We start from the raw sequence: 57678 nt of genomic DNA, 5'->3' as shown, positions 1-57678 counted from the left end.
GGCAGACCATAATAATATCTGTGAAAGAAGGGTGGCTGACCCTAATAATATCTATGAAAGGAGGGTGACAGACCCTAATAATATCTGTGAGGTTATAGGGCGAAAGGCTTTTTAAAACTTGTAAGTATGTATGTAAAGTAAGATAAAATATGAAAGTATGAAAGAACGAAAGTATAACAGCAAGAAATAAAGGTATATGCTTATGTATGTACAAAAGAATGCAAAGCAAGTTAAGTATGTAATATGTGAACGTAGTATTGTTTCCTGGTTAACCGGAACTCACTCAATGTAGCTGACTTTTAGATGCATACAGGTAAATAGTTAAAGGAGCTAGCTGGAGGATGACACATGGTATGGTCTGAATAGTTGGCATCTAAAGAAGGAAGACATGAATTTTTATTTTATGATTTATGTTGAGACAATTTGTGATGTTTTAAGACAAGTATCCTATGGTTGTAATAAATAGTTGATTTTTATTATTTCAACAAAAAGTTTTAATTCACTCTGATATTTAGAACTATGTTTATGAGTAGATCCAAAGCTAAAGAAGGGCACCGGGACAAGGGCCTTACACAACATCAGATTATTCAACTTACGTATGAACAACGGGACGTCGATGATAGAAAAAAAAAAGCGATTTCTATATCTCAGACTCAGATGCACCAGATGAAGATGGTGGTGGTTATGGGGTTTTGAATTGCCCCAAAAATAAAGACCGTGAGGTTAATAAGCTAGGGTTCGGAATCTTAATCCTACTTGATTAGCTCAGGTTCATGAACCAAAAGGAACATATAGTTGATATGCGGTAGACTATCTCTTCGAAACTACCATCACTTGCAATCGGAGGTAGCCCTTGGTAGAAAAATCTCAATCCCCACCTACAAAGGTAACATTTAACTTAAAACCCTACCCGATTTTGGTTGAATTTCACTTCAACTATAGATTATTTAACTTGTGTATAAACAAAGAGGTGTCAGGATAGTGAATAAGCATATTTCCATAGCTCGGACTTATATGCACCAGATGAAGACGATGGTGGTTACAAGGGTTTCGAATTGCCCAAAAAACAACGACCGTGGTGTTTAATAAGGGGGGTGTTTGGGATTGCTTCTTAAAAATGCTTTTTGCTTTTTGGAGAGGCAAAATGTCCAAAATGCCCCTCCAAAAGCACCTAAAAGCACCAAATTGGAGCTTTTAGGTGCTTTTGGAGGGGTATTTTGGACATTTTCTCTCTCATAAAAGAAAAAGGCATTTTTAAGAAACAACCCCAAACATGCACTAAGTTGTGGGTTTTAAAAGCTAGGGAAAATTACCAGCCAGCAAAATTGTGTTTACACAAGTGTTAAAACTGCAATTAACTCATTATGTTAAACGAAAGAACTAAACCATAGTGTCACGATGAATGTATTTTTTTATTATTCAATTTATTTAGTATAAACGAAATAGGTGTTGAGCTAACGGTTTGAAACAAGAATGGGTATGTCGCAATGGTGATGCTCTAAAAGCATATGTAACGAGGACACGCCCTTGATACTTAACCAAACGCTACCATTGATCCAATACACCTGTAGTCAGAGGCGGATCCATAAATCTTCGTTACGCGGGGCACAAAACGGATAGGGTAAAAAATGGGTCGGGTCACAGGTCGGAAAAGCTTTCCGGAGGCCTAGAGCGGAATGAAGTTTCAGGGCACATGAGAGCGTAAATGAGTGATTATATGCACCACCCTTTAAAGTTTGAATATATATATATATATATATATATATATATATAAGTTTGAATTTGGACACGCTTATTTAATCATTACATACATTATCACCAAACACTGCCATCATTATTACGAACGACAAGTCCGAAAATTAGTAGAACCAAGGCCTTTTTAATTGGAAAGTCGCAGGATAACTTTTGCTTAGATGATATCTTCACATGATAACTTAACATGGTCTAGTTATACACATATATAGAAAAGAAAAGAAAATTGTTATACAAATAATATAGAAATATAAGTAAAGTGATAAATAAATAAAATAAATAAAATAGTAATCAAATAACATTAAATTGAACATACACTGAAAATTATGAACTTGTAAATTTATAGATAAGAAAATAGTAAAAGCTTTTATATAATACCTTCTTTTTGACAAACAATTCAATTAAAAATAACTAGATTTATAATTTCTAGGTAAGTTATTTGTCAAAGTTTGGTTGGGTGAATTCTTGGAGTGATAGGCCACCATAAGTCAATGTATTTTATGAAAAGTTGTTGCACATTAACCCAAAACCATTAAGTCATCTTCCTTCTTCCTTCCTCTCACCCTCTCATCTGAAACTAAAATAACCAAAGGTATGTACATCACGATGGCCGGAATATCATTGTAATCTCTTTATTTTAAAAACGGGCGGTGGGCACTGACCGATTATTGACGGTGAGCATTGACCCAATTGTTTGCTAATTATATATTAAGGTGTACCTGCAAACATGGTTCTTCGGCAGCCGGACGGTGGGCACCGGCCCACCGTCACAAACCCTTGGATCCGCCCCTGCCTGTAGTGTTTTATAAAGGACGTTAAGTGGGAGTGTTAAAGTGGAAACAATGTGGGGCAAAGAAAAGTAGTGAAAGGTGACCGTTAAGATAGTCATCGGCTCATTGACAAAAAAAATAAGAGTTAAGTGTTATTTTAGTACATTTGGTTTTTCCAATTAAGCAACTTTAGTATCGATTTTAAATTTATTGCAAAATGTTTACCTCACTTTTCTAAAATTTGCCATTTTAGTACTTTTTTTAACTCCGTCTATTTTGTCCGTTAAGTCAGGGGTAAATTGATAATTTCTTTTATTTTATTTATTTTCTCTTTTGAGCTAAATGGAAAAGGCACCCCCCCCCCCCCCCGCGCACATGCGCTCATCAAACTTTCAATCCCTAAACATTGCTCATCTTCAAGTTCAGTTAATTACAATATGGTGTTTTGCCCATGTGGTTTGTCAATCGTTCAATAGCATGTTCAATTTATGTTATACTGAGATGTGTGAAGCTATGGGATTGTTATTTGGCTTGATCCTCCGAATTTTCGAAAAACAAAATCAGTGCTCTATAAGAAAATGCAAGAAAGTGGCCACGATGAACTCAGATCTTAAGCTACTAAAGAACAAAAGGCTGAAAAATATGTAATACATTTCATGGTTGTTTTTCATCTTCTGTCATGTATTTTAGCTACCTTTTAATTGTAATATGTAATGACTCTTTTGGTTTGTCTATGTATCCAAAAGTAATTAAAGTATCAAGTTGCAATAAATTCAAAAAAAATATACTAAAGTTGCGTAATTGAACAAACCACATGTGTGAAAATGGCGCTAGGCTCATAATAGAAAAATAAACAAAATAAACAAAATTGTTAATTTACCCCTAACTTAACGGAAAAAATAGAAGGGGTTAGAAAAAAATACTAAAAAGGCAAAGTTTTAGAAAAGTGAGGTAGTCATTTGCAAGGAATTGAAAAACGGTACTATAGTTGCGTAATTGGACAAACCACGGATACTAAAATGACACTTAAGTCAATAAAATAATAAACACAATCTATGCAAAAAAAATTCCTTGTGTTTGTTTATTGTTTTCGTGTATGTGCATGATCCTAACACGAGTTTGACAAGTCATTCCGAATGTTCGAGTAATTTTTAAAAAGAAAAAAACTTGGATGCATATGATGGATATTATGGATTGTGCTAGACTTGTGGTGATTAAATTACAAAAAATAATCTAGAGAGAATTGACGCCAATAAATCTTGTTTAGTAATTGTATCAAAAAACGACTTAATTTACTGAGTGTCACAAGTTTGAAACTAACTTCGATACTAGAGACTGCTAGTGGTGGTGACGGCTGAGCATTCTATACGACGATAATTTGTCATAAATGTTACAAATCCGGTCACAAATCATCTGCGTGCTGTTTCCGATATGAATTTGCTTCATAATGTCACTATAATGGTGGCCGATAATGAGGAATCGAAGTTGCAATGGTGGTCATTATGGTGGCAATTGTAGTCACGTGGTGGTGGCTTAAAGTGGTCGTATGGTCTAGTGGCTATGTTCCATATTTAGGATCTAGGGTTATGAATGGATCTCCATAGGGGCGATAATTGTTAACATGACACACAACCCGTGTACAGGTCGACTAATACAAGTCGCCTATTTTATTTTGTTTTGTTCTCAAACTATCAAACTTGTTTCAATTTTCACCCTCTACTTTTAATTATTAACATTTTAAGTAATTCATGTTTTGGTTAATCTTGTGTTACTTCTCATGTTTCACAACTTGCCTTCCATCTTATAGGTCTCTATTGTTGAAATTCAATCAATGGAAGTTTATTATTTAATTGAATTTTCCATTATTTAAATTCATTTTCCGCTATTAATTTAAATTTTTCATTACTTAATTTAATTTTCATTATTAAGTTGATTTTTTCCTTTTTATAAAACTTCTATGGTGATCCGTGATAACTTAATCACTCATTTTATTTATTGACAATTTCACGATTCTTGTTGATAACCTACGGTGCTTCGTGGATATCTCAACGATCCATATTCATTTTTATTAAATTTCGTTACTTAGTTGAAATTACACGGTGGTTCGTAGATATTTCAACTCCCTACTTCAATTTTCTTATACATACATCTTAAGATTTATGAATGTTTCGGTGATGATTTCGTTAGTTGTTGGAATAGTCATGTGATTCATGCATTTCTAACCTTAAAATTTTAATTTATTATATTATTTCACAACCCATTTTTTATCTTGATTATTGATTTTAATATTCGTTATTTATATAAACTTCCATGACAAACCACGGATAACTTTACTTACTTATTTTATAATGTTTATAACGATTTTGTGGAAATAGAAAGATTCCTCGTAATACGTGGACACTCCGATGACCCACCGTATGTTATATATAATTTTGAAAGATTTATTTGTATTAGGGCTATCTCGGTGATTCGGGATTATCCGCTTCCCAATTTAATCAATTAACAATTTGTTCGAATATGTAAATCTTCGCATTTTCATTAATGTTTCAATTACTATTTACCATTTTTTAATATTTAAACATTGTAATTTGAATTTATCTCATCTCAAATTCAAAATTTCAATGCTACAATTTTATATCAACATCTAAATCCCATAAGTTCCTCATTTAATGCAACTCGATTAATCAAAATCCTCATTTAACCTTGTTCAAATCTATACTCTTGATCTTAAGAATTTTATTCAAATATTAACAATATTTAAAGATTTCACATGTTTTTTCTCATTTCAAAATTTGTTGTTTAAATTATTTTTAAATCATTTACTTACTTTTTGTTGTTGATATTTTTGGGTATCTTATATTCCTATGCTCGTTCATCATGATCAATCTTGTCGTAATCTCATTCAAAATATTTTATCTCAACATCAAGGATTCGTATCCTTTCAGTCTTAGGAAGTTTTAAAATTTTCACTATTTTCATTAACCAAACTAAAATGTTCATATCATTTGCTTTATTAGAAATTTTTTATGCAGTGATGATCTTCTGGTCTTACATTTAAAATTAACTAAAACTTTTATTTTCTCACAAAGTTACGTCGTTAAAATGTATTATAACTTACATGATGGAACGAATCATGTGGACTATCCGACGATAAACGTAATTATGGTTAGGAACATAATTATCTAAGTTCTCGCATGGAAATCATAGTACGTACTATTGTGTGTCATAATCTAGAACCAAAAACAGTTTGGGTAACGATACATATGTAAAGATGATAAGGACATGGTGGATACACCTTTTGTACATTCTATATATAAGTGTCTTTATTGGATTTTCATTTGGACGTTGCTCCGACAATTCGAAGTTCCATGTTATGATAAAATGTTGAATTCCAGTTTTTTCTTAAAATTTAATTATTTTAACACCATATTTGTTTTAGTTTTCTCTAATTCGGGACGAAATTCCCAGAAGTAGGAGAGACTGTAACATCTCGGATTTTTTCATATTTGAATTCGTATTCGTTTATCCGACTCGAGAATATATTTTGATTTTTTTTGTATTAATAAAAATTTTTATTTATTAGTATTTAACTTGGTTTAACTTATTTTATATTTTTCATAACTTTCGCACATGTCTAACATCCCTTAGAAACTCTTAAAATCGCTTAAAAAGGCTAAAAATGATATTTTATAAAATTCAAGGGCCAAACTTGTCAATTTTGAAACTATGCTAGAAATCATCCACGCCACGTCATGCGGGGGGGGGGGGGGGGCTTCTCTTTTTGTGGCCGCGTAGCGCGGGGAAGTACTTTCAACAAATTCGTTTCGTTTTACTCGTTTATTTTTTTGTTAATGCGAAATCCTCCCTAAACCGACCTAATTAACAAAACTTAAGCCCTAAGATAAGTCATATGATATTATAACATGTCTATATTCAGACCTCTATTATTAAAAACGAATTTTGGTTGTTAAAAGGCTTGATTTAGTAATTTATTGCTCGATTTACTTCCTAAACGAGTCTGTTTATTTATTATACTATTAATAAACAAATTTAAACTATTTTTCATAAAATTGTAGTCACCAAAACCCTAAATACATCTGCAAACTTAGCCTCATGACTTGGTCTTCCATTGATGATTTCTTTCAAGATCTTTAATCTCCGGTTGACTTTGGTGCTTCAAGACCCTCTGACTCATGTTTTCTCATTGTTCCATTCATCTTCCATGTAAATTGTATTTTGTGATTTCATTTGTTTTCATTCAAATAAAAAAAGCCCTCAATTAATTTATGGGATTGAGGGAGTCTCGGTGGTCAATTTGATCCCAGTCCGTTTTAGGGCATAACAGTCAAAATATTTGACTATTCGGTTTTTCTATCTTCTGGTTAAAATTTGCTTTCAGGCTGGAAGACTTTTATGTTTATTTTAAGACTTTTAGTGTACTGACCAAAATCCGACTCCCGACTCGCTGTTCAGATTCTGGTCGGTACGAGCTTGCTTATCTACCGAAAATCTCATAACCGGAGTTTATACATCTGTTTGTATTGGTTCCAGCTGCTATGTTCTCGGTTTTGACTCTATTTTATTTTTTATAAGTCTCGGATCTTATTGGATCAGAACACTAGTCGCGTTAACTTTGCTCGTTTGTTCTATCTCTCGGTTTATTCGCTTAATCGCAAAGGTGAGAAGTCATTCCCCATATTTTACTGATTTTTAATGTTTTGGGGACTTATGCATACATACAAACTATTTGCATAATATATCGTATACTCACTAGCAAATTGTGAACATTGTATGTGTATCAATTAAATGACTAACTGCTACTTGTATACTTGTTTATTTGTACCACATTCGAAGAGGTCCATCATAATCACATTAAAGTATGATCATACGCCGTCTTAGTATCCAAAGCCCAATTCGCTAGGCAATGGTCAACTGACACCCTTGTTTGCATTTATTTTGTCATAATAGACATAGCACGTGTTCGTGAGGCATGATCAACTGACACCCTTTATTTGTCATGGCTAGTTTGATTGATTATACCACAATATCATTTTTGCTCTTATATATATATATATACTATATTATAATACATACAAGAAGGATGATACGGTAATTTTACCAAAAACTCTAAATTTTAAGAGGTACACGTGATTAATGCCAATGTACAAATATGACGAAGCTTATGGCTTTACATGCTCTGCTAGGAAAATTTAAAATCCCGCCCATATGTGCTTCCTGCTTATTTCACCTACACAATTTCAGATCCAGGAACCAGTTTCTCTCTTTCTCTCAATTGGCGATATGTGAAGATGGTGGTGTTAATTGTCCTCCCTCCTGGCGCATATCAAGTGGAAACCTCATAACAGTAGACAGATTTATTGCTTCTGGTAAATAATTACTCCAATTAAACGATGAATCTTGCAATAAAATGTTTTTAGTTACGAAATCATTTCCATCTTTCGTGATTTATGAAGCCTTGAGGTGGGTTTGAAGACTAAATGCCCTGGTTTATTACAAGAAGGTGTTCATATTTTGACTGTTAATTATGGTTCTTCTAGGTGTTCCTGTATCGCCAACTAAAACTTGTTAGTTTACTAAGTTATTTATATTTTATGTTTGTGTTGCTCCATTAATCATTGATATTTAATCTCTTGTCATTTGTTCCAGCCTGCAAAATGGTTCTTCAGTTCTCACCCGGTTTAAAGTACAACTTGCTTGCTCCAAGGTGAAATTACTTATGATTGTTCGTTTATTTTCTGGTTACCTACAGAAAATTGATTATCCTTATTTCAACCTTAGCTGGCAGATTTTTGTTTCCATTTCATGTTTCATCAAAATGTCCATTCTGGCTATAATTTGTGGTTTAAAAATAATTAGTTTTAATGAATAAGAAATTAGAAATAAATATGTATGCTAACCAGTAACCCAACAGAGAAAAAGACTTGGAGTAGTTTAGAAATGTATTATGTATGTATTTAATTATGCATAGCTGTGAATTTGGATTTTTTTTAAATAGTAGTAGGTGAATACAACTACTAATTGCATAGGCAAGAAATTAATTTACAAAAGACATTGCTGACTTTTCTGCTACTAAATTCTGCATAGGTAAGAATTTTCTATAAAAGCAGAAAATAATCAGTCAATCATCCTTGAAGTTTATGTGTTAATAGTCCTCTACCATTATTATCCTTGCACCCTTGGTTAATTTTTGAAGAATGTGAAGATCTTTATCACAAAACAGGCGAGGTCTCGATTATTACGAGTATGATTATTTGTATGTTTAAATTTTGATTTATGGCATTATATTTTATACAGTGTACATGGCTGGATCGAAGGGGATCACCCCATATGCAATTCGCCCAACAAATCCACAAGGTAGTTAAGATAAAGAGTGCATGCCATCTATTCGATGAAATGTAAAATTGAAAAAAAAATTACAAACCCAAAAATTTGAAACTTTGATGGTTACAGGAGAGGGATTAAGTCTAATATGGGAACTTAGGAGCCATGTAAAATGTTTCAATATGTGGTTGCAACATGCTTATTTTTATGTTGTTCAGAACGGAGAAACCGATACGTGCATCCCGCTGCAGTCCTTGTGAAAGGTTTCTTGCATCCAGTAGTGCAAGTAGTGCAGACACTTCAATTAAACTGTTTGATGTACTAAGTTTTGCTATATTTTAAACAACTCATTGATTATAGAGGTGACATAACATTGTTAGAAAGTTGGCATTATGGTAAAATAATCATATGCCTAATATAAGTATAATATGCCAATGAGAATTATAATCATTGATTTATAATTTAGTTCTCTTTCGCAAAATCATCTCGTTTCTGGAGCTGAAAGATGACATCTGCATATGAAATATTGCTAAAAAAAGAGACCTACACATTTTTCTCCTATGAAGGTAACATGATTAAGTTATTATGTGAAAACATGATTATTGTAACTTCTATTTATATGTATTTGCTTTTTCCACTAAATTAATTTGTACGTGGATAACAACTTCAGTTGGTTAATGACAAATCAGACGCCATGTTAACTGGATTCACCCGAAAGACTATGCTCGCCTTATGCAAAGTATCGTCAAAAGGTGAGAATTATAATTCGTCGACTTTAAGATGGGTCAAGCGGCTTAAACAAGTTGATTTATCGAAACAAATCACAATATCAAATATTATATAAACATTATTGCTTTTATAGTCATATTTGATATATCAATTATCTATGAACTGAAAATTGGGTAAAGGTGTTGACAACCGATTCAGCTCGTGACCTGCCTTTAATAATTATTCGCTTTGTCTCGAACCTGTTCTCACATTTTTTTACTATGCCTATGGATGGTATTAACTTTTATCCTTATTTACATTCATTTTACTAATTACTTTCTGAACTTTATGCATCGATTAATCAGACATTGCACATCTCACTCTTGATCTTACGGGTTATTTATGAAAAACAGATATATATTGAGAAACAGCTTCACAACATACATGTTTGTTTTATTATTATTTTTTTTAATAAAAGATGTTTTTGATTCGGGTTCGGGATTGGTTTCAGTTCGTGTATTTATATCCGAATTAACCGAACCTATTTATTTTTAAAATTCAACTGAAAGCGAACTGAAATGAAGCAAATAAGTTGAAACCGAACCGAAATGAAACTAAAAATTTGAATCCAAAAACTGAAAAAAAAAAAACTGAACTAAAACGCAGCCAACAACAAAAAAAATTCTAACCAAAACAAAACCAAAAAACCCAAAATCAAAAACTAAAAAAACTGAACCGAATTATTCCTTACACCGATTAAATCTAAAACAAAAAAACAGAATTGGTTCGGTTTGGGTTTGTAACAATAACCAACTTCTTATTTGGTTATGGTTTAGACAATTCTCTTTTTGGGTGTCTGTTTCGGTTACAACAGAAAATAAATATCAAAACTGAATAAACTGATAACCAATAACCAAACCTATAAACATCATCGCAGTTATGATAGTGAGAATTAAACAATTAGTTTCATGCTATGGCTGAAATAATAGAGTGCATCGACCAAATTAAGAATTTCATTGCACATGCACCTAAATAATATTTGTTTCCGGTACGTAATATTTTGTGAATATGTTGTTACACGTTAAAGAATTTTGTAAACTATATACTCGTGTAAATTGACAATCTGATATGTTGACCATTTTGTGATCAAACTGCATGAATCTTATGCACAAAACTAAACAGTTGATGCATTAATTTTTGACTATCCATTTATGTCATAAAGTATTATAAATATCTTATTATCCATTTGGTTCAATGTTATGAAAGCTTGATGAAGTAATCTTTTTTGTACTTTTTTTCATTTTAAATATTCAAGTGAACATTTATGCTCGAATTTCCACCTTAGAAAACTTCGTATGACCAATTTGCAACCAAATCGTGCGGCAATTTTTAGACCGAACATCCTGTGACTGTGGCCACCAGTATCTAGAGGTGCACAAATCGGGTTCACCTTGAAAACCCGAACCGGTTCGGAACCGGTTTTTTTCACACCGGGTAGAAAATGAAACCGGTTCCAGTCAGGAACCGGTTCGGTTCCCGACCCGAACCGATGCCCAGAAATGCAAACTTTTAGGAACCGGGTAGGTTGGAACCGGAACCGGTTTTTACGTAAAAACCGGTTCCACCGGTTTTTTTTGAAATTTAAACATTATAGCCGTTAGGAACCGGTTCCAACGGCTATATAGCCGTTTTAGACCGTTGGAACCGGTTTTTTAACTATAAATAGGTTATCTTCTTTCTATAAATAGCAAGGTTTGTTTGTGTACTTGTTAAACCACTCCCAAAACTATAAAATACACTCCAAACCACAATTAACCTTAAACCGACAATAAATGGCAACCAATGATGACGTTGTTATGGTGATCGAAACAACAAGATGCCCCGATGTTTGGGTTCATTACGATTTGTGTCTCATGACCGACTCACATGAGTTGGCACGTTGCAAATATTGCTCGAAGTTTCTTAAAGCAGCGTCCAACTCGACATTACGAAAACATACGAATAAGTATTGTCGAGAGAAAAGAAGAATGGAAGCTAAAAAAACGGAAGTGGGAGAGTCGTCCGGCTCTACAACCCAAAAATAAGTATTCCCGGGTTAAAACGACGGACTTTGTTTTTTATGTTTTAGTTGTTATGTTTAGTATCGTTTATGTTTTAATAATGTTTGTAATAGTTATTTTTTAGATGAATAAAATGTTCGTCGTTATTAAAAAAGTAACAAACAATTAATCATGAGTAACAAAAGTAATTATAATAAAACAAATCAAAACTAAATATTAGTTGAACAAGTTACAAATAAGTTTACCAAAACAAATAATTACAACTCTTCTTCGTCTTCATTCTCGTCTTCACCCTCGTCTTCGTTATCGGAAGAAACCCCGTCCTCCGCCTCCTCATCATGAATATGACGCTCTATTGGTATTTCGTCTTCAAAGTTCGCCTTGTGTTGTACACGATCCACCGCATCCAAATGGTCCTTTAGGCAAATGCAAACCGCTAGAGACTCGGGAGTTAGTTTTGTTCTTCGCATAGATAACACCCTCCCACTAAGAGAAAAAACCGATTCGGAAGCAACCGTTGAGGCTTGTACGGCAAGCAAATCACGAGCCATGGCGGATAGAATGGGAAATTCGTTTTGTTTACCTTTCCACCAAGACAACAAATCAATATTGCGAATTTCGTCGACCGTTGTTCCCTCAACATAGTTTGCTCCACTATATCGACCAAGTTCGCTACTTGGTGTGTTTCCTCTTTGCCTCTTAGATGCCGATTCACGAATCCCATTCATCAAGTTTATAAGTGGGTCATTGCACGGCCTACCAGTTGTTGTTTTTTTCACAAAAGACGATCTCGTGCTTGGACCATACATTTGAAAATAATGGTCATAAAGGTCTTGAAGGTTTTTGTTGAACTTGTCCTTCGCTTCCGTCGACAACTTCGGGTCAATCTCGTGCATACCTAAGTTGTCGAATATTTCCTCAATCGTTGTTTCAACCCCATTAACATTCCAATATGGGTTTAATGCGGCGGCACAAGTGAAGACCGGCGGTATGATTTCAAAATATTTTATGAACTTTTCTTTCATCACCGCAACAATATTTTCGAAGAGTTTGTTCTTCTCCGCAAAGCTTTTAAAAACACAAGACATATAGTACAATTCTTGCAAAACCCAACAACTAGTAGGGTAATAGACTCCCGATAATTTTGTTGTTGACTTTTTGAACACATCAAGATACTCCAACAAATAACCGACTCGGACCCAAACACTTTCCGGAAACATATCGGTCTCGCGTTCTTCAACAAGATTGTTATGAAAAGCTTGTAAAGTTTGGCGTTGGGCAAAAGCACACTTTAACATATGACAAGTTGAGTTCCAACGGGTTGGAACGTCCCAATTCGGCCCCAAATACTTTCTTTCAACCGACTTGCAATAGTTCTTATATTCAAGATGTCTTCTTTTACCACTTTTGAAGACATCTTGTAACATAAGTCTAAAGTATTTTAAATCATCAGAAATGTGTTCATTGTCAAGACCTATTTGGACAACCAAGTTGATGATATGTGCAACACATCGGACATGAAAAAAATCCCCGAAACAAGGTGGTGAATATTTAATGATAAATTTTTCAGTCGCCTTAGTATTGTTTGAAGCGTTGTCAAACGAAATCGAAAATATTTTATTTCTCAAGTTGTAAGTCGTTATAACTTCATCAAGTAATTCAAACAATTTTTCGGCGGTATGTGGGAACGGGAAGTTTTCAAAAGCGATGGTGCGTTTCATTAATTGCCATGTCACCGGATCAACCCAATGAGCGGTGACACATATGTATGATTCGGGCAACCCGTGTGGTGCCGACCAAACATCGGTAGTTAAACTAACCATGGCTTCTAAAGAATGAAAAGACTCGATTAACTCTTTTTTAGCACACTCCCACAACCTGATACAATGACGTCTTAAGGTAGTACGACTTACATGTGTGTATCTCGGTTGTAGAGTTTCGCGAATCAACGACGTCAACTCCGGGTCATCAAAGTGGTTAAACGGCAAACCTCGTTGAATAACGAACTTTGTCATTCTATCTTGAACTTGAGTCGTGTTGTAACGAAATAGTGTACCATCTTTACCCAAGTCAATTTGATCGGTCGCGCCAATCCCTTTCAACGCCTTGCAATATGGCTTCTCGATGTGCTTTCTCAAAGTAGAGTTGGAATCGTGCTTTAATATTGAACCACATAGTTTGCAACGAGCCTTTTGATAACCTTCGTCATCCACAATCAAATCCCAATTCTTCCATACGTCTTGGTTGCGGTTATGGTTGACTACCGTAACAACCCTTGGGTCCTCCGTAACAGGAACGGGGGCAACAAAAACACTCTTCTTAGCCTTGTTGTTAGTTTTTTTGATGGGTGCCATAATAATATTTAGTTGGATGGTCGGGTATAGGAACGGGTTTGCTAAAGGAGTAGTATTATAGTTTGTTTTTGAGTTTGGTGGTGAAACAAGTAATGGAAACAACTTATATATAGGTTTGGCCCAAAAACCGGTTCCAACGGCTATATTACCGTTGGAACCGGTTCCAACGGATCTATTGTCTTAAAAACCGGTTCCAACGGCTATATTACCGTTGGAACCGGTTCCAACGGCTAATTGGTGTCTAAAAAAACCGGTTCCAACGGCTATATTACCGTTGGAACCGGTTCCAACGGCTAGTTTGACTTTTGTTTGACCCTTCAAAAAAACCCGTCGGAACCGGTTATTCCGGGTACGAACCAAACCGGTTCCAATTAAGAACCGGGTAGGAACCGGTTTGGAACCGGTACTGACATATAAATATTAGAACCGGGTACGATTTTCGGGTACAAAAATACCCAAACCGGGTATTGTTCCAACCGGGTTGGAACTGGAACCGGTTCCGGTTCGGTTCCACCGGTTAGGTTCCGGAACCGGTTTTTTTGTGCACGTCTACCAGTATCTGTACCAAATTACCAATACCGAATTTCTTGAAAAGTGGATACAGATTCCGTATTGAAACTGTTAGTGTGATATTATTCGGTATTCTTGAAGAGTCTGTAAAATAATATATGCATGTACGGTACTTGGTAACAAATTCTAACAAATGTCCATCCCAAGTTAAACCAACAAAAATAAACCTAAACTATGATGCATATTATAAAAAAATTAAAAGCTGTAGCCTGTAGGAAAATAGTCGAGAAAATGTTTTCGTAGGATATTTCTGGTTTACTCTAGCGTTTTCAATATATTTATGTTAAAATGATATTTTAAGATACATATGTACACATGGGTCATATTTAAGCTAATAAGTTGCTCACATTTTTGGAAAGTTTTAGCCTCAATTTGAAGTATACACCCATATCGTTATGTTTTTATTCGTATATTTTCCTACTAATTTTAGAACCCGTGTAATATACGGGATGATCCAAATAATATAAGTAAACATAAATTTAAGCAACAATATATAATTTATTTTTTTTTGTTACGTTGAGTTTCTTTCGAGTTCTTAAAACTCAAAGTGGTTCTCAAAAGAAATCAATCATATACTTCTATCTATACTTTGTGTACAAATAAGTTTTGCATTTACAAATTTAATAATAATACTTTGTATATGTTCAACAATTTATATAAAGATGTATTATACTGTATTACAAAATTATACATGACACAATATGAGAAAAAATAAAAAAAGTTCGAAACATTTTTGGAGTTTCATCTAAACATTCATGTGATAAGAAAAAAAATGCAAGATGTTGATAACCATTGTCATATTTAAAGCAATAGAGTTCATTTGTATACTGTTCTTGTGCATACAATCGATTCAATGCTAACTTTAATGGTGGCTCAAATTCTAATCAACTTACTTTGTTTTAACATTGGCTTAGGTTCCCATATTAATACCTTTTTAATTGTTTTCTCACTTGCTTGTCCACGTCAGCTTACTTGCTAATGTCCTGAACCAACTCATAAAGAAACAGATGATAAATAATTATTTCTACGCTTCCCTAACACGACCTATTCGATCCTTGACTAATATTCATCCTAACTTTATTCCATGCATCCCAGGAAAGATTATTAAGATCATATTTGTTGAAGATTGATGGAAATTTTGTGAAGAAATTGAAGAGCCAGAAGGTTGAATTGTGTGATTCAAATGGCGAGACGTCTGAGGCTTAGAACGTTGATTAACGAAACGTGAAAGATAGATTTAGGGTTAGCAAAATAAATATCGGGACATATTGTCATACAAAACCCATGGGTCATTCAAAGGAACGTAATGGGCCACACACGGATTATCCAAATTTTAAAAAATTACATAAGGAGTACGAAAAATTGTATTACATCTATACTTGTATCTATACTACGTGTATATAAATTGATTTTGTTCATATCATAAAATGATTTTTTTAAATGAACTTAATAAAAAAATGTACGTGCAAAAACGTACCCGAGAACGCTTCTTTTATTGAAACTTTCATTATCTATCATATGTGTATGATTGAAAGAACTCAGGAAGAACACTTCTTGTACAATAGTCATACAATAGTAGTTCTGACCATTCAGTCTAAATATTGAAGGAGCATTACATTTATTGATAGGTCTGGGGTGGCATGTCGCAAGTGTTCACTATCTATTCTCAAATTTTACCAGTCAAGGAAAAAATTATCAATTTACCAAATCCTGAACCTTTTGAGTTTTTCCAAAAATGTCATCGAAAATAATTTCGAAACCCAAATCATATTTAAAATTCTAACTTTCATCTATTTGACATTTTAATGTCAACACTTTGAACCCGTAACAAATTTAACGATAAATCTATTTTCATTCTAAAACATTTGAAAATACTCAGATTTCTCATTTTTGACCCATAACAAATTTTGAAAGTTTGTACAAAACAATCTATTTACCAATTTTTTACTGTAAAACCAAATATAAGTTCCACGAAACCAGAAACAATCCTTGATAACAAAAAATCAAGAAATTAAATATGATCAACTTTGTTATATATGAAAGTGATCGGTATATATTTACTAAATTAACCAAAAAATATATAGTTTACTAAATTAACTGAAAGAATAAATTGATAGATTTAAAGTATATATTTATAATTTATAAACTTATATGACAATTTACAATAATAACAATAATAATAATAATAGGTAAATGGACTGATTTTAAAAAGATCGACTTTTAAGCATAGATTTATGATTTAATAATTACAAAAATTATTTTGTAAAATGAAAGTATGTTCGAGTTTTGTTTTTCTCTATAATCTTGAACAATATACATAGTAAATATGTTAATGATAACATTTTAAATTACATATTCTTTCCAATACCATATTGTTAATTTTTGGATTTAACCAAATATTTTGAAATATATAGTAAAATAATATGTTATTATTTATTTTTATAAACATGTATAAAAATGTATAAATATAATATATATAAAATAAAATATAAAAGAAAATTGAATATGGACATATATTATGGTCAATTAAGATTTGAAAGGAAAAAAGTTGTGAAGTTTAATCATAAACTGACATGTGTCACAATTATTAGAATATGTATATTTGAAAATTGAGAACTATAAGAACCATTTTTGACAACAAAAAACCCAAAAATAAAAAAAATCATAAAACAAAAGAAAAAGCAAAAATGAAAAAAGTAAAAAAAAAAAACCTAAATTCTTATTTATCATCCGGTTTCATAAAAAAACGTCTCGGTATAGCTAAATTATACATATATGTATAATATATGTTTTTTATATACATATGTACAATTTAAGGTAAATGATAATGTACATATGTGTACATTACGTAACTAGAGATTAAATAAAATTATACACATGTGTATAATACGAAGGCTTTTTTTATGAAACGGGTATGAAATATAAGAATTTTGTTTTTTACTTTTTAAAAATTTTTGTACTTTTTTGTTTTATAATTATTTTAAATAATTTTTTAAAGGGCTTTTTAGTGGTCTAAAATGGTATCAAAATTCTCAATTTTCAAATAGTTCTCTTAGTATCCTTACCATATATATGTGTGTGTGTGTGTGTGTGTGTGTGTGTGTGTGTGTGTGTGTGTGTGTGCAGGTTCAAAAGGAAACTAAAAAAAGTGAGGAATAGGAGAACTCCTCATTTTACATGTAAAAAAATAATATAAACCTCGATTTCACATATAAAATATTATTTTTATCATAATTTTTTTTATATAATTTTTGCTTATAAATACATATAGATGGCATTCCAATTTAAAATGTAAAAAAAATTTAGGTTTTTGAAACTGAAAATTTATTATTTTTTTAAACGGTTCTACATGTATTTATATGTAAAAATCTCTAAAATGATTATGTAAAAATGTGTTTTTTACATTAAAAATGATTTTTTTTTTATTTTTTCCATGTAAAATGAAGAGTTCCTTAGTTCCCCACTTTTTATGAGTTTTCTCTTGAAAATGTCCTTGTGTGTGTGTGTGTGTAGGTATTATTATTAATTTATGTGTTTTTTATTATTTAGTATATACCAAATAGGTGTTGAGACGACAGTGTAACATCCCAAATTTCGAATAATAATAATGATGAATATTGACTCGTTCTGACGGAAAAGTTTACTTGAGTTAATAAATAAATAGTAAAATGGTAAAAGGGTAAGATAAGTAGGCTAATTAAATGGAATTAAGCATGGACTAAAAAGGAAAGATGGGCCTTAGGTCCATGGGCTTAAGGGAGTATAAATACCCCTTAAACCCTAAATCTTTCCATTTCCATCCATCTTATCCATAATATCCCCTACACCTCCATAACACACACAAACCCTTTCCATTTGCGGCCGAGAGAGAGAAAGAAGGTCAAGTAAAATCAAGCAAGCCTATTTCGATTAAATCGTTGATATACAAGCAAGCTAACAAGGCCAAGACTTCGTACTAGCCTTAACTGTAGTTTGTGGAGCATATTAAAGGTATGTTCTTAATCTTAAAGGTTACGTTTTATGAACGAATGGCCATGAAACTTGACCCTAGAGTAGATTGGATCTAGATGTCTCATAAAAATGCAAACTTGGAGATTAAAATGAACCTAATGGTCTTATGATAGTATACGGCTCAAAGATGAACCCTAGATCTAACCTAGAATGTTTTAAACATATAAAGGTCTAAGCTTTATGCCTAAAACGGGATAGATCTTGAAGCCGTGATAGTAATGGGTGTAAAACGGGTATGAATGATGATTATAAAGGATGAAAATTTCATAATTTGAACCATAGAACATGATACTAGGCAAGATGGAAACGTAAGATAGGAAGATTAGCTGAACTGGGGGTTTTCGGCCAAATGCGAGAATCCTTGGTCAAACCTTATGGTTCTCGGTCAAACAGGCAGTCAACAAGGGTTCTCGGTTTATGTGTTCTCGGTCAGGGTTCTCGGCCGAAAACACGGGTTATCGGCCAGAACAGGTTCTCGGACAGCGATCTTGGCCAGAACAGGTTCTTGGTCAGCGATCTCGGCCAGAACAGGTTCTCGGTCAAATCAAGGTTCTCTGCCTTGGGTTTTCGGCCATCCAGTTCAGTTGGGCCTGATCTAACTAAGCCCACAAATGTCAAGCCCAACTTAGAAAATAATTCAAAATGTTAATGGAAAATGTGTTAAGACAGTTAATGAAAATAAATTTTTTTCCAAGCTGACCTGGCAACTTAACCCCAGCCAGGGGCTCTGCCCCTTGGACCCCGCTAGGGGCTGCCGCCCCTAGAACCCCGCTGCCAGGGGCGCTGCCCCCGGACCCCCGTTAGGGGCTACCGGGGCATATACCTCATCGTAATCGATTCCCTTACGTTGAGGGTACCCTTTAACCACCAATCTAGCTTTGTGTTTGTCAACTTTTCCTTTCTCATTCAACTTCGTTTTGTAAACCCATTTGACTCCAATTGCCTTTGTTCCCTTTGGTGCTTCAACTAATTGCCAAGTTTGATTTTTCTCAATGGATTCTATTTTAGATTCCATTGCTTTCCGCCATTTTTCTTCTTTGATTGCTTCTTCAAATGTAGTGGGATCTCCAAGGGAAATAAACATTAGAAAGTTTGTTTCATCATCTGATAACTCTTCTCCAGTTTGATAGTCTTGCATCCAAACTGGTGTGGATCTTTTTCTTCTTGAGGTTTCACCAACCTCCTTTTGTGGTGGGGTATCTTTGCTAAGCATTTGCGGACTTGTGTTGTTGCTCGAGCCGGGTTCATTTGTGTTCTCTGGGAAATTTTGAGTGATAGCTTCTCCTTAATTTTCATCTAAATCTTGACTGCTAGTTTCATCTTGCATCTCTTCTTCATCGGGAATCACCAATTCATTTGAACCAAATTCTGTCCTTTTCCACTCCCATTCATCACTTTCAAAGAACTCCACATCCTTACTGATCACTATCTTCCTTTGAATTGGATCATACATTCTATATGCTTTAGACTCGGTGCTAACACCTAAGTAGATACACTTATGACTTCTGTTATCTAACTTAGACCTTAGTTGTGCTGGAATGAGAACATACCCAATGCATCCAAAGATTTTGAAATAATACACATTTGGTTTGCATTCTGACCAGACTTCTTCTGGAACTTTGTCTTTTAGTGTTGTTGTAGCACATCGATTTAGAATATGACATGCCTAATTGGTTGCTTCCGACCAAAACCACTTAGGCATGTTTTTTTCAATCAAAAGGCATCTAGCCATATTCATTAATGTTTTGTTACGCCTTTCTGCCACTCCATTTTGTTGTGGAGTGTAGGCAGCGATTAACTGCCTTTTTATCCCATTCACTTCACAAAACTCGTTAAAAGCTTTTGAAGTAAATTCCCCACCTCGATTACTTCTTAATTCTTTTATGGTAACACCAGTTTCATTTTCTACCATACATTTAAAGCGCTTAAAAATCTCCAAGGCTTCATTTTTCTTTGTTAAAAAATACACCCAACCCTTTCTTGAATAATCATCTATGATAACCATTACGTACCTCTTCCCGCTTGGGGATGGTGGATAAATGGGTCCGCAAAGATCCGTGTGCAACAACATTAGCCTGCTTGTTGCTCTCCAGTTGCTTTGTTTTGGAATAGGTTCGCGTTGTTGTTTTCCAAGTTGACAAACTTCACATTCTTTACTTTGCTCATCCACCAACGGAATTCCTTTCACCATTTGTTTGTATTGCATAGACCTGACGGACTTGTTGCTAAGATGCCCAAGCCTTTTGTGCCAAACTTGACCATTATTATCCTCTCCAACCTTCAAGCAACTGTTAGACACGGGCTTCATAATTGCATGCAACATAAACATTCTGTTGCGGGTCATTCTTGAGGAAACTATCAATCCTCGTTGTGGATGGAATATCTTACACAGACCTTGCTTAATTACTATGGTCAAGTCCTTTTCTTGAAGTTGACCTAAGCTTAATAAACTTGAAGTAAGCTCAGGAACATAGTATACCTTAGTTATGATCTGAGTTATTCCTTCTACTTCCAAACGTATATCTCCAACTCCGACAACATCAAGTCTTAGGTCATTCCCTAACTTCACGTTGTGTTTGAAACTTTCATCCAGGTTAATGAACCACTCCTTTGATCCCGTCATGTGATTCAAGCACGCAGAATCTAGGAACCAGATCCCATGCTTTGGTTCCTTTAAAGTCTCAACTTGGGTCATAAGAAGCAAATCTTCTCCTTATTCAAATTCGGTGTAATTTGCTGACCTTTCTCCTCTTCCACATTCGTATGCAAAATGTTTCAAAGTTTGGTTTCAAGAAAGAAGCAGATTGTATGTTTCATTCATTCCACTCCAATCAATAATAATTGATGATAAAAAAAGCTAAACCTAATACACTCCTCTTTCTTTTTTCTCCTCTAATTATGGAGATGATATTATAATACAAACAATAAAAATAAGGATCCTATAATTACGAGAGATCCTATAATTACGAGAATATCCTTTACTCCCCCTCAAGTTGGAGCGTGTAGGTCACGAACGCCCAACTTGCAAAGTAGAGTTTGAAGACGTTGGGCTCCCAAAGGCTTTGTAAATAAATCAGCGATTTGTTGCTTTGTATTGATATGCAGCGGTAAAACATCGTGGGATTCGACTCGTTCTCGAACGAAGTAGCAATCCATCTCAACGTGTTTCGTTCTTTCGTGGGAAACGGGGTTATTGGCAATGTGCTTAACTGCCAAATTATCACAAAAGAGAGGCGTGGCTTGTAGGTCGGTGAGGAGCCATCGCATCCAAAGAACCTCGCTAACGGTAGTGGCCATAGAGCGATACTCAGCTTCAGCTGAAGAACAAGAAACCACCGATTGCTTTTTTGTTTTCCAAGAAATATGTGCTCCACCGAGAAGTAGTACATAACCAGTTCGTGAACGTCTTGTAAGTTCGCAACCAAGCCAATCAGCATCACAAAAGGCAGAAAGATTTAAACCACCAAGTTTTGGTAAAAGAATACCCTGACCGGGACTAGACTTGAGGTAGCGTAAGATCCTATTGGCAGCTGTCAAATGATCTTCTCTTGGATCAGAAACAAACTGGCTTAACAAGTTGACGGCGTACGCGATATCCGGTCGTGTAGCTTGTAAATATAAAAGCCTACTAATGAGGCTTCGATATTGTTGCGCATCAACTTTAGGGCTTTCTTCACATTGACCAAGCTTCAACCCTTGTTCCATGGGAAAAGAACTCGGTCGACAGCCGAGCATGCCACTATCTTCAAGAAAATCTAATGTGTATTTGCGCTGGCTCAAAACTAATCCATCTGTGGTGCGGGCTACTTCGGTTCCCAAGAAATACTTGAGCGAACCAAGGTTCTTGATGCTGAATTTTTCATCGAGATATTGCTTTGTTTCTTGAATTTTAGTAGCATTATTTCCCGTTATAATTACGTCATCTACATAAATAAGAATGGCCACGAAGGTAGCTCCATCCCCGAAAGTGAACAGAGAATGATCCGCATGAGATTGCTTGTAACCAGTGGCAGAAGCGGTAAACTTGTGGTACCAATTCCGGGAAGCTTGTTTCAAACCGTAAAGGGACTTACGAAGTCGACAAACGCGAGTTTCCCCCTTTTTTGAAAAACCTTGTGGGAGCTTCATATAAACTTCTTCATCTAGGTCACCGTGTAAAAACGCGTTGTTAACGTCGAGTTGATGGATCAACCATTCTTTCTTAACGGCGACCGCAAGCAAGGTGCGAACAGTAACTAACTTAGCGACGGGAGAAAACGTATCATGAAAGTCAACACCTTCCATTTGGGTGTAACCCTTTGCCACAAGACGAGCTTTATATCTTTCGATTTCACCATTCGGTTTGTATTTAAGTTTGTATACCCATTTGGAGTCGATTGTTCATTTTCCATCCGACAATGTTTCCAAGGTCCATGTCTTGTTTTTTTCAAGAGCCCGGATTTCTTCTTTCATGGCTAGCTTCCAATTTTCATCTTGCATAGCCTCGTGAAATGACTTCGGCTCATTATGTGTATTAATAGCCGTTAAAATTTCTTTGTGTGAGTTTGAAATTTTTTTATAGGAAATGTAATGGGCTAATGGATGTGTTGTGGTGTTCAAAGGTTCTTGATTAGAAGCAGGTGCGCTGTGATTGATGGATTGTGGCAGATTCACGTGAAAATCATCGAGTCGTTTAGGTCGTGTCTTAATTCTTTGTTATCTACTTGGTTCTGGTTCCTCAACATTCACCACAGTTTCAATTTGTTCTTCATCATGTGTGCCATTTTCTTGCTCCATGTGGGAATCAAATTCATTTGTTTCATTTGATATATTGACATTTTCAACGTGTGGATTTTCATATGGGCTTTGTAGGTTCGGCCCATATGTTGATTCTTCTCTTGCGACTTCTTCATAGTACCAAGGAGGAAAGCTAAAAAGCTTTTCATTCTCAAGTTTATCAATTCGATCTAAATTCAAAAAGGGAACACCTCTTCAACAAACTTCACATCCCTTGAAACAACTATTTTGTTGTTGATCATGTCGAATATTTTGTATCACTTTGTTCCCGGTGGGTACCCTAGGAATACCCCCGGACTCCCTCTCCATTCGAATTTATCACCCTTTGTATCAGTGATTCGATAATAAGCAAGACACCCAAATAACCTCATGTGCTCGTATTCGGGATTTTGTTCAAACAATATTTCAAATGGAGTTTTGTTGTCTATGGGTTTAGAAGGAAGACGATTGATTATGTAAGCTGCTGTCAAGACACATTCTCCCCAAAACCTTTTTGGAAGATTTTCCTCTATACGAAGGGCTCGCGCGGTTTCAAGTAAATGCATGTGCTTCCGTTCCATGACACCATTTTGTTGTGGTGTGTGAGGACAAGTGGTCTCAAGTATTATGCCTTGTTCAACATAAAAATCATGCATGCGACTTGAAGTGAATTCTCCCCCGTTGTCACAGCGTATCCTTTTAATCATTTTGCCAAATTGAGTTTTTACCATCTTGTGAAAACCCATTAGAGCATCGCTTGCCTCATACTTATGTTTCAAGAGAAAAACCCAAACGGATCAACTATAATCATCCACAATTGTTAAAAAATAGCTCTTCCCGGTAAGTGAAGGAGTTCTATACCTCCCCCAAATGTCACAATGTATTAAATCGAAACACTCTTTGGTTTTGATGGTGCTCTTGGGAAAAGGTAATCTAGTATGTTTGGCTTTCGCACAAGAATCACAATCTTCAGTTTTAAAGGACGCCTTTTCAACGAAATCAAGATGAGAAAGTTTACTGCTAGAGGTGTGTCCTAGCCTCTTATGCCACACATCCACAGTAACCACCATTGCACATCTTTCGCTCTGCCATGCCTTGATCCGATACAATCCACTTATACATTTACCTGCTCCAATCAATTCTCTCGAACGCAAGTCTTGCATAAAACAAAAGTCTGGATAAAAGGTTATGGAGCATTGATGCTCTCTTGATAGTTTGCTTACGGATAAAAGATTACATTTAAACTTTGGAACATGAAGTACATCTTTTATTATGATCCCGTTTGGCAAACGACTATTCCCTTTACCAGTGACGGGCACAGATTCACCATTTGGTATTAACACCGGTGGCTCACTGGTCGAAGCCCTTCTCTTATCGAGCCATTCGGTATATTGAGTTATGTACTCGGTACATCCCGAGTCCAAAATCCAGTCATCTTCTTTATTTTCTTTTTCTGCAAGATATCTCAAAAGAGCATGATATTGCTCAAAATTTAAGTTAGGTAGCGGACTTACATTCGGATCCGACTCGCCACAACCGGCTTCTGGTCTTATTGAGTCTTGCTTCCCTTTCCCTGGCCACCACTTTGGATAGCCAATTCTTTTAAAACATCCTTCCTTGTTTTGGCCATCTCTTCCACAGTGATCACAATGCTCCCTGTTGTCCCACCTTGTTATGCTCATCTTCTTGTTTTCACTTTTGGGGCTTTTGATATTTTTGATTTATATATATATATTTGATGATAGTAGGTTGTGGTAATGAAAGAATGGATAGACTAGTTGATCATATGTTAGGATTCATGGCCTGCTCTGATGCCATTTCAAAGTTTGGTTTCAAGAAAGAAGCAGATTATTGTATGTTTCATTCATTCCACTCCAATCAATAATAATTGATGATAAAAAAAAGCTAAACCTAATACACTCCTCGTTCTTTTTACTCCTCTAATTATTGGAGATGATATTATAATACAAACAATAAAAATAAGGATCCTATAATTACGAGAGATCCTATAATTACGAGAATATCCTTTAAAATGTCCCATTTGATGACATTTATAACATTCGATTGTGGATTTATCAAATTCACCACGGCCCCTTCCTCTTCCCCTCGACATTGACGACCTTCCTCGTCCTCTTCCACGTCCGCTAAACGCCTCATACTCCGTTTTTAAGACTTGATCTTCTTTGCCTTTCCTCATAACTTTTTGTTCGTGGACAAGAAACGAGCTTTGTAGTTCATCTATAGAAAGCTCATCGATGTCCTTCGATTCTTCAATGGTGCACACCACAAAATTAAAGTCACTTGTGAGGGATCTGAGTATCTTTTCTACTACCTTCACTTCTCCCATATCTTCACCACAGCTTGTCATGTTGTTGGCTATAATCCTCACTTTACTGAGATATTCAGTAATTGTTTCTCCTTCTTTCATCTCTAGGGTTTCGAAATCTCTTCGTAACCTCTGCAATTGTGATCTTTTCACTCTTGCATTTCCCTGGTATTTTGTTCGCATGGCATCCCATATCTGCTTTGCTGAATTCTTATGAGCAATGGTTTTGAGGATCTGTTTATCTATAGATTGGAATAGATAATTTCTCGCCTTAGGATCCTTGATTCTCGACGCCTCCAGGGTTGTTCTTTGAGTGGGTGTAAGTTGTTCACCCGCTGCTGGTTCACGAAACCCCCTTTCGACCACCTCCCAATACCCCCTTCGATCTTAGGAGGGTTTCCATTACCATGCGCCAGTGCTCATAGTCACCATCAAACTTTGGAACGCTGGGAACTTGAAAGTTTGAGGTTTCTTCTGCCATGGAGTCTTCTTCAGCTTCGTCTCTCTTCTCTCTTGCTAATAACTCACCAGATTCGCTCTGATACCACTTGTAATGCACAAGTGTATATCTAGATATTTCACTCAATTTTCTGACGATCTTATTCGAAAAACATAATGGCTATATATAGCCTTACAGGAACACATAAAAAGGAGATAACAACTGACTCAACAACTTGCAACGTTATCCTAAAAACCAGGACAACATTGACTGACTCTAACCCTACCAAATACCAATTCAAATGTAAACACAAAACACGTGCATGAAAAACATGCAGACTCTAACTTGGGCTTTCTTAAGCACGACACCGTGCTTTCTTAAGCACGCCCCCTTGTTTTTGGTTAAATATAATTTTTTTTAAAACATATTTACAAGGCCTAGTTTGTGAAGGTCTTGGCTAGACCTTGTTTTCTTAGCTTCCTATTCAGGGAGTTGGAGGGTTACTACCTCCGAAATTTCTTCAAATGGTTCATCGATATATGGTTTTAATCGATGTCCATTTACTTTAAACTTTTGGCCGTTTGAATTTGAGATCTCGACTGTCCCATAGTCAAAGACTAATTTTTCTGCCCTATTGTGATTAATTCCTATAGTTCTTTCTAGAATCCTTTTAATCCTTCGATTTGAGACTTCTACTTGCCCACTAGTCTGAGGGTGATATGGTGTTGCTAGTCGGTGGTGAACTCCATATCGTGCTATGACTTTGTCCATCAGCGAGTTACAAAATGGGTGCCTCTGTCGCTGATTAGCTGTCAATTACCCGACAATTTAACAAACGAATTTGTTAAATTTTAGCTGTCAATTACCCGAGTTTACCATAGAATGTGATAAAAATATATTAGCTTACAAAATGATCCTTGGTGTTTGATTAGTTAGCAAAGTTAGGACATAGCATAGTTAACGAGTGAATTATGCACATGAATGATAGTTATAATATTTTATAAAATAAACGAATTAAAACCGGGTGACGCTTAATAAAGTGAACGATAAATAACCACATAAAAAATATTAATTAGTCGGTTTTATAAACACCAAACATTCAAAGAATAAAGGAAACGAAAGAAGAAATAAACGGATTGGTTATTATTTTCGGTTCAAAATTGACGAATGTTACAGTAGATAATGGGGAATCAAAGTTGCAATAGTGGTCGCTATGGTGGCAATTGAAGTCACGTGGTGGCGGTCGTAGCAGTGGTTGTCTGGTGGCTAACAATACTGGTAAGCAAAATATGCCATTGTTCCAGATTTTGGATCTAGGATTATGAATGGATCTCCATAGGGGCGACAATTGTTAATATGACCCACAACACGCGTTCGAGTTGACTAACACAACCCGTTAAAAATTGGGTCGTATTTGGGTTGATCCGTATAAAAAGAGGTTGACCCGTTAACCCGCTTAACTATTTAAAAAAAACTTTTTAATTATATGTTTTTGTGTGTTTTTTTCGTTTTCCATTTATTTGAAGATACACTTTTAATTTCTAATTCATTTTCCAGTTTTTCTTTAGATAATTTTTATAAAGTATATTCATATAATTACTCATGTATTCTACCGACCTCATATCAATTTTGTTTAGTTTGTTTGTTTGTTTGTTTTTGATAAATGAGTTAAACGAGTCGTGTCCGGATCAACCACAGTTTATGTGTGTGCGGGTTATGGGTGACATCTTTGACACAAATAATTATATGGGTCGGGTTCGGGTTGCACATTTCAACCCATCAAGCTACAACCCGTCTACCCGTCACGACTCACACTCCTAAATCCACAACATAACTTTGGCTACATAAACTTTGGATTCGGGTTGGGTAACGACCAGTGGAATGAGTGATTTAACTAAGTTACATATTTAAAATAATTACATAACTAGCTTTTTAAGGACAAAAATACTAAAATGCCCTATTACACAATGCACATGAGTTATATCTTTACAGATTCGTTAATTTAAAAGAATAGAAAAGACGCGAAATCCAAATGAAGGATAACAAATGAAAGTTAAAAGACCCCATTCCATAAGTTGGAAATAACAAATATTGTAAAAAAAGAAATAGTAGGAAACACATGTATCCAAGTGAACATTTATGCTCGAAAAACGACCGTAGAAAACTTCTTATGACCAATTTGCAACCAAATCGTGCTGCAGTTTTTCTACCGAACGCCCACTGACTGTGACCGCTGGTATCGGTCGATACTGAGTTTTTTAAAAGTGGGTACCGATATCGTATCGAAACTGTTGGTACGGTATGATTCGGTATTCTTGAAAAGTCTAGAAAATGTGTGCATGTATTGTACGATACTTGGTAACTAATTCTAACAAATGCACATCCAAAGTTCAACAAACAAAAATAAACCTAAACTATGATGCATTTTATAAAAAAATAAAAGTAGGAGTCGAGAAAATGTTTTCGTAGGATATTTCTGGTTTACTCTAGCATTTACAATATATTTATGTTAAAATGATATTTTAAGATATATATGTGCACATGGGTCATGTAATTAAGCTCATAAGTTGCGCGCACAATTTTTGAATTAAAGTTTACACCCGTATCGTTATGCATATGTTTTTATTCTTGCCAACTCTCTATAAATAGCCACGAATCGATCTCCTTGATGTGTGAACAACTCGATTATAAAAATATGGCATTTGGAGAAGAAGTGTCTCGCCCAGTTCGCCACATTTCTCCTAGCATTTGGGGCGACCAGTTTCTTATCTACAACATCATCATCATCATCATCATCGTACTCAGTATATCCCACCAATAGCAATGATATGGTAGGGTCTGAGGAGGGCAAGATGTAGACAGTCTTACCTCTATCCCATAGGGATAGAGAGGCTGCTTCCGGTGAGACCCTCGGCTCGATAGTAGTTTTGCATCAAGCCTTGGACATAAGGCACATAGCACTCAATCATCAGGGACACCGGCTGATTGGTGCATGTGCCCTTGTCTGTCGGCTATCAACGCCACCACATGATGCCTGATTAACCTTCCGCCACTTTTAACGTTATTTTCACGAGATTAGTAAAATAACGTCAAAATTAGTGCACTTTTACTTTTGCCCACCCGAGGGTTCACACATATATACATTATATGCGCGCACCGCAAGCAGGGCGTAAGTTTCTTATCTACAACAAGGTATGAAATTTGAAAATATTAACAAACCATGAGTGTTGTTAATGGTCTTATATTCATGAATGAATTCAGGGAGCAAATGAAGATGAAATGAAACAAATGGTCGAAGATTTAATAAAAGAAGTGTGGAAAGATATAATGGCAGCTTTGAATGTTCCAAAAGAACATACAAATCTATTAAGGCTGATTGATACAATCCAACGCCTTGGCATAGCATATTATTTTGAAAAAGATATTGAGAAAGCTTTGCAGAATATATATGACGCGTATGGTGATGATTGGAATGGTGGTAGCCCTGCCCTTTGGTTCCGACTCTTGCGGCAACAAGGTTTCTACGTCTCATGTGGTGAGTAAAATTTCTATTGACAGTCGCTTTGTTATAGTTTGACCTATTAAAATGTTGTTAGTAGAAATTGTACAAAATTAGCTATTATACAAGTTTGACATGTTTTTTATGACGGATTAAAAAACAGATATCTTCAATATATACAAGGACGAAAGTGGGGATTTTAAGGAGTCGCTAAGGAACGATGCTCAAAGCATGCTTGAGCTGTATGAAGCAACATATGTGAGGGTGCAAGATGATCATATACTTGATGATGCTCAAGCCTTTACTAGGACTCACCTTGAAGACATAGCAAAAAATCTGCTCCATGCAAACCCAAGTTTTTCTAGCCAAATACAAGAGGCACTTAAACTACCAATACATAAAAGGTTGCCAAGACTTGATGCATTAAAGTACATCCCTTTCTACCAACAACAAGAGTCTCATAATAAGCATTTACTTAAGCTTGCCAAATTGGGGTTCAATCTGCTTCAATCATTACACAAGAAGGAGCTTAGCGAAATCTTCAAGTATGCATGTTCATACAATAATTCCAAACTCTCGATCAACCATGTTATATGATTCATTCAGTGCATCATATCTTACATACTTAATTTGCAGGTGGTGGAAACGTTTTGATGCCCCAAACAATCTACCTCATGTAAGAGACAGAGTGGTTGAATGCTACTTTTGGGCACTGGCTATATATTGTGAACCGCAATATTCTCGAGCTAGAATTTTCACGGCCAAAGTGATTATAATGGGGATGATTTTTGATGACACGTATGATGCTTATGGTACTTATGAAGAGCTTGTGATACTTACCGAGGCAGTTGAGAGGTACGCGCGTGAAAGTACATATAGATGCACATGATGTTTAAGCTTGAAAGTTTTGTAAATAAAAACTCGCAAATTTACTTTATCGTAGGTGGTCAATTGCATGCATAGATATGCTTCCAGAATACATGAAGTTGATATACCAAGAGCTCATAAATTTGTACCAAGAAATGGAAGATATTATGAGAAAAGAGGGGAAGTCATATCGTGTTAACTATGCGAAAGAGGGTGTAAGTTTTAATTAACATGCGTACGGCCTTTAGTTATAATTTCATTATTATATATAATGCTTTGTAATATACGTACAGATGAAAGACTTCGTTAAATGCCAAATGACGGAAGCAAAATGGGCAAACGATGGGTACGTTCCAAAGGCAGAGGAGCACATGGAAGTTACATTTGTGACCAGTGGCAATTTCATGATTATAACATCATGTTTTGTTGGCATGGGAGATATTGTCACACAAGATGCCTTCAACTGGATTACCACAAAACCTCTTCTTATTAAAGCTGTTGGTGCGATAATTAGACTCAAAGATGACATCGCCTCACACAAGGTATGAATGGATTTACGGCCTCTACAAGCATGCATTATAAAGAAATCAAACATGATTACATATTATTATAAGCACTTAAGTTAATAGTACTTTTGTTAAATGCAGGAGGAGCAGGAAAGAAAACATGTTGCGTCGATTGTCGAGAGTTACATGAAGCATTACAATGTGACAGAGGAGAATGCGTATGGGTTGGTGCATAATATAATTGAAGATGCATGGAAAGATGTATCGCGAGGAATCCTCATGTGTACAGAGGTTCCGGTTCCTCTGAGAACATGTGTCGCCAACTTGGGTCGATTGATAGAAGCGATGTATACCGATAAAGATCAGTTCACGCACATGGGAAAAGAACTAAAAAATGATTTCAAATCTCTGTTTGTTAATGCTATGAGCATATGAGTTTGACTCTTCATGGAACATCAACACATGATGTCTGTTGTATGCCTGATTTTTCGTTTGCTTTTATGTTTATTTCATGCACTGAAATAAGTTCATCCATTTTCTTCAAAATGGTTGATTATGAGTATGAGTTTCCTTTTGATAATTTGTATTTCTAGTTTCATCAATAAAAGATGTTCCATGCTTTGAATTGTGCCTTGTTGTTTATATTAAATCAAGATACGAATAAACAAGCAAAACCATATATGTAACGTATTTTACGGTTTTTCGGTCAATTCTGCGATATTTTTAACTTGGAAATAATTAATTTATACATGTTTTGTTTGAGTATGAAACTAAAAAAAAACATAAAAATAGTACCTAATCTAGTTAAGTACTTTAACATTCTTTATAAATGGTTACCAAACAACGTATTACTTTCTAGTAGCCATATGATTACCATAATACTCATTTTAACTCCTAATTTTCCAAAATACAATAGCAAGCTGGTCGTTGGCTTTATAGTGCGAATATGTTTCTTAACATGCTCCACTTTGATTGGGTTGACTTTGTTTACAATAGATTTTTCTATTGCCTTTAACTTGATGATAATCCACAATCCTGCAAGAGGTTTGTGCTAGATGTCCATCTATTTCCCTATGGATTAATACGGACAATCGACTAGGCTATATGTATGGAATGGTGGTATTCAGTCAACTACCGGGGTTACCCCTCTTCTTTGCGTTAGCTTTAAACCCCACCCCCACCCCCTCCATTCATCAGGTATAGAGGGCCCATGTTTGGGGCTTGGTATTTATATGATGGCACACTTATAGCAGACACCATTGAAGTGGCTAAAGCCTTGAATATTATTAGGTTCTGGGGGCCATGTTTGAGGCTTGAGCTTAATATTAAAAGGACTGAAGTCTTTTGAATGTCGTGCAATGGGGTAAAGGGAAAAGTAGGTTTATTTTCTAGCAGAATTGAGAGGCCAGAGTTAGATGTAAAACTACATAGGGGGTGCGATTAGCCAGGACACAGGTTTTATCAGTATTTTGGCCATTACGAGAGCTTTAAGAGTAGTGGACCTAATGAGATGTCTTACTCGCACACGCGACCCTCAATGTGAGCTTCTCTTGGTTTATTAGTATTTTGGCCATTACGAGAGCTTTAAGAGTAGTGAACCTAATGAGATGTCATACTCGCCTACGTGACCCTCAATGTGAGCTTCTCTTACTTCGCTCCTGTATGGGGGTTGCTAAGTTGTTGTTCAGTCTTTATACATGCCATCCTATTTTTAATAAGAATGGTGTCTCTGTTTTATACAAAGGGATCCGAGCTGCGATCGAGGATATTTGGGATATCTATGAAGACTAGCATCTCTCCTAATCAGTTTTGGGGGTTTAGGTTTGTATTCAGCTGAGTATAATTCCACCTATGCTTTCGTAGCCTCCAGAGCACAATCTTGGAAGTTATAATACCACATTTTACGTGATTGTGGTGCTGATGGGTTGGATTCCGATTTTAGGTGTGCTTTGGGTTGTTTGCACAACTCCATTATCGATCTTAATCTTGGTGGGTTCGCTAATAATCACACCTCTCCCCCCCCCCCCCAAAAAAAAGCCCAAAATTCTTTGGCGGTGGCCATTTATAGTAAAATTGTTCAAAGTTTGTGACAAAAGATTGGCCTACCCACTTGCTAGAGAGCAGTGGTAAAATGTATGCGGGCTCCTCATGCTCAAGATCTCTTGACCGTTATCTCCGTCAAAGGGTTAGGCCAACACATGTCGGCAGTGGGGTACCGAGCATTCTTAAATATCGTTTAATGACCATGTTCCTAGTTGATAAGCCATGTCCAATCACCTTAAAATTTTGGTGAACATGCAGTTCACTGCAAAGAACTCCCATGGTTTAATGAGGACATGAGTTGGTTAAGGATAGCGTTTGTGATGTGTTAAATGGGCGAGTATCTTAGTACCAAAAAGGCTTATGTAAATTTCCTGTCGGATCCACACGAAGGTCTATTTTCTGAGCAGCAAATATTCTTGTGTTTGGATGGGTGGGGAAGCATGCTTGTGTGGATCTGACTGGAGTGCCCTCCTTGTGAGGCTTAGGGACACCGGGTTTGTTGCTACGCAGCCCATGTAAAAGGAAGAATCAGGAAAATTGCTAAGCACGATAAGGTCTGTGTCGAGAATTAACACGTCTTCGTTTCTTTTGCTTTCGATACATTTGGGGCAAGCTACGTTTCGGAAAAAGAGTTTAATGGGTCGTGCACAACCTCATTGATGCTGAAGAATGATAACTTTTTTTTCAGTAGGATCAGATTTGTCATTCAAAAGGGGTGACAACACAACCTCTTACCTGTTTACCCGCTTCTCTATTGTAATTGGATCATTTTATTATAAGAACTTTATATAAAAAGACTTTTTGTAAGAAAAAATTATTTATCTTCCCTAACAAATCCGAACAAAAAATTATAGGATCCTCAATCGTATTCCGTAGTGCCTCCACCCTACGTCACATTCATAGATGGTTCTTTTGTTCGACCTATGATGATATTTTGGATTAAACAATGGGACAAGTATAAATTGGTTGTATTATAATGGATTCTCAATATTGTGTCTGAAAATTTATGTTGGTAATTTTTTTAAAATGACTTTTACATATATATCTTCTTACTAAAGCCATTAATTACATATATCCTCATCTATCTATTCTAATAAATGTCTACCTATTTTTGCCACTTGTCATTCTCATAGTTCTCTTCCTCTTTTTTTCAACATTTCAATATTGATCCTTATATTTTAAGTCATTTCAATATATGAATTGAAGTTTATTTTTTTTCTTGAATGTAAATATTATTTGATTCATTCATTAACATTAATGGTTAAAGATAATAAAATAAGGAAATATTAAAATTGAAGTTGCAGACCTATTAGAATAAAATTTTAAAATCATAGGTAATTAAAATAAAGGTAAACTATAACTTGTTTTTAAGCTGGGATTTGAGCAGCAAGCATAATTTTTTATATAAGATTGGTTTTAAATTTGGATTTAAAATTTTCTCATATATATTTGAACTCAGAAAAATGTGTATTTTCTTAATTTTCTTCAACCATTTTATATAAATATTGCAAACATGAAGACTACAATTATATATATATATATATATATATATATATATATATATATATATATATATATATATATATATATATATATATATATATATATATATATATATCGGTGTTTAGCATTAAATTATTGAAGTTGAATATTATAATTATAATCCATATGAATAACAATTTACTATATGAACTATCTATCATTTATTTATATGACCTTTTTTGTGAAGTATTAATGGTTAGCAACAAGAAGATCAATATTTTCTAGGGTTGTTCAAAAAGCTCGTGGCTCGCGACTCGCTCCAAACTCGCTCGAAAATAGCTCGAAAAAAGCTCGGCTCGAAAAAGCTCGATTTTAAATGAGCTCGACTCGACTCGGCTCGATTTCTAAATGAGCCGAGCTCGAGCCAGGGTCAGCTCGGCTCGTGGCTCGGTCTTGGCTCGACTCGTTAGCTCGGCTCGTTGGCTCGTTTAGATTAAACCCTAAATTTTAATATCAATATGTAATAATGTAATACCAAGAAATAAATAAATAAATAAAAATTATACATATATTATGACACTCGATACCTAAAACCTTATAAATTCTCTAATTTATAAATTTTATATAATATGTATGTTAAAATTATTATTTTTTTGTATTTTATATATCAAAGTTTTAGATTATAAAATAAAAAACAATAAATAAAAAATTAAAAAAAAATTAAAAATTAAAGGAGCCCGGCTCGACGAGCTCGAGCTCGGCTCGAACTTTAAATGAGCCGAGCTCGAGCACACTCTAGCTCGACTCGACTCAGCTCGTTTACAGCCCTAATATTTTCTTTCATAACTCAAGACAAAAATGCTCCAGAAACATATATTTTATGACTTGATTTATATTTTTTTATACATTCAAATATATTAAATTTATTATGCCTTATAAGACAAATCACTTAATTAAAAGCATTCAAATTTTTAAACAAAAAAATCTGTTTCAATCCCTTTTCCACTATTTTCGTTTTTCAAAAATCATTTAGGATATGAAAACCTAGAATATCGTTTTCATCAATTACTCGTTCAAATCATTTCAATATTACATTACTTAGTATTTTATTCTTAGACAAATACAATGATTTGAGGTTATGTTAGTGTTACCTGTTGGGTAGTACATAATTAAACGTCTATTATAGTTTATATTCAAAATAATAAAGCTATACACAATTTTTTTTAACAAAAAAAAAAGAATTTGCTGTTATTTGAACATGGCTTTAAGGTTAGTATGTCTTTGTCATTTTCCATTCATATGAAATGAAACAAATCATTTTGTATATTTAAATTTTGGGTTTTATATGTTTATTGATTATACAATTGTTAATTTACTATATAAAATTAATTAAAATTTGTCATATGCAGAATATTAATAACAACAAATTATTTTTCATGATCAATCAATTCAGATTCTAAAGATTCTAAGGATAATTATATCATCAAAGTTCAGGTAATCTGTTTTTTGAGATAATCATGTTTTTTTATAAACATGAGCAAATGATCTCAAATGACATCATATATATTAATTGATCAAAAGGTATATTATAACAAAAGGTTTTATATGTTTGTTGATTATACAATTGTTAATTTACTATATAAAATTAATTAAAATTTGTCATATGCAGAATATTAATAACAACAAATTATTTTTCATGATCAATCAATTCAGATTCTAAAGATTCTAAGGATAATTATATCATCAAAGTTCAGGTAATCTGTTTTTTGAAATAATCATGTTTTTTTATAAACATGAGCAAATGATCTCAAATGACATCATATATATTAATTGATCAAAAGGTATATTATTTTATGTGTATGAATATATTTTTTTTAGTTTCATGGATATATATTATAATTTATCTAGGGTCGCGGTATGTACTTGAATAACCTTATTTGTCACACAAACAACTATACATGGCTATACCAAGAGTTATAAGCAGACATATATGTTACCTTATAAAGAGTTACAGGCATACATGGACTAAAGATTTTGATTTTTGATAAACAATGTATACCAACCAATGCAATCACAAATGTAGTGTACAAGGAAGATTTTACTCCCCCCTTCCCATTAAAAGTGTCAATGTTTCTTTTTTTGTTTGTCCCATTACAAATTTCTACTTTCAAAATTTATTAGTCAATTTACAAATTTACCTTAACCACACACAATTAACATTAATAACGAATGTTGATGGACCCAATTTTCAAGGGCATTATTGTCATTTAGTAAGAAAGAAAAGTAATCATTCAATCTACCTTAAACTTTGTGTTTTTCAAACCATGACACTTCTAATGTGACGGAGGAGTACTTATTTGTAACATATTTGTGTAATCTTAGTTATGTAATTTCTGTAATTTTCATATAAATTGTAATTGTATTAACAATATATGATCATTTTGTTGACTGTAATTCACTTAATGGTTACGGTTTAAAATTTTCATCAAATACCCGTGTAATACACGGGCCTCAATCTAGTATATAATATACTAGTAGTGGTGCCCGCGCGTTGCGGCGGGGATCCAACGGGAATTTGGTTTGTAGCACATCGATCTGAGTTTTGTTTAAAATGGCAAGAGATTAGATGACTAAAAAGTTACGGTATAGAGTCCACCTCGCGACGGGCAAACTTAGTTTTGATGAAAACTCACATCAGAACATAGATAAAATAAACACGTGACAACTAAATTTTATAATTTGTATTAATTTAATAGTTTGTGTTAAAAAAATTTAATGTGTAAAAAAAATTTAAATGTTAAAAGAGTAAAAAAGCCTATGCGTTGTAGCAAGTAACTAAAATAACCATAAGCACTAAAAAGTTCTATTTTCCCTTTAATCAATAAGTATTTAGATAGAAGTTGGTATATGCGTGGGCGTGGCTGCTAAAACGAATAAAACATATTGCGAAGAGCCCGTAAGTTGCGGCGGAAACGTAATGAGGATTCAATCGGTATCGGTTTATTATGATACCATCATTTGCTATACCAAGTTTATATTTCAAATAGAGTAAGATACATAAAATAAAAAAAAATTATATAACATTAGTCAAAAGAATAGAATAAACAAATTCCTGATTTAAGTTTTTTTTAAAACTAACGTCAGTGATGTATACAAGTATATGTTTACTTTCGTATTAAAAAAAAGCCTGAAAAGGTAAAAACGTATCAATTGCCAATGTATAAGCGTAAGCTTAGTATCCGAGCGCCCCCTAGTTATAGCCTACATAATAGTTTACTTCAATATAAAACTATTTAAAACTTAAAAGGCTAGTTAAATATTTCGCAAAAGCAAGGCCCTTTTGAAAATCGCATAGAGAAAATCAGAACATGACTAAAAATTAGACTGCAACCACCAAAATCAGAGCATGACTAAAACTTAGACTGCAATCACCATTGAACTTTTTTACGTACTTTAATCCCATCTCAAAATTACAGTTGAACTCGTATGCTCGGATAGGTTATGCATCACATCTTTTAAAATACATATAGTCAGATAGGTTATTTATAAAAAATTAGGACAAAGGAATCGAGAAAAGCCTGACGGGCTCGTTTTGACATATACAAGTTGCACTATTGTTTTTGTTTATTATGACTTGTTACCCACGCGACCCACTTTTTACCAAAACAATATCAAGTCAGAGTTATAAGTGTTGCATTAATTACCCCTCCACCTCGACGACATTTTACAGTCGGAGCGTAATCAGCACTAAGCGTGCCACCTAATTCTATAACGGGCTTTCGCATTGCAGTACGGTCTCGTTCCAGGACCCGCCTCTTGTCTCTAATAATATTATTTAGAAGATCATAGTACCGAAAAAAACTGAAGTTGGAAGATTCAGAAACCTAGTCCCAAACAATAGATGTTTGATAATTAATGCTATCTGCACTAAACTCACATGGTCTGTATACAACAAAGTTATATAACCAAGATTACATGACTCAATAAACTACAAATAACAATCTTATATATTGTATAACAGTATTACCTGCATATAACACATGCAATCTACTCAGATGGATCATTAATCATCAATTTGAATGCTCGATTTTGCAGTCTTTTCTACAATCTTCGGTGAAAAAATTGTTCCATCTTTGACATCTTTAGTCCAGAAGCCGTTCCATCTTTTACAGGATCTCTATGTTTTCACATTTACCCAAACCCATCGAAGAAGTTAATACCAAAACTGAAATAAAGAGAGTGAGACATTGAGTTACCAATTTAACAGGTCCGTCTCAGGGATGGAATGACAATTTAAAAGAAAATCCTTTTTTTGAGTAAGTGAGGGAAGAAAGAAATTTCAATTCGGGGGAAGGGCTACATAAACATAAACACAAAGACACATCATCTTTCCTACAAGCCTGCATCATGATACCACCCATTCTTAACCATATGCATGACAACATAAACCCGAAGCCAGTTTGTTCTCAGAAAGGTTAAACAAGAAATTAAGAAACAATTTTTATGTTATAGGAAATATATTCATCATATTATATTTATTTCATAAGTGAAATTCAGTACCTTTTGCTATTGTCACATTTTGTCAAATTACACCGCTAATCCCGTTAAGCCTTTCACCTGGTTAACAAGATTTAAAAAGTTGTATAATATGTTATATAATATTTTATTGAATGTAAAAGGGTAAACAATCATATCCTAAATGAGGATCATACCATTAATTTCAATCAACTCATCGCCTACACGGATTCCAGCTCATGCAGCTTGACCTTTCACAACACAAGATAGTAAAACCGAAACAAGAAATTATAAGGATTTAAATTGTAAAATCTCATAATCGAGTAAGAATATATGTGAAGAAAATTGATGTGTTATGCAAACCAGATGACCGGTTTTTGGTTCAGCATTGACAAAGATAACGATTCCTTGCACGTTTCCATCACATCCAATTCTCAAATTTTGTATTCCTGTTTTTTTAGTCATCAGGATCTAAATTGTAAAATCTCATAATCGAGTAAGAATATATGTGAATAAAATTGATGTGTTATGCAAACCAGATGACCGGTTTTTGGTTCAGCATTGACAAAGATAACGATTCCTTGCACGTTTCCATCACATCCAATTCTCAAATTTTGTATTCCTGTTTTTTTAGTCATCACTCGATGTTAAAAATACAAGAAAACTAAAAATGAAAGAGGTAGACCGGTAGTAACAATAAAGTGATGTACCTTTGAATTAATAATACGAGTGAACGGGTCTTCAAGAGCAGAAAGCATTCCTCTAATCTTGTTATATGTTGCATCAACTGTTCTAAGCGGTATTCCACCATTGTTCAGTAGCTTTGGGTCTCAGACTGCAAAACCCATACATGCAAATGATCAAACACGTAATCTACATAATCTTCTATATTCACAAAAAAATGTTAACATTTAATTTTTGAACACTTTTATTTCTCTATGCAATCACATAGTTAAAATAATGTATTCCACCATCTTTTTAGCCCTACCATGATGATTAAAAGTTGGATCAGCAAAAGTGTCACGGATCAAACCCCAAGTCTCCACAAGTGTTCGCTGCACGACATTCATCTGTTGAATCACATAAGCACCTCATTTTCCAATTATTTTCAATAAACAATTGAAAAAAAATACAAACATGGAAGAAAATCTTACAGGAAAAACCCAAAAAAACTACCAAAAGATGATGATGATCAGATGCCTCATGATTCCGAGAAGCCAGGAACGCTATCGTCAACAAGTCGACCATAGCGAGAGAATCTAAACACATTGTAACTACAATAACAAGACTAATTAAATCTTTAGCAATTGAACCAAACAACTTCCAATTGGATTAAACTCATTAAACACAATATTTAAATTAATTAACATGTTATTGAGACTAAATGCAGCGATAAAAAACCTGGTGATCAACATAAGCATGACCCCTGCGTAAGTGCATATAATCTCAAGTGCTAAATCATATAGTTGTTAAATATAATCACCGGCATATGTGATCTGCTAATTCATAACTTTGCAATTTCATTTGTAATGATAAGATTATTAAGAAAATTTTAAGAAATTAATTAAACACGTACATTCAGGGAACATAATTGCAATTGTTAAAATGCAACTGTTACAGATAGGGAAGGAGGATGCCACAACGCCACGATTAGTATCAAAAATCCAATTTAGGGAATTGAGAATTTGCCTATAATAACCTAGGGCATTTGATTGTGAGTAGGGTCGATGTGCAGAACATACTTCTAATTCTTGATATGCAAAAAAAGTTCATATACACGATTAATAAGTTATTATATGTTCATGTAGCATGCATATGAAACAAATATACAGATATATTTAACATACCATAGCTGTTTTATGTGCAATGCCCTGTGCAAATTTGGTGAGGATGAAACCCAATGCAGCTTCAATGTACAGCAAGAGCAATTCACAGGCAACCATTGATAAGTGATGCATGAATTAATTTGTGGCAACCATGGTTGTACGGAACCAAACCTTTACACCCAAAATGGTGTGCTTAAGATTGAGAACATCAAAATTGCTCAATGGAATCAATCAAATACCATAAAGTAATAAAGGCTGCGGAAATTACGAACGAACAAAATATGAAAATCGTTAAAAGCAACCAATTAAGTTCATAAAAAATCAAAGGTAAACCTAATATAACAAAACTACAATGATGTAAGGCGATGATGGAAAATGTAACATTCATAAATCTTTTTAAGACCGACGTTTTATTTTTTTTATATGATCCGTTTAGTTATACATATGGTACCATACGTTACATATTGCGTATATAATAGTTTTTATTTCATAAAGTTATTTAATGTATCATCGTTACTAATATATATATAGATAAAAATTATACAATCATTATTTTTTTTTATTCAAATGTTAAATAAACAAAATTATTGATACATAACCAATGTACACTTTTTTAATTTAGTTATGTCACACTTTCTTTTATCTAAAGTTAGTCTTTTTAAAAGATGAAAAATATCTTCTTACACCATTTAAACTTTGGTCAAAAACTCATAATAATGATAATATACATGTTCAAACATTCAAACATTGTTTTAAATTCTATCAATTGAGTCAATGGTCAATTCAAAGAATTAAAGACCATTACTAGTTTTGGCCAAATTCAATTTTTTGTCATCATTCTTGGGCATCTTTGCCTATAAATAGAGTCCAACTTCACCCCTCCAACTTTGTCACACATTTATTCACATAAACTTCCGGAGATGCTATTTTGGATTTTTATTAAGATTGACTTTTAAAAGTCAATCTGAGAAGTTCAAGACATTTTCTCTTTTCTTCTTGTTCTTTTTCCGGGTATGTTTTATGTTGTATTACAGCGTGTTCGGTTTGTTTAAAATAAAATACTTTGTTGAAAACAACTTGTCATAAGTGGGTTTTCATCAAAAACAAACCCGACTCGTTTATGCACTTATTTGGTTTCGGTTTGGTTATTTTATTACTTAAACATCTAAAACAAATTATTTTCTTCACATCTTCCGAAAATAATATTTTTATCAAGCCAGAAACGAATCCGACATAAAAAGTTGAGTTTGGAACCGACCGAAAACAAACCACTTGCTTAAACTCATTTTGGGTCTGTTTAGGATTCTTCTTGACACGAGACCGACTTAATAACGTGACAAACCACTATTATAACCCATTTTTTTTAAATAATTTAAAATGAACTCACTTTTATATATATATATATATATATATATATATATATATATATATATATATATATATATTCTTTGACAAAATATCTAAAATGGGAAATTATAAAGGAAATATATATTTTCCTTTGAAAGACATAAAACACTAAACAGTGAACCGAATTTGTCTAAGCCTTGTGTTTCATTTCATTTTCTTGAATCCATGAGCCAAGAAATATTTTTAGTCCGGTATTTAGTCGGAACGAAGAACCAGGCTATGAAGTAGAACTTTAGGATATGAAAAAAACAGTTTTGTTACTAAATAACCGTAATCAAAAGAAAAGTATGATATTGAAAAAGAAGAAAGAGGCAAAGAAACGAGAGGACCCTCGGGGCGTCCAAATTTAAACCAGCAAGCCAAAAACCGGATCCCCCAGACATAGCTCGTACACCTTTTTCTCGTCACGGGATCTCCCGAGACACAGCTTGTACACCCCTTCCTCGTCACGAGATCCCCCGAGACACAGCTCGTACACCCATTCCTTGTCACGGGAGTTAACACCTAAACCCCACACTCTTTTGTTGTTGTGTTCACAATCTCAGTCCCGGTTTAAGATCCCGAGCATGTGTCATAAACCAATGATACGTTCATCTAACAACCAACCGATGGGAGATGACCTCGGTTTCCCTTTAATCCATGATCCAAAAGACGTCAGTCATAGAATGTAACATCCTACTTTTGATAATAATAAATAAAAGGAATTGTGTTTGTTTAAAAGTGTGTTCATATTTAATTAAGTTAAATAAAATAAAAGAGCATGGACTTGGTTAATGAAAGATGGAATAAGGGATGGTGATGGGCCTTAGGTCCATGGGCTTAAGAGAGTATAAATACTCCATAAACCTCCCTAAAATCCTAAAACAATCATTCTTATCGTATAGCCTCCTACACACTCAAAAACACACACAATCACTCTCAAGCATAACCCCCTTTCGGCCGAGATTCAAGACCCACGAATCAAGCTAGATATTATTAGATCGTTAGCTATCAAGCAAGAAACGAGTCCCTAGTTATATATCGAAGCTAACCATAGCCTAAAAACGTCAAAAGGTACGCTCTTTACACGTAAAGATCATGTTTTTAAGAACGGTTGGCCCTAAGACTTAGCCCTAGAGAAAATCGGGTATTGTTGTGCCATAAAAATGCAAACTTGATGCCAAAATGGACTTAACGAACTCGTTACTATATACTCCCCCCGTGAAAACCCAAGATCTAGCCTAAAACAGGTTTGAAATCGATAAAGGTCTAAACTTTATTGCTAAGAAAGATAAATTTTGGTCCAAGGGTAAGGAAGACCATTTAGGAGGTTATATAACAATAAACTATGTGAATGGATGATAAAATATATAATGATAATGATAATCATAGGTATGGACAATAAGACAGTAGATGTATTCGAACGGGCTACCATTCGAGTACAACATCAGTGGGTATGTTCGAATAGGTGGACCAATCGAATACAAATTCCTTGTGAACACAACCCTATTCGAACACAATTTCAATCGAATACAATTCCCTGGAATACAATCCTATTCGAATGCAGGTTTCACTCAAGTTCTATTCGAATACAAAGTGTATTCGAATACACTAGTATTCGAATACAAAGGCGTTACAATAAGTTCAAGTAAGGTGGACCACTAGAATACAAGGCATTTCATTCGAATACAAGGTCATTAGAATACAAGGCTTTCCATTCGAATATATGGTCAAATCTCATACAATGTCCCATGCAAATTAGTACGTGAATATAAAGTGTATTCGAATACAAAGTGTATTCGAATACAAAAGTATTCGAATGGAAAGAGAACACTTTATTAGAATAGACCAGACTTAACCGTTTCTGCTGAAACCTAAATAATGTGATTAGGGAAAATATTGATTCTTGAAATTTATGTACAGTTAGCCGAGCCCAGTTAAGGAAAGAAATAACCATTAACGATGAACGTAAAAGAACACAAGTGAGTTTCTAGCCCCATTCCTTGTTATGTTTTTGGGGCTGTGTGCTTACTCAATGTGAATGTTAATACACTTACCTTAAGTGGTAAGTTTATGTCATAATGATAGATGTGATAGTTATATTTGTGTTATAGATGCATGTATAACGGTACGTAAACGATCTTCGGATATTGCACGTATTGTCAAAGAAAGTAATGTGTAGGAAGTATGGAATGAGTATGTAAAAGAAAGTATGTATGTATAATGTATGTATGCCAATGCAAATATTGAAAGTATGTATGATTGTTATAATTATAAAGACAAAGAAAGGTAAGGTAAGGTGTATGGAAGAAAGGGAACCGAACCCTGACAATATTCGAGGCTAGAGGGAACCGGGCCCTAATAATACTCGAGGAAAGAGGGAACCGAACCCTAATAATATTCGAGGCAAAAGGGAACCGGGCCCTAATAATACCCGAGGCAAGAGGGATCCGGGCCGTAATAATACTTGAGGAAAGTAGGGCGTAATGCTCTTTAAAACGTAAGGTACAAATATGAAAGAAAGAAAGTATGAAGGTAAGTAAGTATATAAAAAGAAAGTATGGTAGTATAAAATATGAATGAAGGTAAGTATATGTAAAGAAAGTAATATGTATTTTCGGATACATATAAGTAAGGTAACGAACGTATTGTATGATTAACTAGAACTCACTCATCGTAGCTGACTATTAGTATGCACGTAGGTGAGTAGGATAAGGCAGTTCGCTTGACGTGGACACATGACATGAAATTGAAGACATTAGCATCTCAAGGAAAAATGTTATGATGTTTTAAATATTTAATGTTATTTTAAAAGACAAAGAATGTTTATTTAAGACAAGATTTGAATGTCATGTAATATATATGGTTGAAGTTTTATATTCTGCGAAAGTTTTATTTAACTTTGATATTTAGAACTGTGTTGATGAGTAAATCCAACACCCAAGTAGGCACCGGGATCGGGGCTTTACAAGTAGGTTTAAGAATATTATTCCCACCTAGTCGTACTCGTTAATCTCAAGAATTAAAGATGTAAAGCCATATGGTAACTACGGTTTCAAGCAATCACTTTGGGTTTAGTGTCACACCCCAACCTATTGTAGAACATGCTGGGGCACGACATAATTTATATCAAATATCAAAAGATACTAAATGAATTATCGTGTCAATATCTAAATTATTTATTTCATAAAGCATTCAAGTACACAAAAACATAGTATTGTCTTAACGGATATATTCATCACAATTAAATAATTAAAATAAAATCCATCTTTATTCGTCATGCAACCTAAGGTCCAATCTATTCTTTATATTCTTTCTCCGTCCCAAATAGCTACATGCATCATGCGTGAGAATATATAGTTTGTCAACATAAAGTTGAGCAAGTAATCACGGTTTTTGTATATATATAATATTGAAAATGACAATTTCTTGCGATAAATATGAATTACAACAATTAACATAACAATAATATAAAAATGGCCATTTCCTTCGTCCCAAATGGGTTGAGTTACTCCGGCGGCGTTTGATCATACTAATAAGGATGATGAGGAGATACCAATAACTCAAAATAAACACATAGTCACATTTTCACGTATAAAGCAATTGAGCAATTGCATATCTACACAAATAGTGGAATTTTAGTGAAAAACATAAAGCTATTTAACTTGTGAACACATAACGCCGCCAAAAAATGTGAAATAGTAAAAGGGGGTTGTGATTACGCACCTTATCGAGTGGGTTAATGAGAATGAGACAATGATAAAAGTTTGGATAAAAACAGTTAAGCTCCTCGAGATACGTCAACAATAGTTCCTAGTTGTTAAAGACAATATTCATTAACTATAAACTAAATAATTAAAATACCAAGACCATGACGGGTTTGGGATTCAGTGGGGTTTTAAGTAAGCTTGAATTCAAAATATTATTAGCTTAATCAGTAGCAAACGACCAGAAAGCATAAATCTATTATCGAAAATTATGATGTATTGAAGGAGACGAGGTCTAGGGTTCAAGACTTCAAACTTGCACCCGAGACTGGTCTAGACGACTTTGATTAGTGAAATTGAGTTAGGGTTTAGTTTCGTGATGGTGCAGAGATGGTTTGGTATCGATTAATTGCATTTTGATCGTGTTTATATAGTGCATTAGGGACGAGTTAGCCATGGATAAACCTTAAACGAATAAGCTGCTATATCGTTGTCATTTACCATATTTAAAGGGTCGGTGTGATTCATTTAAGGTTAGGGATGATTTGGTATAACCAATTACTTTGATTATGCTGAAAACTGAGGAACGAGAAAAGGGAGGCGTCAGTGGTGACGGTAGTGAGAGGAGAAGGAGGGAAAATGTTTGATTAAATTGCAACTTGGTCCTAGGTCTTTAGTTGTGGGTGCAAGAGTGGTAAAATGTTAGTTTAAGGGGTGTTTTTGCTCAATCATAATAGTTATTATCAATTTAAATTAAAAGTAAAAAAAATAAAAAATAAATATATACTAAACAAATGCGGGATTTTTATTGATGAAATACCCGGCCACAAACCGGATCGGGTATGATTACAAATATGAGGAAATAGAAAACCCAAAATGTTACATTTATGCATGCCAAAAAAACACTTGAGGGAGGTTAGGGAAAACATGATCAAGGAGATGGACATAAACAAAGCCTAGTGGAAGTACATGTTGGATACATAGATGTCAGGTTATTGTGATACAATTCGTAACAACCTAGGCCGGTCAGGTTCAGTTCTACTCAAAACCACGGAGTCATTAGTTTACAATACCCGCACATGGACACATGGTTTCTCACACATATGAGTGTGTTCTAGTCCATTTAGATTCACGCAATAGTCAGACTTATTTCTCGATGAGACAGAGTCCTGAAGCATTGTCTGAGATTCCGGTTTTAGCCATCCTTAAGTTAACAATAATCATTGGATTCATGTAAAACTGAAAGGGGAATTTCCAGTGCCGGTGCTGGTATTTAACTGGGCCAAGTACGCAAATGAAGCAGAACACAAATGAAGTGGTTTGTACCAAGATCGTATAAATGAGTATAAGAGAATAAATGAAACTTAGAGAGTCCTCCTTGAGCTCATTGATTTAGGATGATATATACCTTGTATCATACAAACATACATACATGTTATCATTTTTATTAAAATATTTAAAAATATATATAAAATATTCTTTTTATTTTTTGCGTATATTATTGTTTTTATTTTGTTAATTTTTTAGAAAAAAAAAAATAAATCCTATAATATAGAGATTTTTTTACTGTGGAGGGGCTGCATATACACCCCCGTATAGGGCTATACGGGGCATATAGAGTCAAAGCTATATTTCTAACATCTCTAATTCTTCTCTATATAAAGCAACCCGATCAACACCCCAGTCACCTCCTACTTACCAAAATATCCCAAACCATTCAATCCCTTTGTTTACGGTAAAATATGGAGAAAAATAACGATGGATTTTTTTTTATTCTCAGCCAGCTCCAAAATCTGCAAGAATTACGAAGCAACTTTGAAGGCGTGTAAAGAGGCCGCCCACAGTTGAAAACCCTTAAGAAAAAAATATTTGCAGTTGAAGTTGATGAGTTGAAAAACTGGTCAAAGGATGTCGTCGACTTTTATAACAACGGGGATGTATCATTTTGTTATACTTGTTTCATCAAACCAATTCAGTGCTTCTTATTGTAATATAATATAATACAATAATATAATAAAAACCTTTGGAACTTCATTAAGGAAAAATTGAAGATTTGAGGGTGTTATGTAACATCATACTTTTGATAATAATAAATAAAAGAATTGTACTTACTTAATTGCGCGTTATTATTTAGTTAAGTTTAATAATAATAATAATAATAATAATAATAGAGTTGGCTTGGAGAATCAAATATAGAATAAGGGATATTGATGGGACTTAGTCCATGTGCTTAGGGGGTATTTAAACACCCTTAACCCTCCCTAAACCCTTATTTTCACATTTGCCTCCACACACCCAAAAACACACACAAACACTATCCTTCAAATCCGGATCCAGATCTGAGCTAAAGAGGAATATATTTCGTGTTCTATCATCATCGTCAAACAAGAAATACATCTAGACCCACGTGTTGGTACAAATCTGAACAAAACTGGAACCCAAAAAGATACGTTGTTGGTGTAAAGGTTAGATTTTAGATGTCGGTTTGTCTTAAGATTTGATACTAAGGAAAATTGAGTCATATCATGTAAGAAAAACATAAACATTGTAATAAACAAGTTGTTTGGGATGAGTCGGGACAGACTAGTGACGTTCGGACCGAGTTAAAGTAAGAAAATGAAGTTGTTATGGCCCAGAACTCGCTTCATCAATAAAGCGGGCATAACGTGATGTAAGAAAGTGATTAGAATAGAAAGGTATGGAAAACCATATTCAAATCGATTCTTTTGGAGGAAAAATGAATCGAATCAAAATGAAACGAATCAAAAAGAATTGAAACGAATCGAATCGAAATGAAACGAATCGAATTGAAACTCGATTCGTTTAGAATGAAATTTTGATTCGATTAGAATGAAAACTCGATCCGATTAGAATGAAAACTCGATTCCATTAGAATGAAAACTCAATTCGATTAGAATAAATCTTGACTCAAATGAAACTCGATTCGTTTAAAGATGCATTTTCTGTTGAATATTTAAAGAAGGCGTATTATTGAAGCTTGACCCCAGCCAGGGGCTCGAACCCTTGGACCCTGCTAGGGGCTACCGCCCCTAGAATTCCGCTACCAGGGGCACTGCCCCCGACCCCCTTTTGTTAGAGGTTTCACTTACTTGGAGTATGATCTAGTTAGGGGTAGTTAAGATGCTTATAATTGTTACACAGTTAGCCGTGCACAACTTATTACAATTAACTCATAAAGAAACAGGATTCTAGTGAGTTTCTAGCCCTTTTTCTCTATTATTTTTTCGGGGTTATGTGCATACTCTATGTTATAGGTTAATACACTCGCTTATATAGTAAGTTATATAGTAAGTGTATGATGTGTGAATGTTGTAAGTACATAAAGAGGTTAAGATTATGTGATTATATATATAGGAATGTATGTATAGTTGTATGGAAAGAATGGCACCAGACACTAATAATATCCGAGGTATGCGAAGTATGGTACGAAAACAAGGGCACCTGACGATAACACTATCTGAGGATGATGGGCACCGGACCCTAATAATATCTGAGGATGAAGGAAACCGGAACCTAATAATATCCGAGGATGAATGACACTTGACCCTAATAATATCCGAGGTATGTGTAATGTCGTGAAAGTATCGGGTTCAAATCATCAAGTTTCCAAAGTCAAGGGACCAAAAATGTCAAAATCCAAACCTTAGGGTTAAAAATGAAAACTCTGGTTTCCTGACCCATCGCGATACGTGATGGATCAGAAGGGAAACCCATCACGTATCGTGTTGGGTTGTCTGACAGCGAGGCACGTGGCGTGCCACGTGGCACACCGTTCGCCACGTGGCGACACATGGCACAAAGCACACCACATGGCCAGCCTACATGGTGACTGGCTTGGCCTACGTCGCGATACGCGATGGGCTTGCCAGAGGGCCATCGCGTATCGCGATGCCCTGCCAGAATTGCCTATAAATAGCAACTTCGGGTTCAAGCCATTCTCACACCAAAACTCACTCACCTCTCTCTCTCTCTCTCTCTCTCTCTAGCACCTCTCTAAACACCAAGATTCAAACCCTCGATTACCTCGAAGTTCATGCCCTCGATTCCTCGTTTTCCATATCCATACCTCGATATTCGTACCATTTTCCACCGACATTCCAATGAAGAAGGAGATTGTCATTCCGACGTCTCAATGACTTACCTCGTGAAGCGTGCCGGTGTGAGAAGAAGTGTTGGTGCCTCGTTTTGCGTGCCAAAGTGAAGTGTTGATCAAGAAGGAATTTAAAAGGGGGAAAGACGTCGAAGTGTTGCTTGCTTATTTAGGGTTCTTATAAGCCAACAAAGGTAGGCATAATGCCCAAATAAAATAACAATAAAATATTCTAAAGGCTTAAACCCTAAGTCGAGGTTATACTCGATACCTCGATAAATAAAAAAAATATTTCAAAGAAAAGGAAAAGAAAGAAATTATGAATATTTATATGTATACGATTATATATATATATATATAAATATATATATATGATTCTTTGTTATAAAATATTATTTAAGTAATAATAACTATTCTTAAATAATAAAGAAAAGAAAAAAATACGTTTCTTAGAGAAGAAAAAAGTTAGGTTTTATGAATATAAACTAAAGGTTTATAATAATTTATAAAAAGACTTTTAATTTATAAAAGAAAATGATACTTTTTAACTAAAGGTTTTAAAGTATAGAAAAGAGATTTGAACTAAAGGTTCATCGAGGTAAAGATTATAAAAGACTAAAGGTCTTAAGCCGGATTGTATATCCGACTAACAAAAGGTTATACTCGTACTATAGGTGCGAGATAGCAACGCGAAAGACCCTCGGACGGTGTTTGAAGCCGATCCAAATCAAAAAGGTGAATACGCCCCAACTTTACAAACTTGTTTTAAAACGAGTCAAGCATGTTAAATGAAAAGGTTTACATGAGACTAAGTGTCTCTAAAACATTTATAAACAAGGGTATAAACACTGGCCTCAGGCTATCATGTACACTTGTCTGTATCCTTACATATGTGATGGCTACATCACACCTTGTCACAATTCGCTGCCTGCGGGGAGTATGACCTTGTGTATACGCATAGGTACTCAACTAGTCGAACGCTGCGGTGTTTGCTGGGGTGTCTAGTGTAGAGACTTGAGTTTATGAATTGTGTTGTTTTAACTTGGTTATTCCTAAGCCATGATGGGCCGAGACCTACGTCTCGAGGGGTGATTAAGTAAAAGAAAATATTTTTAGCGTCAGCATATTCACCAGCATTCGTTGCTGACGTATTTTCTAACATTTTGCTGGTGATCAAGGTTAGAGCTTGGGATGATGAAGTGGACAAGATATCCGATGGCTCGGATCTTTTTGTTAAACTTAATATAACATGAATGGTGGTTTTGTAAACTAAAAACAAGTAATCTTTAAACATTAAACGGGAACTTTTAAACCCCGTCTTTTGTGAATGTAAATATTATATTTAAATCCACATGTTTATGAAAGACTTCCGCTATTAAACCGTAACTCTGATTTATTTAAAAATGTGGTACCAACATATGTGTCATACGTCTAGGACGTGGTTTGGGGTGTAACAGTATGTAGGATGAAATGCTCTTTAAAACATAGAACGATTATGCATGTACTAAATAATGAAGGTAAGTTAAAGATATGAAAGTATGAAAACTTGAAAGAATGAAAGTATAAAAGTATGAATGCACCATGAAGGATGGTAAACACGTTAAGTATATAATGTGTATCTTTGGATACATATATGAAAGTATGCGTATGTAACATATGTTGCCTAATTAACTAGAACTCATTCAGCGTAGCTGACTTTTATTATGCACGCAGGCAAAGAGAATGAGATAGCTGGCTTGAGATGGACACCTGGCATGTGAAGAAGGTCTGGCATTGAAGGAAAGAAGAGTTTAAGTTATTTCATGTTTTGTTTTGAGACTACTTTGAGTATTGATTGAGACAAGATTTGGACGTTATTTAATATATGGTTGACTTTTAATTATTCCGTGAAAAGTTTTAATTCACTATGATATTTAGAACTGTGTTTATGAGTAAATCCAATGATAATGTAGGGCACCAGGACAGGGGATTTACATGTTATATTCTTGAATTATAATAGTTTTATGGCTTCTTTTGAGACTGTTAGGATTTATGAGGGTGTTTTCTTCTATATGTAATTTTAAAATATATTAAAAAAATTAAATTATGGTCAGCGTCACATATAGAACCCCTTATAGGTTGTTAATTGGTTGCTATAATGGGTGATATGTGTTGCGTATAACACTCTACGATGCTTTTTTAAGATATTAAAAATCTTTATACGCTACGTATAAGGCTATACGCGGTGTATAGCGCCTATTATATCTAATGATCAATGGTGTATAGGCCAGTATTCACAAAACATAAAAATAAAAATAAAATCACGAGATCCGACTCATCCAACGAGCACTTGAGAACCGACACGAGAGGACGATTCTCACGACATCCTGCGAGCATTCACACATACGAGGTACTATCAGATTACTCATTTTTCAATTGTTTATATCTCGGGGTTTAGTGTATTCGGCTTAAAAATCGATGTAGGTGGATGATATAAGTATCTTTCGGGTTAGTATTCGTTAACTAGGATTACAAATCGAACACAAGTGTTGGGATCCCCCTCGTTTCAGTTCGATTTTGAAGGGGATTAACCATACGACGCGTAGAGGGCTATACGTGTTGTTTTTTTTAAATATTTTATATGTAATATATAAATTAAATATAATATATAAACTAAATACAATATTTAAATTAAATGCAATATATGAATGAAATATAATATATAAACTAATATATAATATTTAGATAAAATATATAAATTAAATATTAAATATAGTATTTAATTTAATACAGTAGATAAAATTATTTATTTAAATAACTAACTTTTTTTAAAAATAATTTATATTTAAAATTAATCGATGTAGAACGAGGATATGGACGTGGAGCAGGCACAACAGCAACCACAGCGACAGATTGAGGGTGACACAATTTTGATTGATTATCCGCATATATAGTTTCAAGCCGAATCCACCGCATTTGGCCGGTTGCAGCATTCCCAACAGATGATCCAGTATCCTAACACAGTTTACAAGATCCCGCATCCTAACACAGTTTACAAATATACTAATTGTTGTTAATTGTGACATTCGTCAATTTCGGGTCACTTTTTTATGTAAACCCGACCCGTTTGTAACCCGAACCTTTAAAATATATAACTTATTGGATTTTGTCATTTAAAATATATAAAATGTATAAAATATTGGATTTTTATATTTGTTTTATTATGCATTGTTTAACCATTTAAACATACCCATTTTCATGCAAACCATAAAAGAATCTTTATACCCAACCCTTCACTCTTTCCTTATATAAACAAGCTCATCTATTTCATTTCCACCTTGTTCACCTCTCATCTTTTCTCTCCCAAACAAATAACACAACTTCATCTCTTCAAGGTTTCTTAATAATCAATCAAGAATCATTCTTTACTTTTTTTTTACTTAAGCTTGTGGTAAAACATATATATAATATACACCCCTTGTTACCTTTGGTAGTTACTTCTCTGATTCCGGTCGGTGAGGTTTCGGACCTCGTAAGGCAAGGCTTCGTGGAGGACTTCGTGTTCTTGATATATATATATATATATATATATATATATATATATATATATATATATATATATATATATATATACTTATATAACTTGTTTGTACATATTATTCATGCTTAACTTCTCCTCATTTTAGTTTATTTACAAGTTCCATGGGTATGGGTTTTAAGGGTCTATGCTTCGGTTTAACCGTAAATAGCTTTAAACCGTAAACCGAACTTTGCTTACTCGTTTTTGTTAAATACTTGTTTAAACATGTTTAATGTTAGATCACAGTATATAAAACCATTTTTATGAATTCCATGGTTATGGATTTGTGGATTCTAACCTCGGTCTTGACCCGAAACTAGATCCGAACCGTAAACCGAACTTTTGTTTAAAGACTTTATTGTTAACTTTTTTGTTGTAAAACTTCTGTATTTTCATTTGTACATTATTATACAAGTTCTTGGGTATATGGGCATGTGGAAACCATCTATGAACATGTTGTGAGATGGAAACCGAACCATCCGATTTTTACTCGCTTAAGACACACAAGTGTGTTTTTAGCTAACAAGGCTTGTATATTTCTTTAAAGATAGTTTACAAAACGATTTTATTATTTTCCTAAGTACTTGAAAATGTTGGATCCAACTTCATCTCATAACAAAGTTTGGACCGACAAAACCGAACACACGCTTAACATACGTTGTTAGTTCTAAAATAATAGATCTACATACTTGGTTAAGTCTTATTAAGTTTTATTGAGTTATCTCATAACATTCATTATTTTGGAAAGTTGACTTTGGGTTTGACCAATTATCAAGACCCGAACCAACAAACCGAACACTCGTTAAAAACCCGTTTTAGTATCCTTATTCCCAACCGACTTGCATTCTTGCATTTTACCCACCTTATTACTCAACATAGGTTGAGTAAATATTAAGGTTATATACTTTAACCCGGTTTCGAGCAAACTTACATTTTTAAAGGGTTATTATTATAAATTGTAAATAGTTACATTTTAAACCTTGAAACTTTAATAGTTTACATTTCTGATATAATGCTAAATATTTTTGTTTCCCGTGTATATTTTATTTAATATTTTAATTGTTTTTGTTCGTTTTTAGTCAATATTTGTATACTACTAACACTTTTATGTTTCGTAGGTTCCGGGAGTTGATCGTGATCAAAAAGGATGAAAAACGAGCTAAAAAGAGCCGAAACGGAGATCCAGAACGCGTCAGGAGGGGTCAGAACAGAGAACCGGTCAGACCGGGCCGGTCTGACCGGACCCCCTTGGTGGAGCACTCCGCGCGGAGAGGTTCTTTATATCCCGTCGCGCGGCGCCTAGGGATTACTGGGTGGATTTTATTTCGTTTTTGCTTCGAGTTGGGCCTTGTTTTGGGTATTTAAACATCTTAAACTTAAACCTGAACATAACCTGAAGCCACCAGCCGAATTTTAGAGTTCTTGGAGCATATTTTCGAGGTTCTTGGTGATTTTGAAGGCAAGAGGACAGCCGGTGAAGACCTATACGGTCGCGTTTGGAGATTACGGGTTTTATCGCCTTTAATTCTTCGTTTATTAGATTTTCACCATGTTTTCAATATTATATGTTTTGTTTGATTTAGACTTTATGATGCTAGGCTAAATTCCATAAACTACTTAGGTCGTGATGAACTTTAGTTCGGTTTGATTTTATTTGGATTTTGTTTCGTTATGGATTTTATGTTCTAAGTAAACTATTGAGTTTAATTTAATTAATGCGTATGATTGCTTGGTTTTGTTTACTTGAATTTATTGTTTCACATTGCCCTTGTTGATTGTTTCATAGGATAGGGTTTTGTTAGGTCATTTACTGTGTGTTCTTGACTAGTTTGTGATTGAATTCGAATAAGATCATAGAAACAATAAAATCAATTAAACAGTTAAAAGTAAGCTGCTAGTCTAAAAAGTTGTAAGGTGACAGGCTATTAATAGATCTTATTTTGTCGGGATTGCTAGATTTAGTTCTTCGTAAGGAGTCCGTCTAGGTTTGATTATCAGCTTAGTCTATTAAGTTAATTGAATCTGCTTTGCTATCTTTGAATTCCGCGCTGTAAGGTAGGTTTTCATCATAAAGATACTTAGACATAAGTTATTAAATAACCGTAAGGAAGTTTAATTAATAAACTGGTGAGTTTTAAAACTCGTTAGAAATCCATAGACGTCTTCTTGAAGTTCAAGAGTCATGTTCGGGTTTTCTGTCAAGGGTCTATTTTATGATCCTAGTTCCATAACTTGAGTTTTCCATTTAATTAATAACCGTAACTTTGGGGATTCTAGCCTTGGTAGTTATCTCTGAATCAATCCAAGTTTTCTTAATTATTTTCTTTAGTTTAAAGTAATTGAGTTTAAGTTTAATTAAGTAATTAATTAGTTTAAAGTAATGATTATGTTTTATTATTATTTTATTAATTAGGGTTTGTTTTAATTAGTTTAATAATTAGTTAATTAAAGTAATCGTTAGTCAATTATTATTAAGTTTTAATTATTAGTATTAAATCCCCTCAATTATTATTAATAAATAGTCACGTCTTGTAGTTGAGTCTTGTTTGCTAATTTCGTGATTTAAAGAGTCTCATGGGTTCGATATCCGGACTTACTTAGCTGTACTAGAGTCGATCGGTTCACTTGCCGGTTAGTAGTTTAAGGGTCTAGAGTATTACTTAGTGTCCAGATTAGTATAATTTTAGTTATTTATTATTTGACTATTTTTAGCACATCAATTTCCCAACATTTATTTTTACTTAAAGACTTTCAAGACAACCTTTCTAAATCCGAGACTTCTATCCTTTTAGGCTTTGTTCGTTAAACAGTCGTTTCAGCAAATCTTCAAATTATCATCTTTTCAAGTTTATTACTTGAACGTGAGTACTTTCATACCCCGTTTTCCATCTTTTATTTTGGGGGTGACATTTCATTCTTATTCAACTAAATGTTTTATACTTGAATCTTAAACCACAAACGTTATTGTATACTTTACTTGAATAATTGCTCGATTTAGTGTTCTATGATTATATGCCTATCTGTTTATCGCTTTTGGTTGGTGGAACTATAAAATCCTAGTCTATTTGGAATCCCCTTATAGCAAGGTGTCGGTAACGTAATGCAATTAACGATAACTATAAAATCCTACACTATTTGTCATCCCCTTATAGTTAGGTGTCGCTAACATAACTCTATTAGCGATTTTATCCAAATTATTGCTTTTATTTATTGTTTCGTATACGAGTTTTGTGGCTCTTTCTTACTATATATTTATATGCTCAAACTTATGAATTGCTCACCAACCTTTGTGTTGATAAACTTTATTTTATGAAATGTTACGTGTTTACATCTTGGTTGATTATGGAGTTGGAGAAAACGTCATCAAGACCTTTAGGATATTAGCAAAAACGTACAATATTTATTTGCTATATTTTGTTATGTTTATCTTATGAAACAAGTATGTTATGTGACATTTTCGATGTTGTGAAATGAAATGAGTTTGTTAAATATTGTCGCTTTAATTAGTGTCATGTGCTTATGGGAAATCGTTACACCTCGGCATGTTCCGCCGCCTTTGGTTGGGGTGTGACAGATTGGTATTAGAGCCATGACTATAGGATAGGTGGTTAGACGTAATGACCTAGTATTGTTATGTTTAGGGTCCTATACGTGTGCTTATACGTGTTTACTCTATTTTGATTGTTCATATCGCATGTTATTTATAAACTTGTTTAAAATTCACCAATATCCTAAATGTTCACATACACTCACTTTCATAGTATTTCCAATGTATCCTTACCTTAAAACGCAAAAAGTAGATTTTCATTTTGTTTTATGGATTGCAAGATTAACTTGGATCCCGTTGTTTCAAATCCATTAAAGGTTGCGTATATATCGGGTTTGTAGCCATCATAGGAAACGAGACATTATAAAACGACCATTTGACAAAAAGATTTCAAAAATCGAAGGTGGTTTACTTACCTGGGATGGTTGGGTTATAGTGCTCGTTTTCTAGGCCACAAACCGTGTTATACATGTCAATACTTTAAGTAGTCGAATGCGAGCGTTCCGGTCGCCATCCTAATTTTTGGTGTCAAAACAATAGAAC

General features: G+C 34.3%; 2 protein-coding genes across 2 annotated transcripts; one reads left to right on the top strand and one right to left on the bottom strand.

Moving 5' to 3' along the window:
- Nucleotides 1-23262: 23262 nt before the first annotated feature.
- LOC143578300 (uncharacterized) lies at nucleotides 23263-25831 on the bottom strand. The gene is made up of 3 exons (XM_077061923.1): nucleotides 25339-25831; nucleotides 24560-24775; nucleotides 23263-23513 (listed from the first exon to the last, which is right to left on the bottom strand). Exons 1-3 carry the CDS (start codon nucleotides 25829-25831, stop codon nucleotides 23263-23265), a joined length of 960 nt encoding a protein of 319 aa, XP_076918038.1.
- A 2910-nt stretch (nucleotides 25832-28741) lies between these two features.
- LOC143578305 (beta-caryophyllene synthase-like) lies at nucleotides 28742-31528 on the top strand. Its single transcript, XM_077061926.1, has 7 exons — nucleotides 28742-28867; nucleotides 29347-29622; nucleotides 29750-30131; nucleotides 30223-30441; nucleotides 30530-30668; nucleotides 30747-30995; nucleotides 31101-31528. The coding sequence occupies exons 1-7, from the start codon at nucleotides 28756-28758 to the stop codon at nucleotides 31392-31394; spliced, it is 1671 nt and encodes a 556-aa protein (XP_076918041.1). The 5' UTR covers nucleotides 28742-28755; the 3' UTR covers nucleotides 31395-31528.
- Nucleotides 31529-57678: the final 26150 nt, after the last annotated feature.

The sequence above is a fragment of the Bidens hawaiensis genome, unplaced genomic scaffold, assembly GCF_021521415.1.
Source record: "Bidens hawaiensis isolate Kalapana, Puna unplaced genomic scaffold, B.hawaiensis_p1.1 tig00029123_1, whole genome shotgun sequence".
NCBI classification, from domain to species: Eukaryota; Viridiplantae; Streptophyta; class Magnoliopsida; order Asterales; family Asteraceae; genus Bidens; species Bidens hawaiensis.
Note: the sequence above shows the minus strand (reverse complement) of the source record. Positions and strands in the feature narration are given on the sequence as shown.

What these genes read in the sequence shown, in the direction of transcription:
- LOC143578300 (XM_077061923.1), bottom strand. Translation starts at nt 25,831, where the DNA reads ATGCGAACAAAATACCAGGGAAATGCAAGAGTGAAAAGATCACAATTG. An exon ending in ACATTTTAAAGGATATTCTC is followed by an intron (nt 24,776 to 25,338) that starts GTAATTATAGGA and finishes GATATCTTGCAG; the next exon opens with AAAAAGAAAATAAAGAAGAT. An exon ending in TCATGTTCCAAAGTTTAAAT is followed by an intron (nt 23,514 to 24,559) that starts GTAATCTTTTAT and finishes TTTTGAATTTAG; the next exon opens with ATCGAATTGATAAACTTGAG.
- LOC143578305 (XM_077061926.1), top strand. Translation starts at nt 28,756, where the DNA reads ATGTGTGAACAACTCGATTATAAAAATATGGCATTTGGAGAAGAAGTG. An exon ending in GTTTCTTATCTACAACATCA is followed by an intron (nt 28,868 to 29,346) that starts TCATCATCATCA and finishes ATGAATGAATTC; the next exon opens with AGGGAGCAAATGAAGATGAA. An exon ending in TTAACTATGCGAAAGAGGGT is followed by an intron (nt 30,669 to 30,746) that starts GTAAGTTTTAAT and finishes ATATACGTACAG; the next exon opens with ATGAAAGACTTCGTTAAATG.